Source organism: Copadichromis virginalis, linkage group LG14, assembly GCF_057382275.1.
Source record: "Copadichromis virginalis isolate Kocher_CV1m ecotype Utaka linkage group LG14, C_Virginalis_male_GT1.1, whole genome shotgun sequence".
NCBI classification, from domain to species: domain Eukaryota; kingdom Metazoa; phylum Chordata; class Actinopteri; order Cichliformes; family Cichlidae; genus Copadichromis; species Copadichromis virginalis.
Genome location: NC_140631.1, coordinates 29,146,859 through 29,218,947, shown reverse-complemented (window position 1 = coordinate 29,218,947; position 72,089 = coordinate 29,146,859). Strand labels below are relative to the sequence as shown.

General features: G+C 42.0%; 3 protein-coding genes and 2 pseudogenes across 3 annotated transcripts; 1 reads left to right on the top strand and 4 right to left on the bottom strand.

Moving 5' to 3' along the window:
* Window positions 1-9,853: 9,853 nt before the first annotated feature.
* On the bottom strand, window positions 9,854-13,582 carry LOC146694226 (extracellular calcium-sensing receptor-like). Its single transcript, XM_085478719.1, has 9 exons — window positions 13,473-13,582; window positions 13,015-13,309; window positions 12,831-12,917; window positions 12,480-12,749; window positions 12,096-12,305; window positions 11,694-11,969; window positions 11,102-11,329; window positions 10,885-11,008; window positions 9,854-10,764 (listed from the first exon to the last, which is right to left on the bottom strand). The coding sequence occupies exons 1-9, from the start codon at window positions 13,580-13,582 to the stop codon at window positions 9,854-9,856; spliced, it is 2,511 nt and encodes an 836-aa protein (XP_085334845.1).
* A 29,992-nt stretch (window positions 13,583-43,574) lies between these two features.
* LOC146694225 (uncharacterized) lies at window positions 43,575-46,184 on the top strand (annotated as a pseudogene).
* A 587-nt stretch (window positions 46,185-46,771) lies between these two features.
* LOC146694224 (extracellular calcium-sensing receptor-like) lies at window positions 46,772-50,930 on the bottom strand. Its single transcript, XM_085478718.1, has 9 exons — window positions 50,791-50,930; window positions 50,199-50,493; window positions 49,828-49,914; window positions 49,435-49,704; window positions 49,004-49,213; window positions 48,630-48,905; window positions 47,986-48,213; window positions 47,785-47,908; window positions 46,772-47,676 (listed from the first exon to the last, which is right to left on the bottom strand). Exons 1-9 carry the CDS (start codon window positions 50,898-50,900, stop codon window positions 46,772-46,774), a joined length of 2,505 nt encoding a protein of 834 aa, XP_085334844.1. The 5' UTR covers window positions 50,901-50,930.
* Window positions 50,931-61,100: 10,170 nt separating this feature from the next.
* Window positions 61,101-64,907, bottom strand: LOC146694223 (extracellular calcium-sensing receptor-like; annotated as a pseudogene).
* A 2,615-nt stretch (window positions 64,908-67,522) lies between these two features.
* LOC146694222 (extracellular calcium-sensing receptor-like) lies at window positions 67,523-71,491 on the bottom strand. The gene is made up of 9 exons (XM_085478854.1): window positions 71,382-71,491; window positions 70,832-71,126; window positions 70,588-70,674; window positions 70,137-70,406; window positions 69,629-69,835; window positions 69,241-69,516; window positions 68,760-68,987; window positions 68,541-68,664; window positions 67,523-68,436 (listed from the first exon to the last, which is right to left on the bottom strand). Exons 1-9 carry the CDS (start codon window positions 71,489-71,491, stop codon window positions 67,523-67,525), a joined length of 2,511 nt encoding a protein of 836 aa, XP_085334980.1.
* Window positions 71,492-72,089: the final 598 nt, after the last annotated feature.

Here is a 72,089-nt window from a genome sequence, read left to right as displayed (position 1 = left end):
ATGTAGCTACTATGGACTTAATGCATACATATTATTAAAATCTGGGCTATAACAGTTGTATTGATGTATGGCATCTTTCAAATGCTCCCAAAAATGGCACTACAGCATATAAAAATATAAAGTAAGCTCTGGCGGCCTTGGTTCTATGGTAGGTCTTAAAGGGTTAACTCGGTGGACCGACACATCAAATTCACCAGGGAGGATATGAAAAGTGGCAGGTTAGCCTTCTTAGACTGTGAGATTTCCATCAGTAATGGGGGACATCTAAAAGCTCATGTGTAACACAATCTGTACTTACGCCAAACCTTTAATGCGTGGAAATCAGGACTGTTGACCTTCGGCAGTTCACTAGGTGTCAGTGTCATCAATTTCACCCCGAAGTCTAAGCCCAGAATCACAGTTTCTCTAGAAATAGGTTACAAGAAATCAAATGTGTCCCAAATATCTGTATCCCATCAGAGGCTAGTTTCGTAAAGGAGATTGGTAGTAGCTGCTCCACCACAGGAACAATAAGGCTTCCAGCACACAATTTTAAATAATAAACCCTTTTTTGTAGTGTCTTCCCACTCAGTGTCCCAAGAAAAATAAAATAAATAAATAAATTCAAATATGTATCCTTCAAGGTCCTTTGGCCAAAAGAAAATCACCTGAGCTCAGGGAAAAGCAAAGTGCATCGTTGGGGCCCTTTGAATTGTTCTTACCGCTCTGTTGGAATGGTGTAGCATCCAATAATAGCATCCAGCAAGCAGAAGCATCCACCCGCAGCAACGACCATCTACTAGCCAGGACGGTTCAGCAGAGTCATCAGATGAGGGCTTCCACAAGGCAGTTCATCCAGTCGGATCCAGGGCACCAAAAGGGCAAACAAACCAGCCTACACACAAGTGTGCAGAAGAATTAACTAAAAACGTTCATAAGTCTCAGTACCACTGACTCAGTGTCCATGTCACTAATGGCTTATTAACAGTCTTACCATTATATTAATACAGGTTTGTCAAAATAAAAATATAACAGAACATAAATGCTGTTAACAATGCTTATTAATGCTGTTCCCTTAGGCACAACAAAATAACTCTGTAACTGACCTCGTGTCGGCCGCCATTTTAGGACATTAGCCAGGCTCACTTAACGGCTAACTTGCTAACAGTCAGCCAATAACACACGTTATACAATATTTAGCCTCTTTCTTAACAAACATGACAGTGGTAGATTTGACACCTCACTGCAGCATAATAAGGCACAAACATTTCATGCGAACATGAGCTGCAAGCTAACTCACCAGAGGGGTTCATGTAATGGCGAATGACTGTCGGATTCAGCTCAGCTTCACGTTCGTAACCGCTACAAGACTCCTTTTTCTAACAACATATTAAAACATTAGCTTCACATATAAAGGTTTTTAAAACTATTTACAGCAACTCAAATGTCTACTGTACCCAAATTTCCAGCTTGCAGAGGGCACGAGAGCAGCATGCGCCTCATCGGACAAACGGAAGGAAAAAAACTCTGTAGCTGGACTAGAGAGTGGCTATGCGCAAGGCACAGTGGTGAGTTCAGTGACTACCAAATAATCAGAAATCCCATACTCAAACAATGATCTGGGTTACATGTACCGTAAACTTATGCATACGGATCAGTATTTAAGGTTTGACTCTCATCATCCACTGGAGCATAAATTGGGTGTCATCAGGACGCTACAAAACAGAGTGAACACCATCCCCACAGACACAGTGGCCAGGGAAACAGAAGAACATCACATCAAGAAGGCCCTGAGTAAATGTGGTTATCCCAGTTGTTCAACTGAACACATCGCGCCACAAAACACAGCAACACACTTCCTCAACATTGGGTGTGAGTGGAGCCCTCTAGTGGTCCACCAAACATGCCCCCCCTCCCCGAACACCCAGCAGAACTAGTCCAGGACCCGGGGTTTAAGCAAACGGCCCGGAACGGCTGAACTGGGGGGGGGGAACTGACTGAGGGAAAACCAGCTCGGGAGCAAGGCTGGCACTGGCGGTCAGAAAAAGCTGCAGACAACTCGGACTCCGTTGGTTGTGGGGCGCTCCTAGGGGAAAAAGCAAGGGGGGCTCTCAGCTAATTCCCCGGGGACCCGGAGGGGCTGGCCGATGTTAAATCCTCCCAATTCTTTTGATCTTTGGGCTGAAGGAAGGACAATACTCGGTGTATAAATGCTCAATCAACAATCTTTTATTCCATACAATTCAACACTTTATGAGCATAAACCATCCGGAGAGGAGATGAGCGCGGGAGGGTGTCCGCCTGATCTCGAAGTGTCTGAGCATTCCTCACATTCTTATAGCTTCAGCCCCCCCTCCACCTAGTCATAAAACCTAAACATCCACATTCTTTCTCTTTCACAGTGAGCCTAAGTTATGGCCTTGGCTTCCTGTGCAGTATGTTCTGTTCTTTTCTAATCAGACAAATAATGTGATGACTTTCTGGAAACAGTATTTCTTATAACTCAGCAGTACAATGCATCATAAAACAATATTCATTCACAATAAATCAGCAGTCTAATGTAAAACGAATCAGTTTAATAACTGTAATAATTATCACCTTCTTCTAAGTCAGGAGAATAATGCAAATTAAAACGACATAATGATTTCACAATCTTTAATTAGGGGTCTAACGTGGCATAAGATAATATAATAATCAGAACCAGTTCAGCCGGGGAAACCGCGCTACGCAATCCCAGCAAAACCCACAGAAGACGGTTGACCCAGTCATCACCTGTTAAGGAAGCCTGGAGCGCGGCCTTGAGTGACCGGTGAAACCGCTCGCACATCCCGTTAGCTTGCGGGTGGTATGCTGTGGTACGGTGGACCTTGACCCCCAGGCCGTCAGCCATGGCAGACCAAAGCTCAGAAACAAACTGGGGGCCCCTGTCCGAGGTAATGTTAGCAGGGGACCGAAACGCGAAATCCACGGTGACAATAATGCTCTGGCCACCGTCACCACTGTCAGTGGATGCCAAGGGTACCGCCTCCGGCCACCTGGTCGTGCAGTCCACCACAGTCAAAAGGTGCGTGAAACCCTGTGACTGTGGCAAGGCACCAACCAGGTCCTCATGAACGTGATCGAAACACCTACCGGGGACGCGGAAAGGCTCGAGGGGTGCCTGCATGCTGAATGTCTGTGGTAAACTCCGAAATGCCCGCCAACGGGCGCTGCTGGCGTGCGCTCCATGGGTCAGAGACCTTGGACATGGCAAACGTCAAAGGTTTGTGGTCAATGTACGCAGTAAAGTTGCGACCCTTGAGGAAAAAATGTCGTGTCGCTAGGCGCAGGGCCAGCAATTCTCTGTCGAAAACACTGTACTTGCATTCGGCATCCCAAAGTGTCCGACTGAAAAAGGCAAGCGGTTGCCAGAGACCTGAAACCCGCTGTTCCAACACGGCACCCATTGCCACGTCAGATGCGTCAGTGGTCAGCGCGATCTCCGCCTGGGCCAGCAGGCGGCATCAGCCAGCGCAGACTTGGCTGCGGAAAAATGCCTGGATGCGTTCTGGCAGCCAGTCAACAGGATCTTTGGCTGTTTTACCTTTTAAGGCAGCATAGAGTGGCTGTAGCAGGTGGGCAGCTCTGGGGAGAAAGCAGTTGTAAAAATTGATCATCCCCAAGAACTCCTGCAATGCTTTAACTGAGGTGGGATGCGGAAAAACCGAAACGGCCTGGACCCTGTCGGGCAACGGTATCGTCCAGGTAAAGAAAAACGAATGGCAGCCCACGCAAAACGGAGCCCATCAGCTGCTGAAAGGTCTGGGTGGCACCTTTCAGGCCAAATGGCATGTGCAAAAACTCGAACAAGCCGAAGGGGGTAATGACAGCAGTTTTAGAAACGTCTTCGGCGCGTACGGGAACCTGGTGATACCCCCGCACCAAGTCAATTTTAGAAAAAAATCGAGGTCCCGCGAGATTGGCGGAAAAATCCTGAATGTGGGGGGATCGGGTAACAGTCATTCTCCGTGGCATTATTTAAACGGCGGAAATCTGCCACCGACCGTCCGATTTGGGCACCATGTGAAGCAGAGAGGCCCATGCACTGTTCGTGCGCTTTACAATGCCAAGGCGCTCCATGGCTGCAAATGCTTCCTGAGCGACGGACAGTTTCACGGGGTCGAGGTGGCGTGCGCATGCGAACACTGGGGGCCTGACCGTGGGAATATAATGCTCAACCCCGTCCTTTGTTACCGTGCTAGAGAAATTAGGGACAGAAAGCGATGGAAACTCTAAAAGCAAACGCTGAAAAGCATCCCCGGAGGTCACTACTTTAGCCCGAATCAGGGGCTCGGCGGCCTGAGTAAAACAGGGTAGTGAAGAAAACGAGAGAGCATCAATTAAATGTCTGTTAGCAACATCAACAAGCAGTCCATGGGCACACAGAAAATCAGCACCTAAAATAGGTACAGAGCTAGTGGCAACAACAAAGTTCCACTGGAAATCCCGGCCATGAAAAAAAACAGTCACCAACCTTTCCCCAAACGTTGTGATGGGAGAGCCATTAGCTGCAATGAGCTGCGGCCCGCAGTTCGCTTCTAGCCTGTCGGCAGCAGTCGGGGGAGGGAGGCTCTTCTGGGAGCCGGAGTCCATGAGAAAACGTCTCCCAGAGCGTGTCCTCTATGAAGAGCAGCCTTTCTGTATTGCCAGTGGTTGCGCTGCTACGGCACGCTGGCCGGTCCTTTTCCCTGGGCCGTGAAAGCGCAAGGCGGCAGGCAGCAACGCGCTCTGGCGCCAAAACACTGATGGTAGAAACAGATGCTCTTTCCGCAGTGCTGGCGTGTAGCAATCCCTACCGTCACCAAAGGGGCAGATGCTCCGGGGGAGGCAGGTGGAGGCGTGGACGGGGCTGCCGGCAGGTCCGTAGCTTTTTTTTGTTTTGTTTTTTTGTTTTTTTGTTTTTGCCTGTCCCGTTTGGCTCTTTTGCCATCAGAATTGTTGTCTAAAGGCAAAGAAAGATGCCCAACAGATTTACTTTACCAAATTGACCATCCCAGCCTTGCCGTAATGGTCCATTTGATTCACCTTTTATTGTTTTTTTTATTTTCACTTACTGAATACGGGACAGACTTGACTGGGGGAAAGAAGGGGAGAAAGAAAGAGGGAAAGAGAAACAGCTGAGAAGAGGGACGGGGGAGAAGGGCAAAAAACAAAAAACAACAGAATGGGCAGAAAAAAAAAAGAAAAAAATGCATATATCAATCACCTGGATCACCTGCTGAGAAAGAAAAAAGAAAACAAGCAGAAGAGAACAAGAGTAATAGAATAAACAACATCACAATGATATATGGGAATATGACAGTAAATACTAAATATTAAACATTATTGTGCAGCACATAAGATCAACAGAACACAGTGTGCTTTGAGGTAGGAGCCAAAAAGGGTGTCGTTTGTGGGTGTGATCACCCGTGTGTACACCTGTGAGCATGGACGCGCTTGTTTTTTTTTAAATGGTTCCTTCATGTAATGATCTGCTAGAGGGTGTGGGAGGGCCACAGCCCCGTCCTCCAGGGCATGAAGCAGGTATGGAGGAGATCAAAACTCCAGACATCCAGAGGCCCCCAGAACACAAGAGACCAAGGAAGACCAACAGAGGGGCAGCCGCGCCACTGTCCCAGAAAGAGCTGAGGAGAGTCCCAGATGAGGGCTCACTCAGCAGCCGCGGAGCAGAAGCCAGGGGGAGTTGCAGTGACGCGCTCGTGAGCTCCGCCGGCAGCCAGCCGTGCCTGAGTGACCGAGCCCCAGGCCGAGAGGCCGGGGGCACCCCACCTCCGAAGTGGCCCGAGCGAGCCCCAGGCTCCTGGCCCTGATAAGCGGCCGCCAAGGAGTGAGCCGGTGTGTACCTGGACGCCCACCCCCGGACACAAAGAACCACCAACGCACCGATGTCTGAGGGAGTCCGCCACTGGCAGGGGAAGTGGTGGTAGGGGGAGATAGGCCTCCAAACCTTGGAGGGCCTAAGATGTCCCCAGAGAGGTGGCGCCTGACACCCAACCTGACATATAGACACAGACATACAGGCACACACAGATACAAACATCCATTCCCACCCTCATGCTCTCATATGCACTTACTCCACACTCAACCAACGTGGAGACAGACATAAAGAGACGCTGTACACACGATCACACTCCCCAAGCGTACTCTACAAACCGGGTCTAGGTGCCCCCGCCCCTGGAGGGGGGAACTGCACCCAGACCCAGGTGGTGTTACCCTTTTCCCTGCGGTGGGGGGAGGCAGACCGCCCCGACTCCGCAGCAGCAGGGAGGCCCCACACTCCAGACCGCAGTCGGACGGCCAACTCCTCCTCCTAGCCCCCCCGCTCCAGCAGGCCGCAGAGAATGGGGGTGAGAGAAGACTCCAAACCTCCCTCCACCCGCTCATTGTAGTGTTGATGCATGTGTGTTCTAAGGTGCATTTAAAACCCAGGCAGGTCCGTAGCTAGGGCGTGAACGTCGAAAGTGCAGCTAGCCAGAATAATGCATTCCGCTTCTTCAGCCAGGGAGCGATAATCCTTCACAGCCAGAAGCAGGGAGTTGGCGAGGACAGCTCTCACGGCAGCCGGCAGTTGGTGGAGGAAGAGGTGGGCAAAGAGGAATCTCCCGTCATCCGGCCCGAGCAATGACAGCATGTTCTCCATGAGCTCAAGAGCCGTACCACCACCCAAGCCTGACAGGGTGAGGAGCTTTCGACTCGTTCTGTGTCGGAGAGGGCATAGCGCCAAAGAAGCAGCTATTTAAGGGCGGCGTATATCCCTTTGGGCGGGTGGGTCCCGGAGGAGGGTCATCGCGCGATGGGTGGCCAGTGGGTCGAGCGAGGCCACCACATGGTGATACTTTGTGTCATCAGCCAAGATGCTGTGAAGGGCAAACTGAGCCTCCACCTGCACGAACAACGACGGGGGATCGTGGAGCCAAAAGCCTGGCAGTTTTAGCGCCACAGCAAACGTAGCTGCAGCAGGAGGCGGAGGACCGGCGGCCACTGTTGCATCCATAACGGAGTCTGCGTTATCCTCGGCCCGTAGCATGCTCGAGTCAGGGGTCACCAATGTGGAGGTAAGCATGGACGACACAGAGCTCTTAGTTCTCCCTCCTTCTTTATTCCTCTCCACACATCAACTGAACACATCACGCCACAAAACACAGCAACACACTTCCTCAACACTGGGTGTGAGTGGAGCCCTCTAGGGGTCCACCACAGCTGAAGGTACCAAAAGAAAGCTCCAGCCAATCCAGGAGAGAAGGACAATCAGTGACTAAGCGAAAACCTGTAGTGATCCCGTATGTGTCAGGAGTATCGGAACAGTTGAGATGCACTATTTCTAAACACCGGGTCTCTGTGGCTTTCAATCCCCAAAACACGGTGCATCAAAAATTGGTCCACCTCAAGGATCGGGTCCCCCGACACAAACAGAGTAACATAGTGTACACTGTTAAGTGCCAGGAGGATTGCCAGGACTTATACATTGGGGAAACCAAACAACCTCTGGCGAAGTGGATGGCACAACACAGAAGAGCTACCTCGTCAGGCCAGGACTCTGCAGTATATTTACACCTACAAGCCAGTGGACACTCTTTCAATGACGAGTATGTACACATCCTGGACAGGGAGGAACGCTGGTTTGAGCGCGGAGTCAAGGAGGTCATTTACGTGAAAAAGGAAAGACCATCTCTGAATCGAGGAGGGGGCCTAAGGGTACATTTTTCACTATCTTACAATGCTGTGATTGCAGCCATTCCCCAACCCTCTGTGAATGGTACTCATGGCCATTGATCAGTGGGCTTTGATCAGTGGTTGTTGATCAGTGGTCATGATAATTTGCATAATTATGATTAAGGAACTGACCTCCCAGCCCATTGTTCCTTCAGTGGGCTGGTTTCAGTTATTATGCAAATGTACTGTTTATATGATTGACAAATCCTGAAGTCTGCTGAGACTGTAGAAGACACTTAGATGAGTGACGAAACGTTTCTCCCACTGAAAACACTACGTCCAGATGAACAGAATCAACTTTTGGAGAGCCACTGATTTAAGAACACAGTTGTGTGACAGAAGCAAAAACTTTATTGCATACTCTCTTGCTGTGGATGAAAGTACAGACATGATGGACATTGCACAGCTGGCCATCTTCATCCGTGGAGTGGAAATATTGGACAATAAATCGATGCATGGGACAACGACAGGAAAAGACATTTTTGAAAACGTATGCCAAACATGAAACTGCCCTGGGACAAATTTGTTGGACTTACAACAGATGGAGCACCGGTGTTGTGCGGTGAAAAAAAGTGGACTAGTCGGCAGGATGCGAGTAAAGATGCAGGAGGAGAACTGTACCAGTGAGTTAACAGCATATCACTCACTGATCATACACCAGGAAACACTGTGTGGTAAAGTCCCAAAAATGGAGCATGTAATAATCCCCGTAACGCAAACTGTAAATTTTATCTGAGCTAAAGATTTAAATCACCCTCAATTTCAGTCTTTTATGTGGGAAATAGATTCAGAGTTTGCCGACATTCCTTATCATACAGAGGTCCGTTGGCTGAGTTGGGGAAAAGTTCTCAAAAGAGTTTTTGAGCTCAGCAAGGAAATCTGTCATGGACATGGCATCTATGATGCGGTGAAGGCATTTCAAGTGAAGCTGTCACAAATGCACCAGTGCAACTTGCCTCACGTTCCCTGTTGCCAAGTAATGTTGAACCAAGTCGGCACACTTTCCTAATAAACTGAGCACACTGCGCACTGAGTTCGCATGACACTTTGGTGATTTTGAAGCACAAAAAGAGAATCTTGAGCTACTTTCCAACCCATTTATGTGGAAACTGCACCTGTGCAGATTCAGATGGAGCTGCAGTGTAATGGGACACTCAAGGCAAAGAACGACATTGAATGGGCTGCACAGTTTATTAGTTCCATTCCTGAAGCAATGCCCCAGCTCTGTCTACATGCGGCTCGAACCTTGTAAATGCTTTCATTTATTTTTTCTGGGGTTTTTGGCAGCATGTTCATATTTCTAACTTGCATAATTTTGACAGGATATATTTTTGTTAAGAGCAAAATATTTAAAGTTAAAGTTTATTTTTTTAAAGTTTATTTGTTTTGGAATAATATTCCTGTCTATATTTATTTATATTTATGTTTAAAAAAACATGTTTTAGTGTTTTCAAAAAATGTTTACCTTGTTTGGCCCGCGACCTAAAGTGTGTCTTGAGTTTTGGTCCCCTGTGCACGTTAGGTAAAAGCTCTCAGTAAACAATAAAAATGCTTTAGCTTCAAACCCCACTAAATTCTCCACTGAGGCCCTTTTAAATAACTGTTGGGAGAAACCTCTAAACATCCTGTCACCTAGTGAAAAAGAAAATCCTCCACTATCTTCACAGTACCATCAATCAGAATACGCAACACAAATCAGGCAAGATTAAACAGGTCAAGCAAGAAAGAAAATAGCTTCTATGAAATGTATGAATGCGTAATAGTGAAAGCATAATGTCTTGATTGCTTTTAATCCAAAATTATTGCTCAAAAATAAAACATCTTTGTTCTGAAGGTGACCTGAAGGTGACCTTCACTGAAGGTGACCCTCAGTTTTTTGTATCGGTTATACAGTTTAAAATTCTAAAAATCTTGCATAAAATTCAAGAAAATTCAAAGTCATATAAGAGCATTATAAATCCTAGTCAATATATTTCTGAATACATATCAGAGTTAGAATGGCAAGATATGCAAGTATAAACAATATCAGTCTTGTATGAATGAAATTATTTCTATATTCATGATCTAATCATTTAAATGTATTTATTTTCATGCATGTATTTTCATTTATGTGAAAACATTTTTATGATTCAGTGCCATGACCCATTACAGCCTTTTTTGTGTTCAATTCTGGTTTCAGCAGGATTATGTAACATTTGGGTCCAAACAATGTGATCAAGAGGCCAAAGCTTGAGGCCAAGATGGCAAATACCTCCACTGCATCTGCATAATTCCCCGGTGAGCTGATATAGACAGGAACAAAGGCCACCCACACAGCACAGAAGATCAGCATGCTGAATGTGATGAGCTTGGCCTCATTAAAACTTTCAGGGAGATTCCTTACCAGGAATGCAATTAGAAAACTGAGGAAAGCCAGCATGCCAATATAACCCAACAACACTGCAAAACCAACACTAGACCCAACTACACATTCATAAACAATCTTATCATTTTGGTATTGGGTGTTTTTATGTGGAGTTGGGGAAGCAGAAACAAGCCAAGCAGTGCAAATGGCTGCTTGAATAGATGTAAGAAACAGAATTGTTCCTCTCTGCTGCATAGCACCAAACCACTTCAGACTGGTTCCCCCTCCTGGCTTGGAGGCTTTGAACACAGCCAGAACAACCATGGTTTTTACTAGAATGCATGAGACACACAGCACAAAGCTGATCCCAAATACTGCATGTCTGAGTTGGCATGTCCACAGCCTGGGTCGTCCAATGAACAGCAGTGAACACAGGAAACATAACTTGAGTGACAGCAATAGCTGGAAACTAAGTTCTGAATTGTTGGCACGTACTATGGGTGTTCTGCGATGGTAGATAAAAATCCCTAGAATAACAGCACATAAAAATGTGCCCAGTAATGAGGTTGCTGTCAAACAAATACCCAGAGGCTCAAGGTAAGAGAGGAACTCTGTCTTCTTAGGAACACAGTGGTCACGTTGGGGGTTTGACCAAAAATCCTCTGGACAACTGGTGCATTCCAAGGAGTCTGGCAAAAGGGAGAAAGATGATGAAAGGGGAAGATAATTAAATGCCTACTATATTTAATGAAAATGAAATTCAACATGTCATGCTGACAGATTAAAAAAATCCCTGAAAATACACTTACTGCTCATATTACTGACTTTTCCGTCAGAACAAGGGATGCAGTCAAAACAGCATTTGGGTTCCCCCTTCTTTCTTATCATGTGGGTACCGAGTGGACAGCTTTCACTACATATTGATTGAACTGGCTGTTGGACAAAAAATAAATAAATATTGCCTGCTGCAATTCTATATAATGTAAATGTCATAAAAGGTAACGATCAAATAAAAGCATATTTAACCTTGTTTGATATAGAGTTCCAGAAGATTTTGTTTTCATCAAGTATGAGTTCTTCACCTTTGAAAGCTGACCCCTTAACCTCACCCACACTCTGAACTTTAATGCTTCCATCAGGGAGCAACAACCAGTTCATCACATCATAAATTGGCACAACGTCACCATTTTCATCAAATGACAGTTGATCACTAAATGGAGTGGAGAAGTTTACCCTTTCCAAGTAATAAACAAGCTGTTAAAGGTATAAGTATGCAAGAAATAAATTTCACAGTGCAGACAGTGACATTCTATATCCAATAACCAAATTAAATCTAACAATTATTATACTTTTATATTTAAATGCATTAAATTCTAATTCTAAATTAAGCATGGATATCTCTAATTGTGCAATAAATATGCATACTAGTTAATGTGCTCTAATATAAATATACTAAACACTACTTTCGCTCAATATGAAAAACCCATTTAGCTCTCTTCAGCTCATTTCATCGTATTGAATTGTTTTTTTTTTATCCGACAGGGTACATTTTGTTGTACTGAAAGTAATTATAGAACCAATGATTTACTCATAGATGAAGTATAAATTAATATCACACCTGCCAAGGCTCCAGTGATTGCAAAGTGCCACAGCTGTGCCCACTGAAAGGCCCTCTTCCTGGCTTGCATTGCAGAATGTCATCAAGGGAATATGCCAGGGCATAAACAGCTTTGTACACATTGTACTCAGGCCGGAGGTTGGAAATGTCCAAGAACTCAGTATTCACATTTTCTAGATCTTCCTGTCCAGTGCATAATGCTCCTCCAACTTCCAGCCAGCCTGGTGGAGCTGGAGCAAATCTACACTGAAATGTGAATTCCCAAAACTGATTCACCTGAAATATATGATTGAAATATATTATTAATAGCTGTGTTTGTGTGCACCTGCTGTTTGTTTTTTGTTTTTAAAAAGGACAAAATTAAATTTTTGCAGCTAATACAGTAAAGTTTTGAACTCTCACCATTGTCTTTCCATAGCTATTACTGTCAAGCAGATCAGGGCGTATTTGTAACAGGAATTCCCTGAGCCCTGGTATTTCTCCTCGACGAATAGCGATGCCCAGTGTACCACCCAGATATGGCATGAGCTGAGGTGTTTGAAGCACAGCAGCTGTTGCTGTCCAGCCTTCACTGGCCAACCACTGTAGGCCTGTTACATTCTGCCTTTCTATCTGTGCATTGTAAAAAGCAGTATTGTAAATAGCAACGACTGACATCATCATGATATTGAAGTGCTTGCTTGACTTCTACGAATTCTATACCATTATTTTTCTGTACTCATTCAAATAAAAGACATAATACATGTATTAACCAGTTTAGAGAAACAAATTCTTTTAAAACTGCACCTCTTCCATAAGGTTTATCATGTGAGTCTCAAACACAAAGGCAATGACAACATGAGCTGTGGATTTCTTCATCACATCCACAATCCTCCTGAGTTCATCTGTGTCTTTGTCAGTGGGTAAAACCTCAACATAGGCAAGGCAACCTTCTCCAGACACACTCAGCTCAGATTGTAAGGATCTGGCTGCATGAAGTCCATAATCATCATCAGTGATGAGCAGACCTGCCCAAGTCCAGCCAAAATATTTTAGAATCTGAATCATTGCACGTACCTAAGTGAGAACAGATTAAAACATGAGTGCTGCTCATCAGCTGCTGTTGACTTTTTGTATTTGTCCAGATTGATTTTTAACCTGGAAAGCATCACTTGGGATCGTCCTAAAGAAGGATGGATACTTTTGACGGTCACTCAAACAGGAACATGTGGCAAAATAACTCACCTGTGAAAGATACAGACTGTATATTGTACATTGTTTTAAACATTTAATGTACAATTAAGTTAATATAAACAAAAATAATATTAAACTGAAAACTTACCAGAGGTACTCTGTACAAACCTAAGATGCTGGAGATAGCAATAGAAGGAGTAGAGGAAGAATCACCCACAATCCCTACAACTGGAGGATTTCCAACACATGTATTGTGTAATATAATCTGTTCCTCTTGACCACTGATTAATGACAATGCTCCACGGAATCCAATTCCAAGTTCAACGCAATTATCATAAAGGGTGTATCCCAGAGTCACATTAGGTAGCAAGTTGGAGTTTTTGTTGATCTCATCAATTGCAAAAGCCATGGTTTGTGCTTGTCTAAATCCTTGTACATAGAAACTAACAAAAAACATTTTGATTTGAAAAATACATCAGGATACTTAGAAAACAGCTGAGCTTTATTAATCAACACAATATAATTAGATATTACAATTATGTTTATATTAGCATTAGGTTTGTCCTGTTTCTCTATTTTTTTCTGTTGTTTCCTTTTCATATTCACCTATGGCAAGTAGGTTGCTGTGGCTGTGAGGTAAAAGACAGGTCAGGAATGCTTGAGAAAAAGTGGACTGGAAACAGTCCTCCCAGGATGACCTCTCCACTCTTCTGCATTCTGTTTAGATTAAATTGCTCCTGTAGTTGGCACGAGGAGGGAAACAGAGAAGAGGGTATAGTATGAGAAAAATAAGAATACAGCAAAACGAACAAGAACAAATTACTTTGTAAAAATGAGCTCATGACAGCTTTCAGATTTTCTGACCCTAGTCATTTCATTTTATTGCTTTGCCATTCCCTTTTATTGACATGCCGTGTTGATGAATTTTGGATTCCACCCATCTGGGAAAAAGAAGGTGAAAGGGCGGGGCCTGAAATACATTTTGATTAGAGATTGGTTCCTCACAAGAAGTGCACAATGTGTAGATCTGTGACTTGAGATCTACACATTGAGCAGTAAGACAAAGTTAGACTCGGGTGGTCCCATTTGAATGTGATTGACAGGTAAACCTTAAGTTAGACTCTTTTTCTCCAATTGATCTTTCTGAATTAACTTCAATAATTACTTCCTCCAAACCATCTGTCACGGTTCTGGTTCCGGTGGACCCAGTATTTTGAGTTTATTATGTTTTGGTGTAATTTTGCATCAGGGATTGTTTTCTTGTTCTCTTGTTGTGTTAATGATGATGATGATGATGTTTATTATTAGAGTTTCATGTTTGTGTTTAGGATTTGTTCTTCGGTTGGGTCTGCTTAGTATATGTCTAGTTCCATGTGTCATTTTCTGTCTGTCTCTCAAATGTCAAGTCTGTGTCTTAGTGTGATGGTTTCTTGTTCCTGTTTTATTGTGAAGGTCTGCGTCTTATGTTAGTGTGGGCAGCTTGGTTCCCCCCGTCTCGTTAACCCTGATCTCTCCCAGCTGTGTCTCCCTCCTGTTGCCCATTCGCTGATTACCACCCTGTGTATATTAGCCCTGTGTTTTCCTGTGCTCAGTGTCGCGTCGTACCCTCAGATTTATGCCTGTGTGTTCAGTTCTCAGTGTCATTGTTCAGTTCTCAGTGTCATTGTTCAGTTCTCAGTGTCATTGTTCAGTTCTCAGAGTCATTGTTCAGTTCACGTTGTCGTTTATCACCAGCAATAAAGCTAAGGTTCTCAGTTTCAATTCAGTCTCAGAGTCTCGCATTTGGATCCTCCTCTCCATCCGCCTGCACACAGATCCCTGACACCATCAACGTGTCTTTTAAACCCCATTCCTACAACACTGCTCAAAGAAGTCCTGCCATTAATTAATTCTTCGATCTTAAATATGATCAACCTATCTCTAATAATCGGCTATGTACCACAGGCTTTCAAGGTGGCAGTAGTTAAACCTTTACTCATGAAGCCATTTCTAGACCCAGCAGTCTTAGCTAATTATAGGCCAATCTCCAACCTTCCTTTCATATCAAAAATCCTTGAAAGAGTAGTTGTCAAACAGCTAACAGATCATCTACAGAGGAATGGCTTATATGAAGAGTTTCAGTCAGGTTTCAGAGCTCATCACAGCACAGAAAAAGCTTTAGTGAAGGTTACAAATGATCTTCTTATGGCCTCTGACAGTGGACTCATCTCTGTGCTTGTCCTGCTAGACCTTAGTGCAGTATTTGATACTGTTGACCATAATATCCTATTAGAACATGCTGTAGGTATTACAGGTACTGCAGTGGTTTGTATCATATATATCTAGTAGACTCCAATTTGTACATATAAATGGAGAGTCCTCTTCACCCACTAAGGTCAGTTATGGTGTTCCACAGGGTTCAGTGCTAGGACCAATTCTGTTTACATTATACATGCTTCCCCTAGGCAGTATCATTAGAAGACATAGCATAAATTTTCACTGCTATGCAGATGACACGCAGCTCTATCTATCCATGAAGCCAGATAACACACACCAATTAGTTAAATTGCAGGAATGTCTTAAAGACATAAAGACCTGGATGGCCGCTAACTTTCTGCTTCTTACCGTATTTTCACGACCATAAGGCGCACTTAAAAGTCTTAGATTTTCTTCAAAAAGTACGGCGCGCCCTATAGCGCAGTGCGCCCTGTGTGTTGTAATGAGGACGTAGTAGAGAACACAATGAGAACGCTAAAGGGTGAAGTGTGGCCGAGTTGGAGGAAAGACTCGAGCGGTGGATCATCGAGCAAAGAACGAGCGGGAGAAGCGTTTCGACGGTCACCATTCGGCTAAAAGCAGTTTCACTTTCACTTTTTATGAAACGGTGCCATTTTTCCATCAGGACCAGGACTACGGTAGCGCAGCAACTTCCAGCGGATTATAAGGAAAAGCTGGCCATCTTCCGCTCCTACTGCAGCAAACACATCGGCGACAAAAACATCCAGCCCAGCCACATCACTAACATGGACGAGGTCCCGCTCACTTTTGACATCCCGGTGAGTCACACAGTGGAGAAGAAGGGGACCAGCACGGTAGCGATACGCACAACGGGGTATGAAAAGTCTTCTTTCACTGTTGTGCTTGGCTGCCATGCTAATGGACAGAAACTGCCGCCTATGGTGATTTTTAAGCGAAAGACTTTGCCTAAAGAGAAGTTTCCAGCAGGAATCATCATTAAGGCAAATGAAAAGGGCTGGATGGATGAGGAAATGATGAAAGAATGGCTGAGGGAGGTGTATGTAAGGAGACCAGGTGGTTTTTTTCCACGCATCACCATCGCTCTTAATCTGTGACTCTATGCGTGTCCATCTCACAGCCGATGTGAAAAAACTAGTGAAACAAATGAACTGTGAGCTTGCTGTCATTCCGGGAGGCCTGACAAAGGAGCTCCAACCGCTGGGCATCGGTGTGAACCGCCCGTTCAAAGTAAGGCTGCGAGCGGCCTGGGAGCGATGGATGACCGATGGAGACCACAGTTTCACCAAGAGTGGAAGGCAGCGCCGGGCGAGTTACGCCACAATTTGCCAATGGATTGTAGATGCTTGGGCTAACATGTCTGCTGGCACTGTTGTTCGAGCTTTCGCAAAAGCCGGCATCATTTCCGAGGAGCCACACGGCACGGAAAGTGACTCTGACAGTGAAGAAAGTGAACTTGGCATGTTTGATGGAGATTTAGCGCAGCTGTTCAGACACAGAGGATGAGGACTTCGATGGGTTTGATTGATGATAAAAATGTGAGTACCAAACTCAGTTTTGCTCCTGCTTTATTTTTAAATACGCACACTTGTATGCTTGTGTGTTGTTGATGATGACGATTACCGGTAATAGAAATGTGAGTAAGGTACCGAACTCAGGTTTGCTCCCGCTTTATTTTTAAATACGCATACGGTACTTGTATGCGCCCTATGATCCAGTGCGCCTTATGTGTGTGTTAAATACAGTAATGGCACACATAACTGAGACTGCGCCTTTTAGTACAGTGCGTCTTATGGTCGTGAAAATACGGTAATTCAGATAAGACTGAGGTTATTGTACTTAGCCCTGAAAATCTTAGAAATATGGTATCTAACCAGATTCTTACTCTGGATGGCATTACCTTGGCCTCCAGTAACGCTGTGAGGAACCCTGGAGTGATTTTTGACCAGGATATGTCCTTCAAAGCACATATTAAACAAATATGTAAGACTGCTTTCTTCTATTTGCGCAACATCTCTAAAATTAGAAATACCCTGTCTCAGAGTGGCTGAAAAACTAATATCCTGCTCTCCTTGTGTGTGTACGCTACACAATTCAGCAGTAGCCTAACTCCACTTGAAATATTGCGCGAAGTCAAGATGTAGCGTCCAACTCCTTTTAATTAGTGAGTATTTCCTCATGGAGTAAAACTGAAATACAAATAACATAGCTAAAATTAACCTAGCATCATTAGCACAACAAAATTAGATTCCAATACACATCCATTAGCGTTAGCACACAGCTACTAAAGTATTCATCTACAGCAAATATTTCCACAAAATATACATAAAATACAATCCTACAATTCAATACAAATGAAACTTACAGACGGTGGTGTCGATGGCACAAACAAAAGGCAGATGTCGCTGGATCAAATTTCCCCACATGTGATCCGCTAGGAACTAAACAAACATGGCTGACATCCTGTCATCCTGGTTTTCAAAATAAAACGAATTTCAAAATAAAACTAGCTCATTGCAAAGAGCGCCTATATTGCAATAAATTAAGAGCGGAACACTCCCCGTCTGGTATCTGTTAAGATGCCATATATCAATATTCAAACCACAACATAACCTTTTCAGTCCTGGTTCTTTAAAACCATAACAACCTCCGTTATAGGCCTGAGGTACACTTTGGCCACTCCGTCTTTGACGACCCGGATCTCGATCTTGCGGACCTTTCCATCACCACCGGGGAAAGTGTTTGTTACAAGAGCCATGGGCCAGTCGTTCCGGCATGTACTATCATCTTTCATCAAGACAACATCACCTCTTTCGATGTTTGGGCTGGTTTCTTGCCATTTACAACGAAGTTGCAGTGTCTGCAAGTATTCGCGTTTCCAACGATTCCAGAATTGGTCAGCCAATCTTTGCACTTGGCGCCACTGTTGTTTATACAGGTCCTTCTCAGTGAATGTCCCTGGAGGAGGTGGAACACTCTGCTTCTGAGTGAGAAGCATTGCTGGGGTAAGTATCTGAGGGACGTCAGGATCTGAAGAGACAGAGACAAGCGGTCTGGAGTTGATGATGGCCGTCACCTCCGCCATCAGGGTGCACAGGACTTCGTGGGTCAAACTGGAGGAGGGAGTACGCATCAGCATTGAGTCTAGGATTCTCCTTGCAATTCCTATCATGCGTTCCCACGCACCGCCCATGTGCGAGGAGTGAGGTGGATTGAAATGCCATGTACATCCGCGATTGTTGGTGTATCTCTGAACTTCTGACTTCGACAAAACTTTTTGGAACTCCAACTCTTTGCAAGCACCAACGAAATTGGTTCCACAGTCTGAGTATAGGTGTTCAGAAGGACCTCGGATCGCAAAGAATCTTCTCAAGGAGTTGATGAACGAAGAGGTGTCTAAAGACTCTATCACTTCTATGTGGACTGCACGTGTGCTCATGCAAGTGAAGAGAACGGCCCAACGCTTACTCTGAGCAATACCTCCTCTTGTGCGCCTGGCTATCACGGCCCAAGGACCGAAAATGTCCACACCAGTGTAGGTAAAGGGTGGTGAAGTGCTTAGTCTCTCTTGCGGCAGGTCTGACATCTTTTGTTTCTCTCTTTTCCCACGAAGCTTTCGACAGGTGACACATCCGTGAAGAACAGTACTCACGCATCGCTTGCCGCCAACTAGCCATATGCCAGCAGCTCGAATGGCACCTTCTGTGATGGTACGACCTTGATGCTCGACCTGCTCATGATAGTGTTTGATGAGCAACGTGGATACATGGTGTTTGCCTGGCAGAATGACGGGATGCCTTTCTTTGTCGCTTAAGTCAGCTAATGTCAACCTGCCTCCAACCTTTAGCAGACCATCTGCATCTATGATCGGGTTGAGTTTCGTTAGAGCGCTTCTCTTGGAAACATCGGCTCCCTTGGAGAGAGCATCTAGCTCTTCAAGGAAAGAAGCTTGTTGCACAGCAAGAAGAATCACTGTAGTTGCCTTGGACAACTCGTCAGCTGTGAGAGGTTTAGGGCACCAATGCCAACCATTACATCCATTGGTTCCTCGGCTGCTTGCCTTAAAGGAACAAACCACATGGATGAGTGTTGCAACTCTTCTCCGTATGGACTTCCAGGAAGAGAATTTCGTGAATCTCTCACAACCCAGCAACTTGTCCTTTTGACTTGTAACACAGGTTGTAACTTGTGGTCGTATCTCAACATCTGCGTCTGGGTTGATAAACTCAAAGGTCTCTTGTTGCTCGCTGCTTGGCTGTGACTTGTATAGAAATGTTGGACCCGTGAACCAGTTGGTTCTGGTGAGCTGTGAGGCTTGAACGGACCTAGAAGCATGGTCAGCTGGGTTATGCTCCGTAGGTACATACCTCCACTGATTCGGTTGTGTGGACTGGCGGATTCTCTGGACCCTGTTGTGGACATACACATAGAAACGTTTGGACTGATTATGAATGTAGCCCAGCACCACTTTACTGTCACAGTAGAAGGTGACTGCATTGATTTGGATATCGATCTCTTGAACGATGAACTCAGCAATTTCTACGGCTAGCACTGCCGCACACAGCTCCAGTCTAGGTATGGTAGGTTCAGTTGGTGGTGCAAGTCTAGCTTTTCCAAGAATGAAACCCACATGAACCTGGTCGTTTGCATCTGTTGTCTTGAGGTACGCCACCGCACCAATTGCTTTGGTTGAAGCATCTGAAAAGATGCATACCTCTTTACGACTGGCATTGGAACAGGTGGTGGTATACGCTCGAGGGATATGAAGATGTTGCAGTTCTTGAAGCGAATTTTTCCATGTCTCCCAAACCTTACATTTGTCCTGAGGGAGTGGACTGTCCCAGTCAGTTCCATCTAAGGTCAACTCTCTCAGCAACGACTTGCCTTGAACGGTCACAGGAGCGACGAAGCCGAGAGGGTCAAAAAGACTGTTTATGGTGGAGAGAATCCCACGTCGTGTGAATGGCTTGTCACTGACTGACACTTGGAAGGTGAATGTGTCCCTTTTAACATCCCAACTCAATCCAAGGCTTCGCTGTGTGGGTACTGCGCTTCCATCTAAGTAAAGATCTTTAATGCCCTTAGCATGATCTCCTGCAGGGAAGGCTTTCAAGACGTCAATGCTGTTGGACGTGATCTTATGTAGTCTCAGGTTTGACTCAGAGAGAGATGCTTGGGTTCTCTGTAGCAGAGAAATTGCCTTTTCCTCTGTGGATGTGGAAACAAGACCATCGTCTACATAGAACTCGCGTTCCACAAAATGTCTGGTGTCTGACCCATACTGCTGTTCTCCTTCCTTTGCAGCTCTTCTGAGACAGTATATTGCCACAGCTGGAGAAGGACTGTTGCCGAATACGTGAACCCTCATCCTGTATTCAACAATGTCCTTGCTGGGATCATTATCTCTATACCACAGAAAGCGTAAGTAGTCTCGGTGGTCTTCTCTCACGACAAAACAATGAAACATCTGTTCGATGTCAGCCACGATTGCTACTCGCTCTCTCCTGAAACGAATAAGGACTCCCATTAGACTGTTATTCAAGTCTGGTCCGGTGAGTAGCACGTTGTTCAGCGAGATGCCATTGCATTGTGCGCTTGAGTCGAAAACAACTCTGATTTGGTCAGGTTTCCTGGGATGATAGACCCCAAACATCGGCAAATACCAGCACTCTTTACCTTTAAGGAGTGGAGGGGCTGGTTCTGCGTGATTGTTGTAGAAAATCTTGTGCATGAAGGCAATGAACTGGTCCTTCATCCTTGGTTTACGCTCTAGTGTGCGAAGTAATGAGAAGAGGCGGGTCATTGCTTGCTCACGATTGTTGGGCAAAGGTGGTCTGGGGGGCCTGAAGGGAAGAGGAGCCACCCAACTATTCGACTCGTCCTGAAAAACCTCATCACCCATTATCTGCAGAAACTGTTCGTCCTCTATGGAGAAGGCACGCTTGTCATCATCCGCTGTTCTTGCAAAGACTGTGTTGCCGAGTGAGTCGTCGTCCATTGTAGTGCTACGGCAACTGTGTGAGAGTCCCTTGACTTGACTGGAGTTGACAGTTTGCTTGAGATGGATGTGGCTCGTACAAGGTCTGAACAATGATGGCCTTCCATCTTCCAGTATGTTCGTTCTATAACAGTGGACAATGGGCTTATGAACCTTTCTCAAACACACATCACCTACTAAGACCCATCCAAGGTCAAGCCTTTCAGCAAAGGGTATATCACTCTCTAGCAGATCATTACATGGAGAAACCTTTGGAATGCAAGCATGCTGATCCACACAGGTATGCACACAGGTGTACACATGGGTATTCACAGATGCGGACTACAGCTTTCTTGGCTGCTGCCTCAAAGCACACTGTGCGCTGTCTATCTTGCGTGCTGCACAATATCGTTTATTATTTAGTAACTATTGATATCTATGACTAGCTAGTTTATTGTGATGGTGCTTTTTTTTTTATTATTATTATGTTGCTCTTTGTTGTTTGCTGTCTCCCCTGTTTTTTTTGTTTTTCTTTCTCTCCATACAGGTGACCCAGGAGTTTTTTTTTTTTTTTTTTTTTTTTTTCTCTCTTCCCCCCCTTCTCACCGTCTCTTCTCCCCTTTGGTTTTCTTTCTTCCTCTCCCCCTCTTTCTTTCATTCTTTCCCCCTGTCCTATTAAAAAAAAAAAAAAAAAGGATGACAAAGGATGAACTGAAGCTCCGCCATCACGTGATGTCACATGCTGCTGTTTCTGATGTCACTTCCAAAAAAAAAAAAAAAAAAAAGGGTGCATCACCAGGACCGTTGATCTGCTGCCTCACCTTGTGAACCTGGAGAATGTCTCTCCCAAGCAAAAGAAGGATCTTGGCATCATTATCAAGAGGTGGGATTTTGCTGGCAAGGCTCTTGAGGTGCGGGTGATGGAGGGCAGCTTCAGGTGTCGGTATTTCATCACGATTATCTGGTAAGTCATCACATTCGATCAGTGTTGGTAGCGCAAGGCTAACTTCACCATTTACTGCTTCGATCTGATAGCCATTTGCTCTCCTGCCGGAGGTTGCGGCTAAGCCAGCACAAGTTTTCAGGATGTAGGGGTATGAGCCAACTTCTATTCCGAATAAGTTGAAGAACTCTGACCTGGCTAGAGACTTGTTGCTCTGGTCATCGAGCATAGCATACATTTTGATGGCTTGTTGTGGGCAGTCTTTAGGATAAACTTTAACAAGACATATCTTGGAACAAGATTTTGACCTAGCACCATTGCCACAAACTTCAGTGCACAGAGCGCTTGCAACTGGTTCTGGGATAGTGTCCTCTTTTCCCGGCTCCCCGCCGTCACCTGTTCGGGAACTTGAGGCCTTGGTTGACAGTTGTGGTGGACCAGGATGAAGAGCTGTGATGTGCTTGTCACTGTTGCACTCATCACATTTCAGGACAACTTTGCAGTCTCGTGCGAGATGAGATGTGGATGCATAGCATTTGAAACAGACGCCTTGATCTTTCAAGTACGTTTTGCGTTCTTCAATGGTCTTTAGCCTGAAACCACGGCATTTCTTTAAGGGGTGGGGTTTTTTATGGATGGGGCAATGCTTGGATATATCCTCTCTAGGATCTGGATCGCTTTGTGGGCCCTCAGAAACTACTTTGGTCGTATGAACTGAGACTGGGGTTCTTAAATTTGTGTGGCGTGAGATAGGCTTTTCTGTGACAGGACTGCTTCCAGAAAGAGCAAAGCTGGGATCGTTTCTTGTTTTAGCTTGATAGCAGATGAAGGAAGTGAAAAATGAAAAGGGGGGATAACCAACCTTGTAGTCCTCTTTGTATTTTGAGCCTTGAGTGATCCATTTTTCTTGCAGGTTGTATGGCAGTTTTTCCACGATGGGTTTGATGCCACGGGCGGTATCCAGGTATGCTAAGCCAGGCAAGTAGCCATCCTCTTTTGCTGAAAGTAGTTCCATCAATAGATCTCCAAGATCCCTTAACCTGTAATTGTCCTTGTTTGTTATTTTAGGAAAGCTGTCCAACTTCCTAAAGAGAGCACTTTCGATAACTTCTGGAGCACCGTAGCATTCATCGAGCCTGTCCCAGACCATTTTGAGTGCAGTATTTGGGTTGTCGATATGAACTGCTCTTAGGCGCTTGACATACACAGAAGATTCCTTCCCGAGCCATTTTAAAAGTAAATCCAGCTGTTCGCTTGCAGTAAGGTCCAAACCCTTAATGGTATTGGAGAAGGCAGATTTCCATGCTCTGTATGACTCTGGATGATCGTCGAAGTGGGTTAAGCCAGTGCTCACAAGCTTTGATTGATTGATTGATTGAATCTTTATTTTGAACATGTTGAAAAAGTATAAAAAAAAAAATAGAATTAAAAGAGACAAATGAACAAAGCAAACAAAAGGAAAACGAGCAACCACAACTCCAAATAACGTCCATGTTCAAAAAGGAGCAGGAAGAAGCATAAGCTTATTTAATCCCACCCCTTTTCCACTATCTAGTATCAATAGACTACAGAAATACCTCCTTGTAATTACATTATATGTTATGTGTAATTTTTTTTTTTTTTTTTTTTTTTTAATATATACACATATATGTTTCTATCTATCCATACCTACGTATATACACACATACGCACATATACACATTTTCAATAACCCCATTAACACCTGAAGGATACACAACCTACAATTTTATATATATATATATATATATATATATATATATATATATATATATATATATATATATATACATACACACATACATACACACACATACACATATATATATATATATATATATATATATATATATATACATATACGCATATATATATATACATACATACATACATACATACATATACACATACATATATACCCATACCAACAAACCCGTGCATGCGCACACACATGAAAATATTAGACAAGAACACCCTATCAAATCTCTACCTTTTCCCTGTACCCTGTAAAAACCATATCCTTAAACCGCTTTTTAAACTGCGCCATGCTTGGACATTGCTTCATATCTTTACTTAGTCTGTTCCACAGCTTCACTCCACACACAGAGATGCAAAAACTTTTTAATGTTGTACGGATACGAGGATGTTTTAAATTTAATTCCCCCCTCAAATTGTATCCCCGTTCCCTTTTAGAAAACATTTTTAGAATATTGTCAGGAAGCAGGTTATTTATTGCTTTATATATAATTTGTGCTGTGAGAAAATGAACCAGATCTGTGAATTTTAGAATTTTTGATTTTAAGAATAGTGGATTTGTATGATCTCTGTAACCAGTTTTATGGATTATCCTTATGGCCCTTTTTTGTAATATAAAGATTGATGATAGCGAACATTTGTAAGTATTGCCCCAAACCTCTGCACAGTAATTCAAATACGGTGCAATCAGGGAACAATAGAGAATGTGGAGTGATTTGTGGTCCAGAATGTGTTTTACTTTACTCAAGATTGAGACACTTCTTGAAATTTTGTTATGTATATGATTTATATGAGACTTCCAGTTTAATTTATCATCTATAATCACACCAAGAAACTTATGTTCAAGTACTCTTTCAATTTCCACACCATCTACATGAATCTGCACTTGTGCATTTCTAAGGGAATTCCCAAATAAGATAATTTTAGTTTTACTTAGATTTAGCGATAGTTTGTTCCTGTTAAACCATTTTTTAATTTTGCACATTTCTGAAGTAATTGTATCCAGCAGCTCCTTTAGATTCCCCCCAGAACAAAAAATATTTGTGTCATCTGCAAATAATACTAATTTTAATATATCAGATGCCTTACAAATATCATTTATATAAATAATAAATAATTTTGGACCCAGTACAGAGCCTTGTGGAACACCACAAGCAATGTCCAAGCATGATGAGGAATGGACACCCAGCTTCACAAATTGTTTCCGGTCACTTAAATAATTTTTCACCCATTGCAGTACAACCCCCCTAATCCCATACCGTTCCAGTTTATTAATTAATATGTCATGATTGATTGTGTCGAATGCTTTCTTGAGATCCAGAAATACTCCAGCTGCATACTGTTTCTGATCTATAGCATTCGTAATCTCCTCAATTGATTCGATTAATGCCAGAGATGTTGATCTTTTTGATCTGAATCCATATTGACTGTCAGAGAGTAATTTATATTTATCTAAGAATTTGTCTAATCGTTTATTAAACAGGTTTTCTAGGATTTTGGAGAATTGTGGTAGTAAAGAAACAGGCCTGTAATGTGTGAAGTGGCGTCTATCCCCGGTTTTATACAGCGGCACAACTTTAGCTATTTTCATTTTGTTTGGCACTTTTCCCGTCTGAAATGATAAGTTGCAAATATATGTTAGAGGTCCTACAATTCCTTCAATGACCTTCTTGACGATTTTCATGTCAATATCATTACAATCAGTGGATGTTTTATATTTACACATGTGTACAATGTCAATTATTTCTTTTTCCTCCACTGATTACCAAGATGGCGCCGCGTATGGATGCCCTGGTGCTTCAGTGCGTTACTTTTGTCTTGTTTTTGTGCATTTCTTCTGTGTCTGGGCACTCCTCTGGATATTCTTACACCAGAGAAGAGCTCCTTAACTGCAGGACTACAACGCCTGTGGATTTATTTCCAATATTTGTTGCATCTGCGGCAGATTTACTGCTGACTCTGATCAGGAAAGTGAGACGTCGAAAGAGAGGTAAGCGAGCCGGCGTACTCGTGCGTTTGAGGAAACGCGGACTGAGAACGGCCCTTCCTGGGATCTTCCTTTCTAATGTACGCTCACTCTGGAATAAGATAGACGAACTGGCCCTGATGAGAAGCATGAACAGAGACTTTGCCTCCTCCTGTGTCTTATGTTTTACGGAGTCGTGGCTCAGTGAGGACATCCCGGACTGCGCGCTCAAGCTGGAGGGCTTTCATCTGCTGCGCGCGGACCGGCAGGCCGCTCTCTCCGGTAAAACCAAAGGTGGAGGTGTCTGCTTCTACATCAATAGTGGCTGGTGCACAGATGTAACAGTGATTGCTCAGCACTGCTCTCCCTCTCTGGAATATCTTTTTATTCACTGCAAACCGTTTTATTCTCCGCGGGAGTTTGCTTCATTCATCCTGGCCGCTGTTTACATCCCGCCAGACGCGGATGCGCAAGCAGCTCAGTGCGCACTCGCAGAGCAGATTCTCCACACGGAGCGGACATACCCGGACTCTCTCATCATTGCTCTTGGGGACTTTAACAAAGCCAATCTGAGCCATGAGCTTCCGAAATACAAGCAGTATATTAAATGCCCGACCAGAGAGGAGAGGACATTGGACCACTGCTACAGCACGATCAGCGGGGCCTATCGCGCGGTGCCGCGCGCTACACTCGGACTTTCTGATCACGTCATGATCCACCTAATCCCCGCGTACAGACAGAGGCTGAAGCTCTCCAAACCTGTCGTGAGGACCAAAAAACTGTGGAGCAACGAGGCTGTGGAGGAGCTTCGCACGTGTTTGGAGACCACAGACTGGGACACAATGAAGGCTGCTTCTAACAGCTTGGACGAGTTTACGGACACTGTCACCTCCTATATCCACTTCTGTGAGGACAGCATTGTGCCATCACGCACCAGGGTGAGTTATAACAATGACAAACCCTGGTTTACCCCTAAACTCAAAAAGCTGTGGCTGGAAAAGAGTAAGGCGTTCAGAAGCGGAGACAAGGACTGCTACAGAGAGGCCAAGTACAGGTTCACTAAGGAAGTGGACATTGCCAAACATCAGCACTCTGAGAAGATGCAGCAGCAGATCTCAGAGAATGACTCGGCCTCTGTGTGGAAAGGTTTTAGGAATATTACAAACTACAAGCCTAAAACCCCCCACTCCACTGACGACTTGCTCTTGGCCAACACCCTCAACGACTTCTACTGTCGTTTTGACGAGCCATCAGGCAGCCTTCACACCTCCAACGACCCCAACAATAGAGGCACTTTGGACACTCATTCCCCCACCTCTCCCCCCTCCATAGAGCCATCACCACCTTCAAACTGTTCACCTGCAACACCCGCCCCCTCACCCCACACAAAAGAGGATTTCACACCACCTCCTCCGACCACAACTCTTCATATTCATGAAGCAGATGTGAGGAAGCAGTTTAGGAGTCTGAATGCTCGGAAAGCTCCCGGCCCAGACGGTGTGTCTCCTGCCACCCTCAGACACTGTGCAAACAAGCTGGCCCCAGTGTTTTCTGGCATCTTCAACTCCTCACTGCAGGCATGTCATGTGCCTGCCTGCTTCAAGTCCTCTACCATAATCCCTGTCCCCAAGAAACCTAGGATCACTGGACTAAATGACTACAGACCCGTGGCTCTGACATCTGTGGTCATGAAGTCATTTGAGCGCCTAGTTCTCTCCCATCTCAAGACCCTCACGGCCCCCCTCCTGGACCCCCTGCAGTTTGCATATAGAGCCAACAGGTCTGTAGACGACGCCATCAACATGGCCCTACACTTCATCCTGCAGCATCTGGACTCCCCAGGAACCTACGCCAGGATCCTGTTTGTGGACTTCAGCTCTGCCTTCAACACCATCCTTCCAGACCATCTCCGAGGCAAGCTTTCCCAGATGAATGTGCCTGATCCCATCTGCCGGTGGATCACTGACTTCCTGACGGACAGGAAGCAGCACGTGAGGCTGGGGAAGAATGTCTCGGACTCCCGGACCATCAGCACCGGCTCCCCTCAGGGCTGTGTTCTTTCTCCTCTGCTCTTCTCCCTGTACACCAACTGCTGCACCTCCACCCACCAGTCTGTCAAGCTAATCAAGTTCGCAGATGACACCACCGTCATTGGGCTCATCTCTGACGGGGATGAGTCTGCCTACAGGAGGGAGGTTGAACGTCTGGTGTCCTGGTGCAGCCACAACAACCTGGTGCTGAATGCCCAGAAGACAGTGGAGATTATTGTGGACTTCAGGAAGCACACAGCCCCACTCCCCCCCATCATCCTGACTGACACCCCCATCACCTCTGTGGACTCATTCCGCTTCCTGGGTACCACCATCACCCAGGACCTGAAGTGGGAGCCCACCATCACCTCCGTCATCAAGAAAGCCCAGCAGAGGATGTACTTCCTGAGGCAGCTGAAGAAATTCAACCTGCCAACACGGACGATGATGCAATTCTACACTGCAATCATCGAGTCCATCCTCACCTCCTCCATCACCGTGTGGTACGCTGGAGCCACTATCAGGGACAAACAGAGACTGCAGCGTGTTGTGCGCTCTGCTGAAAAGGTGATTGGCTGCAGACTCCCATCTCTGCAGGACCTGTACACCTCCAAGACACTGCGGCGTGCAGCCCGGATCTCAGCTGACCCTTCTCACCCTGGACACAGTCTGTTTGACCTGCTCCCCTCAGGCAGGAGGCTCCGGTCCATTCGCACCAGAACCTCTCGCCACAAGAACAGTTTCTTCCCCTCTGCTGTTGGACACATGAACAATAACCACATGACTGTCCCCGCCACTAACACATGACCCTACGCTGTGTCACTGCATCATTTCATGTCTGGCACTGATCACCACCTGCACTCATGTATATATCTTTCTACGTAGCACTCATAATTCTTATTCTCATGTATATATCTCATGTATATCTCATGCACATATCTTTCTTTCTACATAGCACTTTAATTCTTATTGTTTGCACTGAAGCACCGCAGCAATTTCCTAATGTTGTAAACCTCAACATCTGGCAATAAACCCATTCTGATTCTGATTCTGATTCTGATGTGAGGAACATTGAGTTAGGGTTCCTATCAATCAGGTTTTCACTACATTCTACTGATGGCAGTGACTCAGGAATTTGTTCTGCCAGTTTTGGTCCAATATTTACAAAATAATGATTAAAGCTGTTGACCTTATCAGCAGTGTTTTCCATAATATTGCCATTATCGATAAAGTATTGTGGATAACTTTGTTGTCCAGAATTATTTTTAATGATACCGTTTAAAACATCCCATATTCCTTTCATATTATGTTTATTGTTGTTCAATATTTTACTATAATACTCCTTTCTACATACACGTATAATATTGGTCAACTTATTTTTGTATTTTTTATATTTATTTTCAGCTTCTTTTGTTCTTTGTTTTAGGTATTCCCTATAGAGTGTATTTTTCTTTTTACATGCATTTTGTAAACCCTTAGTGAGCCATGGTCTATCTGAATATTTGTGCTTACTGTTGTATTTTATTGTTGGACAGTTTTTATCGTACAACTCCATGAATATTCTTAAAAATATGCCATATGCAATATCAATATCAGCTTCTTTGTACACCTTGTCCCAGTCCTGATTTAATAGATCGTTCTTAAATGCAGTCATAGTTTCTTCTGTCCTTACACGTCTGTATCTCAGTTGTTCTTCATGCTGATTTTTCTTATAATTAGTGTCATAAACTGCAAAAACTGGTAGGTGATCACTGATGTCATTAATTAATATTCCGCTCACAATGTTGTTTTCCATATTGTTAGTGAAAATATTGTCAAGTAAGGTGGCACAATGTGGTGTAATTCTGCTAGGCCTGGTTATTTTAGGATGTAAACTCAAACTGTACATAGTGTTTAGGAATTCGTCGGTCATTTTATGCTTTTTTGGATTCAACAGGTCAATATTAAAATCACCACAGATAAACATAACTTTTTGATTTGTTTTAGAGAATATTTCCTCTATGAAGTCATTAAATACTTGAATACTAGAGCCAGGTGTTCTATATATACAGCTAATTATTACATTTTTTTCTTTTTCCTTATAAATTTCAATTGTTATACATTCTAGTAAATTATCAATTACAGTTGTCATACTTTCTACCACCTTGTAGTTTAGGTTTTTATCCACATACACAGCTACTCCCCCTCCACTCTTGTTCCTTCTATTTACAAAATTCACTTCATATCCCTCCAGTCCAAAGTCCATTCCTTTCTCCGCATTGATCCATGTTTCAGAAATGGCAATAATTCCAAATGGATTTGTCAACTCATTTAGATATTCCTTTATATTGTTGAAGTTGGCATACAGACTTCTGCTATTAAAATGGATTATTGATAATTTATTTTCCGTGTTGATGGTGTGCTTAAACTGTTCATCAGTGAAGTAGCAGCAGTTACAGCTGATGTTGTAGAAGAAATTATTTTCCGGGTCTATATCCTTTTCTAAGTCTAGAACATTATGGTCTGTGTATCGAAATGTTCTCAGTTCCAGATTATCATAAAGAGAATTCCAATGAGTCATGTTGATATTGTTGCCGGATGCAGATGAAGTTCTTTTGGACTGTGCCATGTGTTGTGTTGTGTGTCACGTCACATGTGTATTCATACCTCCAGAGTAAGTTGACCTCAGTATTTGTCCAGCTCTTCCATATTTCTGATGACCAACACTTTGGCTTGTTCCGGTGTTCCATTGAGTTTAATGAATACTTTGCAGTTGGTGGTCCATGTATTTTGAATTTTTCCCTGTTTCTTCAAGTAACGTGCTTTCCTGGCAATGTCCGCATTTCTTTTTATCAGATGTTCGTTCATGAAGACATCGGATCCTTTCAGTTTCCTTCCTTGTTTTAACAGTGCTGTTTTCTGTTTTCTGTTTGCAAATCTCACAATGATGGCTGGTTTGTTACTGTCATTTTTTCGGGGTAGAGGGTGGCAAGCCTCAATGTTGTTATAATCCACTTCCACACCTTTGGACCGTAGAAAGGTAACCACTTGATGCTCCGTGGAGTTGACATCTTCCTCTCCTGGCCCTCCTACATTGTCAGTGGCGACCGCCCGGGCGTATGACCGGGGTTTGATGCGAAGCCCCGTGATGATAACATCGTTCATCCGGGTGTACTGCTCCAAATCCGCCACTCTGTTCTCCAGGTACGCCAGCCGCCGATCCTTCTCGGCGTTCTGGATGCGGAGAGCCTTAACTTCCTCGACCAGGTCCAGGATGGCTTTCTGCTGCAGTTTGACAGTAGAAATCTCCTCTGTCATAAACTCCAGCGACTTCTTAATATCGTCTCCTTCCTCGGCTGACAGAACTTTTTTCGGGCCCATGCTGAGAGACGCTCTCGTAGCTTTGCCGTGACGACCGGCTAGCTACTTCCCAGAATCCTTTGCTCTTTTCTTGCCAGGTACTTCGCCATGTCCATCATCACTGAAGACTCTGGAGGGTATGTATGAGAAGTGTTGAGGTACTGAGGAAAAGTTAGCTCTGGCTTAGGGTAGGGCGTATTGCTCTTTTGTTCTTGCAGGAGTCCCTCACTGTTAACTTGGAGGCGACCATCTATGTCTGGCTGAGCTGATGGGATAGAGGTGTGAGCGGTTTGGTATGCATGCGTTACCTCAGAACTTGGTTGTGGCTGGAAAGGTGTGGGCCATGAGTCTTTCACGATATACTCTTCTTTAATGATGTACTTAGCCGATGGTGGCGGGCTCTTCTCGATGGGATGCTCTGATATTGAGAGATTGACTGGTTCATTGCGTTGGTTAAGCTGCATAGTTTGGTCTCTGATATAGTCGCTTACACGTTCATGTGTACTCTGCACCATAACTGGGAGACTTTTCCAACTAGGATGTGCTTCAACCTCTATCTCTGCTGCTGCTTCCAAAACTTCTGCTTGGGCAATTGCAGCTGCAGCTTCCTTTTCAAGATTTAAGGCTTCGAGATTAGCTTCTAATCTTGCTTTGTCGACTTTAATGCTGATCTCTCTCTGTGCGAAGGCAACACGTGCACGAGCAGCTTCTGCCTTGGCTCTCGCGTGTGCTGCTGCTGCACTGACATTTGATCTGCTTGAATATCTGGAAACTGAACCAGTGCTTTCAACTGATGCTCTGTCTTGAGGAGGCTTTGGTTCTTTAAGTCTTGCACCTTCGGGGTGTGCTTTGTCCATGTTTGTTGACTTAGCTTGCTGTCGTAGAGTTGTTTTGCCAGCTGCTAACCGTCTTTTTACTATCCTGCTCTCCTTGTGTGTGTACGCTACACAATTCAGCAGTAGCCTAACTCCACTTGAAATAACGCGCGAAGTCAGGATGTAGCGTCCAACTCCTTTTAATTAGTGAGTATTTCCTCATGGAGTAAAACTGAAATACAAATAACATAGCTAAAATTAACCTAGCATCATTAGCACAACAAAATTAGATTCCAATACACATCCATTAGCGTTAGCACACAGCTACTAAAGTATTCATCTACAGCAAATATTTCCACAAAATATACATAAAATACAATCCTACAATTCAATACAAATGAAACTTACAGACGGTGGTGTCGATGGCACAAACAAAAGGCAGATGTCGCTGGATCAAATTTCCCCACATGTGATCCGCTAGGAACTAAACAAACATGGCTGACATCCTGTCACTTCCTGAAACTGGTTTTCAAAATAAAACGAATTTCAAAATAAAATTAGCTCATTGCAAAGAGCGCCTATATTGCAATAAATTAAGAGCGGAACAACTAGTTCATGCATTTATTACTTCCAGACTGGACTACTGTAATTCATTATTATCTGGATGTCCTAAAACTCGCTGAAAAGCCTTCAGCTAATCCAAAATGCTGCAGCAAGAGTCCTGACAGGGACTAGAAAGAGAGAGCATATTTCTCCTGTTTAGGCTTCCCTTCATTGGCTTCCTGTTAAGTCCAGAATTGAATTCAAAATCCTGCTCCTCACATACAAGGTCTTAAATAATCAGGCCCCTTCTTATCTTAATGACCTTGTAGTACCATATCACCCTATTAGAGCACTTCGCTCTCGCACTGCAGGCCCACTTGTTGTTCCTAGAGTATTTAAAAGTAGAATGGGAGGGAGAGCCCTCAGTTTTCAGGCCCCTCTTCTGTGGAACCAGCTTCCAGCTTTGATTCAGGAGACAGACACTATCTCTACTTTCAAGATTAGGCTTAAAACTTCCCTTTTTGCTAAAGCATATAGCTAGGGCTGGACCAGGTGACCCTGAATCCTCCCTTAGTTATGCTGCAATAGAGGTAGTGATGGCCAAATGAAGCTTTCTGAAGCATTGAAGCTTGTATTGAAAAACGGTTCATTACTCGAAGCTTTTCATCGCAGTCTTCTCTGGTGACATCTGGTGGCTAAAAATATGAAGAGCAGCTTGAATCCACAAAATAAAACCACCTGCTTTGTAATGATTGCCCACTCTACAGAGTGGAATTCTGTCTGATATTGGGCCACCATTGTGTCACTTTAAACGTGTATTTTTTGGGGGTGACAAAAATGTTGTTTATTTCTTTAATAAATAATTTTGACCAGTAAACTTTCCTTGTTTAAACATGCACCATTGTGTGGTCTTTCTTTGCTTGTGACGGCTTGATGTTGGTAAATACAATAATTGAAAAATACCACGTTACATATAATATACATATAATAATGTACAACACATTATGGAGTATGCTTCTGCATTGAGGTCCCGCCTCCATGTACTTATGCAGTTAATCGCTAGACGGGTATTTTTATAAATAATATTCCATTAGGGAAATTTTCCTATACATATTTTTGACCTGGGGGTAGAATTGATTGTGAACTGGAAAGGGAAAATGCTTTTGAACTTGCAAATTAAAAACATGATGCATTTAAGGTAACCCTTTCCCATTTGTATTTATGAAGAAAATTTGTTCCACTGTGCCATGGCCGAACCTGTTCCTTTTATATTTAGATAATTTCTCCTGCCTTAAGGAAAATCCCTTCACATGGAACAGAAGAGGCTGGAGTGCACAGAAACTGGTAGAGATGCAGTTATACAGTCTAACTGGGCCCCACAAACTATCAGCTAAAGAGAATAAATAAATTAAATTGCTGCACATTTTGCAGACTAACAGTTTAAGATTATTTAAAACATAAAATGTATCTTTTTATAACATTAAATGTAAAAAGTCAAATAGAAGTCTTTCTAAAGTTATTTAATGATATTTATATTATGAAAAGCAGATTTTTGACATTTTAAGTTTTTCCCATTGTCAGATAAAATAAACATGCACAAAACAAAAGCAAACAACAAGAATACAAAGCTGGAAAACCCACCCGATTGACCAAAATCAACTCGAAATACACAACAGAAACTCCTCTATTCCTCGCTGGCTCCAAATCTCTCAGTAAAAATATCAGTGGTTTGCTATCTGTCACCATCAAAACACTCCACAAATCCCGCGAATGATTCGCTTCCTTATAAACCATTGAGTCAGATACCGAAGCAGTTAGGTTCTAAATGAAGCTTCGGACGTCACTGATCACGTGACTCTGGCTAAACGAATCAAGCTTCGACACAGTGCTTCTGAAGCAGTGTGTTGATTTTTTTGACACACGCACTGGAGCGTCAGCTTCAAGCGGGCCATCACTACAGTCACCTTTCTCACTCAGTATGTGTTAATAGACCTCTCTGCATTGAATCATATCTGTTATTAACCTCTGTCTCTCTTCCACAGCATGTCTTTCATCCCATTCATAAATATTATAGTTCAAATTTGCAAAAAAGCAGCATATGCATCAAAATAAACTATTTCCAGCAGTGCAATATGAGTCCTAAGCATCCCAGAAACGACACAGAAAGTCATAAAGTCAAAGATAACTTTTAAAAACACCAGCATAAGCTCATGAGGCCTTGATGGTAAAAAACTACATTTCTGCGAAAATGACGTCACTTCCGGTTTCGGGCAGGTCATGGCGGACATGCGATAGTTCGTGCTGATGGACGTAGGAAGTGTTATGAACAGCTGATCGGCAAAGCATGTTTCTGGAATATTATGGTTTTGTTGCTGCAAGTGCTTTTTATGCAGTTTTTGCAAAGCTATATGTGGAAGGAAACTGTGACCTAGGACAAGCTGATGGCATAAGATGTAAGTACAACTCCTCTGGTTTCATATGCAAAAAAAATTATTGTGCTAGCTCACATGGTTGCAGTGCTACCGGGATTTAAAAATAGTTACGCCCAACGGAGCGTGCCCGCTCTGACCGGTTTTAAAGGGTTAAAAGGGAGTTTTTCCTTCCCACTGTCGCCAAAGTGCTTGCTCATAGGGGGTCATATGGTTGTTGGGTTTTTCTCTTTATCTATGAAGTGCCTTGAGGCGACTTTTCTTGTGATTTGGCGCTATATAAATAACATTTAATTGACTTGAATTGAATCCTGTGCCTTTGCACCCTAGTGAATAGGTTGATCATAACTGCACTGACAAGAGAAGATGAGTCTCCTAAATTTCAGTTACCCCTATTGCAGGCTGAAAATAGGGACAGTAATGAGGATAGTGAGAGTGAGGATGAAATTTAAGGTTTGGAATTGTTCTGTGCGTTTGTTTGTTTTTCTTTTTCTGACACTGTAGAATGATGCACATTGGGAAATCTCTTTTGAGTTTGCAATGGTGTTGATGTTAGGTACGGGAGTTGGGAAGGAAATCTCCATGTTTTTTTTTAATGTGATTTAATGGGATTGTTTTCACAAGGGGGGAATTGTACTGGAAATTTCTTTATTCTATGTATTAATCACATATTTTAATCATATCACATTGGTAATACTAACATCACTTTCTCACTTTAGTATAGCAAGATCACTCCTGACACCAATTATATACATGCATGTGGAATGTTATCACAAGTGGGCCTCAGGTTTTATTACACCTCACAGAAGGTGCATTGTAGACTTGAAGCTCTCCAGACATTCTCTTTCTCGGGACGTGACAGGTGGTCGTAACATTTCTTAGAGTGGGAGAGGGGCAAGGATGAGCTGGATTGAAGGTATAGAGATATATGATGTGATGTGGAATGTCTTTGTTTTGAAAGTGTTCTGGGAATGGTTCAGGTTGGTGTCCTTCCTCAGAAAATTGTTTGGTGTTTGATCTGAACATTTTCTCCACTGCAGTGTTTCCTTTTCTTTTCTCTTTTTAATAAACGTCACTTCAAAAGACACACTCACCTGGCGTTTGCAGTTTTATTCAAGATTTTGCATAACATAAGCAAGGCTGAAACCTAACCACCACTGAACAAAACGTACAATCTGAAATGTCAAGACTGGGCTAAGAAATATCTGAAGACAGATTTTCAAGTGCAGAGCTGTGTACATGAAAACTCTGACGTGAGAACATCAGTGTTTTTTCTTTTTTATTAATCTTTGTGTAAGTGCGAGAGCATGTGCTCTCCTCCTTCAAACAAATTTAATATCTTAACAAAAGCAACAACAACTGAATTTCAAGTAGAAAAACCTTACATTTATGGAATTCACATAGTAATATAGAGTTCATGTTTTTTGGTAGGCTTCTAATATTCTGTTTTCGGGAAGGCTGTTCCCGAAGCTCTGCGTATTTTGTCAGCATGTTTTCAGTGGTGCCTCTGTAAAAAGTTGTGAGATGAAGTATGGAGAGTTCTGCATTTCTGAGTCTCCTGAGGGAGTGGAGGTGCTCATGTGCTTTTTTTGATAACTGTTGTCATATTGTTCTCCTGTTCCCAACAGACAACTTAATAATAATGTATACTTTATTGATCCCCATGGGAAAATTGCTCTCTGCTTATTTCTCATTTCCAGTGTAAAATGTCTGAATGGTCAAACTGACTATAAAGTTTGATCCATTTATTTTACATCTTCTAAACATAACTTTAAGTTTTTATATTTTAATTGGTAAAGAGGTTTACAATGAATGTTATCAAAACAATGTGAAATTCAATTTGGTTTTATTTATACAGCACCAAATCAAAACACTGGCTTCAATGTACTTTATATAATAAGGTAACGACCCTACAATAACATTGAGAAAATTATCTATAGCTAATATAAGGTAAGATAAACCTTTATTAGTTCCCCATGAGGGAAATCTTTTGGTCTTTGGTTTAGTCACCATTCTCCTGTCACTCACCACCTCCACCGGGTCCAGAGGGCATTCTAGAACAGATCTGCCCCCCCAGATAAGTCTGTGCAGTCTTTTCCGGTCCCCAGCAGAGATGCTGCGAGATGCTGCCTCCCCAGCAGACCACACCGTAAAAGATGGCTGAGGCCACAACTGAGTCATAGAAGGTCTTCAGGAGTGGGCCCTTCACTCCAAAAGACCTGAGTCTGCACAGGAGGTACAGCCTGCTCTGCCCTTTCCTGTAGAGGACATCTGAATTTTGAGTCCAGTCCAGTTTTGAGGTTTCAAGAAGTTTATTGGAAATTATGTATCAGAATTTCAGGAGCGGGACCACGCCTCCAAACATGATCCTTCCGGTTCTCATCTATATAGGTTCCCACAGTTCTCCAAGATGTTCAATCTCGTTTACATGCCCCACCCTGCCTCCCTTTTTCAATTCTTCAACTTCTTCACTTTTATTTAGTACATGGGGATCTGCCAGACCCAGGAGCCATTGCCAGTCCCCTTCAAGGCCTTCCCCAAACTGCAGCTCAATTCATGTCCAAGCATTCAACTTTGCCTACTAAAATGCTGTCAAACCTAAAATGAAGACGTGGGCCCAGCTAGTGAATTGTCATTTCGTATGGTGTTACAGAAGCTGAAACAAAATGCTGTTTCTCACCAGCCTCTTTAGTGCAATAGTCACTTAAAAAAAAAGTTTTAAAAGAGAGCAGTAAAAAGGCAGTAATAAATCGTAACAATAAATAGGGATAAATAACATAAAATCTAAATTCTAAAACAAACTCAAGTCTAAATAGTCACACTCATCCAGGTAGCAGCAGTCCTTTCACAGAAGGGGAAAATTAAATCAACTAGTGGGTCTATCTGAGGAGTATATTGCATGTGTGTGTGTGTGTGTGTGTGTCCATCTGTGTGCAAATAGGGGGCATCAAAGTCCGCTTGTGGATCTCACAGTACAGCTGTGTGAATAGCTGAATGGATGGGGAGGAGGCACAATCCATTTATCACTCTCATGCTTGTGCAAAGAACCCTTCCAGCATCCTGGTTGTTCTGCAGCTGATGCTCCTGTACCTCTTGCCAGACAGCAGGAGGGACAACAGGCTATGAGAGGGGTGGTGGGAGTCTCTGATGATGGAGATAGCTCTGCGTATTTTGTCAGCATGTTTTCAGTGGTGCCTCTGTAAAAAGTTGTGAGATGAAGTATGGAGAGTCCTGCATTTCTGAGTCTCCTGAGGGAGTGGAGGTGCTCATGTGCTTTTTTGATAACTGTTGTCGTATTAACGGAGAAGGACAGATTATAAGTTAGGTGCACCATAGACTTTCTGTCTGACACAAACTGGAAAATTGTCAAATTACTCAGAAGGGAAAGCGGTGTTCTAGTCACACTGTGCATAGTGGGGGGGGGGGGGGGGGGATGTCACTTTTTTTTGTAGAGAAAGCAGAGTCTGGGGACAAGGAGGACAACTTCCCAATCACTAGGAGCAAGGTCGTCATTAATGTATTTACACACATAAATGATGGCTGGGCCCCTGAGTGTTGCCTTGAGGTTCACCCTGACCTCCTGAGCACCAGAGGGTGTGCTAAAACTACAGAGGATCAGCCTACCCTAACCCTCAGCCTACCTGGGAAGGTCTATGTCAAAGTTCTGGTGAGGAAATTTCATTCTTAGTCAAGCGTCAGGTACACGGTTAGGAAGAACAATGGGGTTTTGTCCTACTCAATAAAGAGCTGGACCAACTCTTTATCCTTTTACTGTCCAAGTTACTGTCCGAAAAGAGAGAGTATCTCAGGGTCTTGTTCATGAGTAAGGAGGAAGGAGCAACGGAAATGAGCTGTCTCTAAAGGGTGGCTGGCCTCTCCCTTAGAGATAGGGTGAGGAGTTCAGCCATTCAAAAGGGATTCAGAATAGAGTGACTACTCCACACTGAAAGCTGCCAGTTGAGGTGGTTTGGGGATCTGGCAATGATGCCTCCTGGGCGCCTCCTAGATGGAGTATTTTGGGCATATCACACTGTCGGAGTGTTAAAAACAGCTTGAAATTCTCATGAGTTGTTTGCAAAAGAAAAATCACCATCATAATGCGGCTACCCCTTCGGCGCCAGCTGTGGGCTCAAGGCTGGAGCCGAACAAAAACTCCCTGATAACGACTGTGTTGAGTCTGTTCCTTCCCATTCCATGCAAGGCCACCTGGGTTGGCTGGAAGACTGTTTACTTAGCCTGGCGGGGCGAAGGACACTGTCTCAGCTGAACTACGGACACGCACACACATATACTGATACTGATAAGCACTCACTGATGCATCACCCTCTCTATCCAACGCCACCTCCAACGCTTACCTCCCCCATCATGTGGACATTGGGTCAGCTGGAGGCGCAGTCGAAGATTGCAGCGGTCCCAGATCAAATGTACACACTGGAACACTTTTCCATGTTGCTTGTCTGTGTTTATTGTGCTATGATGTGTTGATACCTGTGCATTCCTGTATTATCCTTTTGTGTTGCACATTTCAATGTTATTTTTCTCGCTACCTGGCCTGACCTGTCTCCCCAATGTGATGTTTGTATTGTATGTACAGTCGGCAAGGTCTGTCATCTCGGTTGTGAGCAAAAGACCTGCAACTGACAAATAAAGGCTATCTCATCTCATCTCATAGAAGAAGGCCACTTGGTGAGACCGATAGCATACTGGAGAGACTATACTTCTAGCCTATAAAGCGTTCTCCCGCATAAGCTAGAGGAGGTGGCTTTAGGGAGGAAGGTCTGGGCATATTTCCTCATATGACTGCTCCTGCAACCTGATCCAGATAAGTGGAAGAAAATGGATGAATAGATGGATAGACAGATGGATGGACAGAGGGATCATGTGTTTTGGTGTGATTTTGAATCCATCTTTTAACCCTTTAGAGCCGATCGGAGCGGACACGCTCCATTTTGCGTAACTATTTTTAAATCCTGGTAGCTCTGCAACCACATAAGCTAGCGCAAAAATTTTTTTTGCATATGAAACCGGAGGAGTTGTACTTACATCTTATGCCATCAGCTTGTCTTAGGTCACGGTTTCCTTCCACATAAAGCTTTGCAAAAACTGCATAAAAAGCACTTGCAGGAACAAAAACATAATATTCCAGAAACACGCTTTGCCGATCCGATCAGCTGTTCATAACACTTCCTACGTCCATCAGCACGAACTATCGCATGTCCGCCATGACCTGCCCGAAACCGGAAGTGACGTCATTTTCGCGGAAATGTAGTCTTTTTTTACCATCAGGGCCTGAGGGCCTATACTGGTCTTTTTAAAAGTTATCTTTGACTTTATGACTTTCTGTGTCGTTTCTGGGATGCTTAGGACTCATATTGCACTGCTGGAAATAGTTTATTTTGATGCATATGCTGCTTTTTTGCAAATTTGCACTATAATATTTATTTTCGTTTTTCCTGCATTGTATAAAAATTAGTGTATTTCAAAAATAAAACTATGAAGACACTCAAAATAAATTTCCTGTGGTGGGAAACTATTTTGTGCAACTTTTTTGTATTTACAGTTTTGAGGGATAAGCCTCTTAAATTTCTCTAACTACAAATATATGTTAAAAAAGCAAAAACGATTTTCAATTTTTTTGTAGTTTATTGCACTTTTTTGCAATTTATGTAATTACTATGCACTTAATGAATACATATTATTAAAATCTGGGCTATAATGGTTGTATTGATGTATAGCAACTTGAAATGCTCCCAAAAATGGCTCCACAGCATGTAAAAATATAATATAAGCTCTGGCGGACTTGGTTCTATGGTAGGTCTTTGTTAAGGAATTTTTATTGTTTTATTTGATTATGCTTCAAAAGTTATGTTACACATATTTCACCAGACACAGTTTTCTGTTGAAACAGGAAGCTGTCCCTGCGACACTGACAAGAAACCAGTCCAGAAATACATATCCGCAGAAGTTGACTTGCATTATATTATTCTTAGAAATTGACTTGCAACACACATACTTTGTGACACACACACATACAGCTTACACACACAGCTTTCACACAGACAGCATCAGGACCTGCGTAACAGGAAATGTGATTATATTTGCATATTGACGATGTAACCTATAAAAATAAACGAATACTGCAGTTCGGGGTGATTGCTCTCTGAGTAGTTCACCCGTGCAGCACGTTAACTATCTCAAGTGTCTCATTGTTGTTTATTCACCTGACTGTTTGTTAACTGTAAATCTCTGACATTTAATTGGTCCTTCGAAGCCGTTAATGGACTGGTATTAATAATAATATTATGCTCCATTTCACAGTGGTATCCTTCCTCAAGTCCCGACGCCGTGACAAGCCTGCGTCGAAGTCTCTGCAGAGCGCCCTCCAGGAAGGGTTGAAAGTCCAGGGACACTAAAATTCGGGTCCTGGCAGAGGTCATACAGGCCCACGGCGCTGGGGCTTGAAAAGGACGCCCGACAGACCGGCAACAGCGAAGCCAGGTGATTATTTCACATTTGACACACCTTGCGTAAAATTATCGGTGTTTAGGGTGACACTGTTCCAAGAAAACTCGTCCTACGGGGACTGGCAGTTTTAAGACTCGCTTGTAAGACGAAACTGGTAGTGTAATAGACACTCGTTTTGCAGTTAAAAAAGGCTGGAAGTCTAACTTTACTGGAAAGTAAATAAGTGTACGGAAAGTGTCAACTAACATAGGATAGAAATTGCGCGCATAAACTGTTTTCATTGTTTTGTTGGTGGAGTAAGTTGATTTAACAGCACATTAAGGTGGCTGAACTACTCCACTGAATTGTTTACCGTTGATAGCTCACGTACTGGCTGAATGAGAAAAAAAAGTTGTGCGTCATCACGTAAAATCGACAACCGCTTTCAAGAATAGCTTGAAAGTAGAAGCCTGTTGTTGATAACTTATCTCGTCCTTCGTGCCAGTGACAGCTTCACGGGTCTGACTGTATATTTAACTCAATAAAATACATTGTAATCAAACCTTCTACAAAACGAAACTAAATGGTTTGCAGTCCCTCTGCAGTAACTATTTTAAGAGGAACCTTACAAACAGAACTGAACAATGAAATATAGTTTGCATGACGATCATGCCCAGATTGTATAAAATAAATAACAGGAAATCATTCACATGAAAACCTTTTCTATAAAAAAGAGAGATGCATAAGGTAGATTAAGGCTGTCTCATTGTTCAGCCAAGGAAAGTGTGTGGAAAGGTAAATGTCTCCAGCCTGGATGACGGGTGGAACTGCAGCCCACCCAGAGCCCTTGATGGATACAAAATAAAATATAGAAATAAAAATAATAATAAATTACTTGGTTCGACATGCAACAGAGAGAATGAATGTGACTGAAGATTGGATCTGAGATGAGGCAAAAAGAAGACCAGTCTAAAAAGTAGGTACAAACCTGTTCAGAGAAAAAGCAAATTTGTACGGATGAATTCTAAATTATCTGTTTGCTGAGTAAGATGATCCTAACTATTAAATTGGCTCAGTAGTAGTATAGTGATTTACACTGATAAAATGTTGTAATATACTGTTGTTATTATATAGTAAGAAAAAGATGATAATATTAATAAAAATATAATATTAATGACAAGAAGTATCCTAGTCAGTATGATGTGAGATGGATAATTGATATGAAGTAGTCTGCATCAAGCTTAAGGTTTGCTCAAACTCAGTATAATGACATATGAGATGAAGAAAATAAAGGCAATATCTAAACCAATTAAGTGCATAGAGGCACTACTTAACCTGCTTGAAAACCTGTCATTTATCCTAGATAAATAATAATAATGGATACTTTATTGATCCCCATGGGGAAATTACTTGTTTTTCTCTGCATTTGACCCATTCACTCAGTGAAGCAGTGGGCAGCCCACTAAGCAGGCGCCCGGAGAGCAGTGTGTAGGGACGGTACCTTGCTCAGGGGTACCTCAGGGTAGCCGTTAAGTGGATTCGAACCGCCGACCTTCCGATCATGGGGCGACCACTTTACCTACTGAGCTATCCCTGCCCCTAATATTACTGAGATGTAGAGCACATTTATAATGACAACTAATAAGCCAAACCCTGTAGATGACAGCTAAAGCTACAAGATTGAGAAGCTGAATTAAATATGTGGACACTACTAAGCTAATGAGCGAGTTAAACATTTTTATTTATTTGTTTTTAGAACAGAAGCTGCATAAAGGACAGCACAGGGAGCTGTCTGTCAATGAATAGAAAACACACATACACAAATTGTTACATGTGAAATTATTTTTGGAAAGAATCAGAAGTGAGATGGTTTTGAATTAAGAAATCAGTGAAAAGATGCATGAATTACACCTGATTATAACATGCAGAGGCAATGAAGAAAGCAGCTTACACTCACTGAACATTAACATGCATAGGAAAAGTAATGAAGACCTGCTTACACTAATACCACTTGATGTACTTAGAGATGAATAGGAAGCCGCTCCTATAGCGGAGCGAAAGAAATGGCTAAAGTGTGGAGCACGGCTACAAAATTGCTACACAAGACAGCAGCATTAGTGACAAATAGCTTAAAGCATTTGTCAAGGGGTGGAATGATGAGTATCCTCCCCAAACACTTCTATACTCAAAATTTTGAAGCTTCAGCACAAGAGTTTATCAGAACATGCATGATTTGCCAGAAACATAATGCACAGGGAAACCTCAGGCCTAAAAGAGGCTTTTCCCCAACACCACCGCACCCATTTCACACAATCCACATGGATTTTATTGAACTGAACGAATGTCAAACATCAAAATACGCTCTAGTAATTGTGGATGTGTTCTCAAAATGGCCAGAAATCTATCCAGTAAAAAGAGCAGATGTAATCTCAGTAGCAAAATGTTTATGCAACCATTTTATTCCTACTCTGATAAAATCAGACAAAGGCCTGAGTGTTTGGGCCTGGTGAAGATGTGGATGCGACTAACCCAGGGTTCGCAAAAGCTCACACCCTTTGAAATCGTTCATGGGAGGCAATTTCCGCTGCCTCTCACTAGTGAGCCTATTAATAAGTCTATAAGAGAAACCACCCTAGCAGAGTGGATGACTAAATTATTTGAGAATAAAGAGATTCTCTCCAGTGTTTTGCAGGTTGCAACCAGGTGATTGGATCCACCGAAGCCACTGCAAAAAAGTGAGTGACAACACAAGCATAGACGCCGGTTCCCCTGACTCCTAGGTGTTCCCTGGTGGATGAAAGGGCTGTTTGGGTATATCCCGCCCTTTTGTCTTCTCGCCAGTGGTCTACTCACCTGGAGCCCGGGTGTGCCTGGTCATCATGAAGAACCTTGTCCTCATAGTGGCTGGCATTGCGCTCCTAGTGAGCCTACTGATACTCACCTGGACAGACGAGGACCCACAGCACCACCTGCAGAAGAAATGGTCATATGACAACTTACACCTAAAGGATATGGACAAAGAGCACAACCACCCCTGACTGAACAATGCCTGGAACCGGTACGTCTACAACCGAGTACATACAGAAGACAACCACACTGGCTGCTATGTCTGTTCTCACCTCCCAACAACAGCAATGCAAGCCACCCTATATGGAAAATCACCCAGCCTTTCCGAAGCCCTATGTATATTCTACAAAGCCACCAGCGGAACATTTTCCCCCGAAGACATCTTCGCCTTCGAGCTTGAGTTAAAAAGACAAGTCACAAAAATCGACCTGCGACGGTGTAATGGAACACTGATCAACTTTAAACCTAATGAGGTAGTTTCTTGTGCGCCAGAGGTCTCAGACTGGAACTACAGCTGTGATGACCAATACTGGGTACACCTGAATGCGACCAATGACAAGGGAAAATCTTTCAACGTCAGGAGGGAACCAGGAATACAACATCCAATGTGTTTCACCTTCGCATACGGCAACAGAAAACTGGGGATGAACCAGAACTGCTCCCAGACTTTCCGGATGCCGCAGGACAGAAAGGCACGGATAAGCTTCCTGAATGGCACATATTGGGTGCAGGGTACAGCTTGGGCATGTGGCTCAAAGACATACTTCACCATCTCACCCAACAGCACCGGACTCTGCGCCCCAATTTTAGTGTCAGACCACACATTCAGAATATTCCATCAGGACCAACCAAGACGCAAGAGGAGCACTGATGACGTGCAACCTCATGATCCAATCTGGGGCAGTGATGTGCCAGCGGAGTTCAAGTTGTGGACCACCGGACAGAAAGTCCTGCACTCACTTTTCCCATGGATCGGGAATGGAAAAAACATGCTAAGAATCGAGACTCTTGACTACCGATTTGGACTTTTCCTGAACAGCTCAACATGGATAAAACAAGGCTCAGAATGAGGAAATCGACGCGATCAGAATAGTGGTCATGCAACACAGAGTCGCCCTGGACATGATTCTCGCTGAGAGAGGGGGTCTCTGTGTCTTATTCAACACCACTTGCTGCACCTATATTCCAGATAACGTGCATTCCTTGACCATGACCACCGCCCTGGAGAAGTTACGACAACTGAGTAATGCACAGCAACAAGACTATGTCATGAACACAGAGGACTGGCTGACCTGGCTACTGAGCGGCGACTGGACGACCCTCGTGATCAAAGGACTTGTCTTGATAGGAGTTCTTCTTTTATTGCTTTGCATGTTCTCTACATGCATTCTACCCTGTATCAGATCAATGATTGGCAAGATGGTACAGGCCACAGTAATCACCTATGTTGGACTGCCACAAGAAGATGAACCGGACGAAGAAGATTTAGTATAGGAATACACACACTCACACATACTGAATGATGCTACAATTGAAAGTGTTGAAAGCAAGTGATTGTTGGCTGATAATAAAGTATGATTAAGTGGTGAAATATTTTAACATCAGGAGGGAATGTTAAGGAATTTTTATTGTTTTATTTGATTATGCTTCAAAAGTTATGTTACACATATTTCACCAGACACAGTTTTCTGTTGAAACAGGAAGCTGTCCCTGCGACACTGACAAGAGACCAGTCCAGAAATACATATCCGCAGAAGTTGACTTGCATTATATTATTCTTAGAAATTGACTTGCAACACACATACTTTGTGACACACACACATACAGCTTACACACACAGCTTTCACACAGACAGCATCAGGACCTGCGTAACAGGAAATGTGATTATATTTGCATATTGACGATGTAACCTATAAAAATAAACGAATACTGCAGTTCGGGGTGATTGCTCTCTGAGTAGTTCACCCATGCAGCACGTTAACTATCTCAAGTGTCTCATTGTTGTTTATTCACCTGACTGTTTGTTAACTGTAAATCTCTGACAGTCTTAAAGGGTTAAAGGATTGATGATTATGGTTTTTATTGAGTGCTTCATTTTGTTCTTAATAAATTACACAATGTATATAAGTAAAGACTGTCAACTTTAGTAATATTTCATTCATCAACATTCATTTGTTCATTCAAGGGTTCTCTTAATTTTCTGAGTAGTTTATTTGTATTCAAGATAAACATGAAGACTTTTAAGATGATTTAAGAAGATTTTAAGTGAAAATGCTCAGTGTGTACAATAAAAAAATACTCACTGAACCTAAGGAGCTTGGAAAGAAAAGCGGCTTCTCGGATGAGAGATGAAACGTCTTCAAGCAACTTAATAAAGTCCAGACACCTTTCTTTCCAAGCTCCTTAAACTACGATGACCTGGATGACTGAGAACCTTCACAGACATACCCACTAAATTACACCTCTTCCAAATCTCTATTTGTTGGCAGAAACTTCTGAAGCCTTGCCCATTTCTATTATACTGTAAAGCTACTTTTCTAACCTGTGAGGAAAAATGTTTATGACTAAGTGCCACGACCCATTATAGCTTTTTTCGTGTTCAGTTCTGGTCTCAACAGGATTATGTAACATTTAGGTCCAAACAGTGTGATCAAGAGTCCAAAACTTGAGGCCAGGATAGCAAATACCTCCACTGCATCTGCATAATTTCCTGGTGAGCTGATATAGACAGGAACAAAGGCCACCCACACAGCACAGAAGATCAGCATGCTGAATGTGATGAGCTTGGCCTCATTAAAACTGTCAGGGAGATTCCTTACCAGGAATGCAATTAAAAAACTGAGGAAAGCCAGTATACCAATATAACCCAATAACACTGCAAAACCCACAGTGGACCCAAATGCACACTCATAAACAATCTTATCATTTTGGTATTGGGTGTTTTTATGTGGAGTTGGAGAGGAAGAAACAAGCCAGGTAGTGCAAATGGCTGCCTGAATAGATGTAAGAAATAGAACTGTTCCTCTCTGCTGCATTGCACCAAACCACTTCAGACTGGTTCCCCCTCCTGGCTTGGAGGCTTTGAACACAGCCAGAACAACCATGGTTTTTACCAGGATGCATGAGACACACAGCACAAAGCTGATGCCAAATGCTGCATGCCTGAGTTGGCATGTCCACAGTCTGGGTCGTCCAATGAACAGCAGTGAACAAAGAAAGCACAACTTGAGTGACAGCAGTACCTGGAAACTAAGTTCTGAATTATTGGCACGTATTATAGGTGTTCTGTGATGGTAGATAAAGATCCCTAGAACAACAGCACATATACATGTGCCCAGCAGTGAGGTAGCTGTCAGACAAATACCCAGAGGCTCATGGTAGGACAGAAACTCTGTCTTCTTGGGAACGCAGTGGTCACGCTGGGGGTTTGACCAAAAATCCTCTGGACAACTGGTGCACTCCAAGGAGTCTGGCAAAAGGAGAAAGATCAAGAAAGCGGAAGATGGTGAAATGCATACTATTTTTAATATGAATGAAAATAAATATATCGTGCTGAAAACAAAACAAAACACCTTACTGGTCTCATTAGTGACTTTTCCCTCAGAACAAGGGATGCAGTCGAAACAGCATTTGGGTTCCCCCTTCTTTCTCACCATGTGGGTACCAGAAAGACAGCTTTCACTGCATACTGATCGAGGTGGCTATTGGATGAAATCAAATATTACATATAAATATACTGTACAACTGACAAAATATAAAAATCAGAAAAACACATAACCTTTTTTGAAATAAAGTTCCAGAAAATCTTGTCTTCATCAAGTATGAGTTCTTCCCCGTATAAAGCTGAACTCTTAACCTCACCCACATTCTGAACTTCAGTGCTTCCATCAGGGAGCCACAACCAGTTCATCACATCATAAATTGGCACCACATCACCATTTTCGTCAAATGACACTTGATCCCCAAATGGAGTGGTGAAATTTACCCTTTCCAAGTAATAAAGAAGCTGTTAAAAAGGGATTCATAAGAAATAAATTATTTTTAACAATCCAAACAGTGGCACCCTCTATTTGATAGCGAAATGGAATATTATACCTATTATACCTATACATATAAACGTAATAAAATCAAATTGTATATTAAAGAGGGCTCCTTAATATGCAATATCTTTAACAATTTCAAGAACTCTAATGATACATTACATGCATACTCGTTAAAGTGCTCTGATCTAAATATATTAAACATTTCTTTTACTCAGAAATATTGAAAACTCATTTAGCTGACTTCAGCTTTTTCATAATTAATTTAATCACCCTGCTTTCAGTCATACAGGGTGAATTTTGTTCTGAAAGTAATTACAGATCAAATAATTTACTCATAGATTGATATCTAATTAACATAGTGTGTAAATTCATATCACACCTGCCATGGCTGCAGTGATTGCAAAGTGGCACAGCTTTGCCTACTGAAAGGCCCTCTTCCTGGGTTGCACTGCAGCATGTCATCAAGGGAATATGCCAGGGCATAAACAGCTTTATACACATTATACTCAGGCCGGAGGTTGGAAATGTCCAAGATCTCAGTGTTCACATTTTCTAGATCTTCCTGTCCAGTGCATAGTGCACCTCCACCTTCCAGCCAGCCTGCTGGAGCTGGTGCAAATCTGCACTGAAATGTAAATTCCCAAAACTGATTCACCTGAAATATATTGTTGACAACTGTTTTTTCTTTTCCATTTAAAAAAACATGGCATAATGAAATTCTTGTCAACATCACGGTAACATTTCAACTCCCACCATGCTATTTCCATTGTTATTGTTGTGATGTAGGTCAGGACGTATTTGTAATAGGAATTCCCTGAGCCCTGGTATTTCTCCTCGACGAATAGCAATGCCCAGTGTACCACCCAGGTATGGCATGAACTGAGGTGTTTGGAGCACACCAGCTGTTGCTGTCCAGCCTTCACTGGCCATCCACTGTAGACTTGTTACATTCTCCTTTACTACCTGTGCATTATATTTTACCAAATGCAAAAAGTGATGTAACTATCCCCTACTTTTGTGACATTAACATCCAACTTAGGTATTTGCTATAAATTGTTATATGTTATAAATTGTTTCTTTACGTTTCTGTAGTCATTCATTTAAAGACATAATACATCTTTTACACAGTGTATAGATACAGATCTTTATAACAAGAAATAATCAAGTTTTCTTTTAAACTTCACCTCTTCCATAAGGTTTATCATGTGACTCTCATGTACAAAGGCAATGACCACACGAGCTGTTGATTTTTTCATCACATTCACAATCCTCCTGAGTTCATCTGTGTCTTTGTCCCAAGGTAAAACTTCAATGTAGTCTAGGCACCCTTCACCAGACAAACTTAGCTCGAATTGTAAGGATCTGGCAGCGTGGCGTCCATAATCATCATCACTGATAAGCAGACCTGCCCAAGTCCAGCCAAAATGTTTTAGAATTTTAATTATAGCACGTACCTAAGTGAAAGCAACATGAGAAACATGAGAAAACATGAGAGCATAGATAATAAGAAAAATTTTAGTGGATTAGCTGCTCATCATCTACTGGCAATTGTAATAATTCTGCTGATTGATTTTCACCTGGAAAGCATCACTTGGAATCGTCCTAAAGAAGGATGGATATTTTCGATGGTCACTCAAACAAGAACATGTGGCAAAATAACTCACCTGTGAAAGATACAGACAATATATTTTAGAAATATTCAAAGTCTTTACTGCCTCCTTTAAACTGGGTATTGCGTACATTGGTCTTGTCATTAAATTTACAATTAAATCAATAACTGTCACTCAAACAGGAAAATGTGGCAAAATAACTCACGTGTGAAAAACAAAGACTGTATATTGTACATTGTTCTTGTCATTAAATTTACAATTAAGTCAGTATATACAAACACTGAAAAATATCTAAAGTCATACAACAATAATATGGTATAGTTAAACTGATAACTTACTATCGGTACTCGGTATAAACCTAAGACACTGGAGATGGCAATAGAAGGTGTAGAGGAAGAATCACCCACAATCCCTAGAACAGGAGGATTTCCAGTACATGTACCATTTGATACAATCTGCTCCTCTTGACCGCCGGCTAATGATAATGCTGCACGGAATCCAATTCCAAGTTCAACACAGTTGTCATAAAGAGTGTATCCCAGAGTCACATTAGGTAACAGATTGGCATTTCTGTTGATTTCATCAATAGCAAATGCCATGGTTTGTGCCTGCCTAAATCCTTGTACATAGAAACTAACAAAATAAATTTAAATTAAAAAATATATCAGGAAAAATGTTGCAAAATGACTTATACAAAAAATTAAGAAACCTGAATAATAATTTATGAGATATTTTATTTGAAAAATCAAGAAGATTCCCCATTCAATATACATGACTTATTTATGTATGCACTAATGCATAAAATGTATGCATTAGTATGCATTTTATGCATGCATACACACATAAAATGTATGCATTTTATGCATTAACCCACATATTGGCATTAAGTTGTTCTGGGGTTTTTTTGTGCTGTTTTCCTGTCATACTTACCCATGGCAAGTAGGCTGTTGTGGCTCTGAGGTAAAAGATGGATGAGGAACACTTGAGAAAAAGTGGACTGGAAACAGTCCACCCAGAATGATATCTCCAACCTTGTTCATTCCATTTAGATGAAATTGTCCCTGCAGCTGACACGAGGAGGGAAACAAAGAAGAGGATACAGTATGAGTGAAGTAGGAATACAATAAAATGACCAGGACTAAATTGGTTTGTAAAAATGAACACATGACAGCTTTCTGGTTTTTTGAGCCTAGTTGTGGCATTTTATTACTTTCCCATTCCCTTTTAATAGCATGCTGTGTTGACTATTCTTTTATAACGCCCATCAGGGAAAAAGATGAAGAAAGGGGTGGGCCTCAAATACATTTGGTCATATACTGTTGTTGTATCCAGGTAGGCTTAGGTAACACCGTGAGCATGTTGTGTGTGTGGAATGTTTTGTAGCACACACAAAACAAAAGAAACAGGTTTTTTTGTGCTCAAGACTAAGACACCAGATATTCTCATTCAAGCGCCTTCCCCCAGGCCTGGCTCCAGAGTGGGGCCCAGGCAGGGTAGACTGATCCCTTGATTCCTATCATAGGGGTCAACTGAATCAGTCTTAATCTGGCATCTCACCCAGGGCTAGGTTGCCTTGGGAAACCCTACCAGTAGGCAATAAAATAGCATAGCCCCTGAGTTCACAGGATCATACAAATCCCTCCATTGCAGCAAGCCGGTGATTTGCGGAGGGTTTTAGTTTTTATTTATAAATTTTTTTGAATGACACACTAAGTAAACTTCACTGTGCAAAGGTATTTGTTTCTATTTCCTGAGCCCATCTGATGGATGAGTTAGACCAGGGGTGTTAAGCGTAAGACTTGGTGGCCATAATCAACCTGGCAAAGATTCCAATCAGCCCACTGGTCAGGGTTGGAAAATATGTCGTCCATAAATGTTGTATACATTTGTGGACTTTTAAAAGAATTTTTTTTTGGTTTTACAGCTTTTCCTACTCCCCGGAAGCCATCCATACTATACCAAATTAAGTAATAGATAGGTTTCTATAGGTTCCTGTTTGTATCTCTCTGATATAGAAATTTTGATTTAAAAAGACATCAATAAAGAAAACTGTTATGTGTCAAAAATACAGGACACTCTGGGCGTTAAGCTACCAGAACCTTCTCTGTAATTTTACACATTTATCAATGTAAAATGATTTTCACATCCCTGAGTTAGAGGCTAACAAGGCATGACAGGTGGGTGGTAAACAAGCAAGCAGTTAAGTTACATAGCACTTTCAGACAACTCCCAGCCGAAAACAAAGTGCTGTACACTTGACATGACAAAAAATTTGATACAATAACAAATTAAAAATACATAAATAAATAATATTAATTAAAATTAAATTAAAACAATAAAATCAAATTTTTTAATTAAATTTAAGCAGTAAAGTGAAGTGCCAATTGTCCGCTCTGCCACCCTCACCACCCGCTGCAGTTTCCTCGTCCTCCATAGTACAGCAGTTAAACCAGAGTGTGCGGCAGTAGGTCAGTTCTCCCACTTAGAAATCATGGAGGGGTCTGAAATTCACATTGTAGGTGCATTGCCACTGTGAGAGACAGCATTTAAAAAACAATTCAGGAAATCTCATTGTGTGAATCTCCTGATGAAGACAGAAGACAGACAGAACAACACCGTGGACGAAGAAGAATTAACAGCAGGCAAAAAAGACAGTGCAACTGATGTAAAATACTGAAGGGTCAAGCAGCATGTATGAATACTATTGTGGATGGAACATGCACTTCAACAGTGACAAGAGTGTGAACGCACTGGACAGCACTGGACACTGAGTTTCATATTTGCCATGCTGGGAGTTAACCTCAAAGAAAAGACTGAAAAGATCAAGAGAGAAGGAATGGAGAGAAGAAACAGCTGATTTTGGCCTGTGTTTGATTTGGGAGGCCACACAGGAAACTGTGAGAACAGGGACGAGGACCAGTGAGAGGTGAACCTAGACGTAATACAGTGAAAGCATATGGGAAATTGGATTGAAGATTGAGACTGAACTCATGGAGGTTTAGAAATGTCCACAGCATAACAACAGAAAGGTAAAAAAAAGAGAGAGAGAGAGAGATAAAGAAATAAATAAACTAACAGTTGCATGAATGAATAGAAAAGACACATATACAAATTGTCACATGTAAAATTATTTTTGGAGAGAATCAGAAGTGAGACAGTTTGAATCCACAGCTCAGCACAAAGATGCATGAATTAAATCTGATTATAAAACAAATATGCAATGAAGATCAGCTTACACTCAATATTAATCTGAATACAAATACATACACGCAATAAAGAGACATGCTTACATTCATGAATGTGAATACATGACTTAAATGCTAAATGGTGTAGATTTAACACACTTAAAGCTTGAAGTTCAGAAATAACTCAGGGAAGTTCCATGATAATACAGTCACTTTTGTGAAAAAGGAAAAAAGGATAAACCAGTGATTAAAAGCTTAAATTAGTTTTTATAATAGTGCCGATTGACCAAAAGAAGTGATTACTGTAGAAAGTAAAAATAATTCAATAATGTGGTAATGTTTAAACCCTTTAAAGCCGGTCGGAGCGGGCACGCTCCGTTTTGCGTAACTATTTTTAAATCCCGGTAGCACTGCTAAAAATTGGTGTATTTCAAAAATAAAACTATGAAGACACTTAAAATAAATTTCCTGTGGTGGGAAACTATTTTGTGCAACTTTTTTGTACTTACAGTTTTGAGGGATAAGCCTCTTAAATTTCTCTAACAAGAAATATATGTTAAAAAAACAAAAACGATTTTCAATTTTTTTGTAGTTTATTGCACTTTTTTGCAATGTATGTAATTACTATGCACTTAATGCAGACATATTATTAAATTTTGGGCTATAATGGTTGTATTGATGTATATCAACTTGAAATGCTCCCAAAAATGGCACTGCAACATGTAAAAATATAATATAAGCTCTGGCGGACTTGGTTCTATGGTAGGTCTTAAAGGGTTAAATATGCATTTCTCTTGTCAAGGCAACTTTTTCTGAGATGAGTCAGTATGCAAATTAGCTGAATCAGTGGTGACAAAGAAGCTTCCTGTCTGGCAGTGTGTCTGAGGCTTCCACTGAAGGAAACATAGCTGTGACTGAGAAGAATTGCTTGGTAAAATATATAATGGTAAAATACAGGATAAGTAAATAAAGTGGTCAGGTCTGTCCAGTAGTCCAGATTTGGAATAGAAATCTAGAATTTAGTGATAATAGATCGTTATAAAGTGTTTAGAAAGTGCGTAATGGGAATATTAAGGTTGTGCAAAACTGTGTGGCTTTTAACAAGATTTTCTGTGTATTTAGCAGGTGAAATTATGTCAGTTGACCTCAGACTGTGAGGACGCTGGAGCACCTGAGGCCAACCACTGAAATATGATGTGGGGAAAATGAACAGAGGGAGTGATTTTTAAGTCTGATTTCAGACCATGTATTACTTAAGCCAAGAGTAGGGCAAAACTTTTGTGGCCCACAAAGTTCTAATTCCCACAACATATTGTTAGATTAGCAAGCAAAACTTTTCTGGGATTAAGATTTTTGGGGTTGTTATTTTAGTGATGGGTTAATTCTGTCAGTTAGGTTTGGGTTGTTTTCTTATTTTAATAGAGGGAGTTTTACTAGTCATGGACATGTCTGTAACTGGGCCCATTATTTTTGTAACAGTGCACTTAGAGAAAACCTGTCAGGTGACGATGTTTTGTGCTTAGATGAGCTAATAATCAGCTCTCTTTTTCTGATTTTTGTTCTAAGCAGGCCTGCAAGATTGAATTAACAGCGCTGTAAAATTTTCAGGAGAACAAATATAAGGTGAGCTTTTCCAGATTATAATGGGCTGAGGAAAAGCCTAACTGTGGGAACCGATCACCGTTTGAGTTCCCGTCCAAAAGGATTGTAGCAAGTCAATCCAGTTAAAACATAATAAATAACTATTTTTCTAAAAACAAAAACAAAACAAAACAAAACAAAATTAATGAGCTCATGTTGCTGAGGGTGGAGAATCTGATTATTTGCACGGGAGTCTCCACTATCAGCAATATCTTGTGTGGATGTGTGTGAGTGTATGTGTGACTGAATTGTGATGGACTGACGAAGTGGACTGAAGTTTTGAGTAAAGGTTGACAAACAGTTCACCACGCCGGTAAGAGAAGGGTGAATGCTTTGTTTTGCTATGTTTTGCTTTGCCATGAGCAGGAGGAGAAGAGAGACCAGAGGAGAAGAGAGACCAGAGGGGAAGAGTGTAGTTTCACATGAGTGTGGAGCTGGAGACTTAACCCTGGGGTTGCTAATTTTGGGTTGCTGATGTTTGCTTTAAGAAAATTCTGTTTTATTGACTGGATTTAGATTATGGTATTACATTATGTTGTTGGGAAAATGCCAAATGCTAAAGGTGGCCCAAAGCGGCTCCTCCACTGCTTCCCCACTGTCAGGTTACACCGGCGGGGGTGGCGGCGGCGATGCTGACCAGGCTTGAAGCAGTATCGCCAGGTTTGCCATTCTCTCCAGGTGACGCTCGGTCTGGACCCGCAGCTCTTCCCGCTGGCGGCACACCTCCGTGGGCCGCCATCTAGGCCACTCTCTGGGCCAGCTCCTCCCTCTGGCTCAGTTGTAGGTGCGTCCAGACGGCACCGCCGACCACGCCTCACCACAAACATCAAACAGACTAGCTGAGTGACTGAATGGCTGGCTGGCTGAACAGAAAACACAGACACAGAATTAACGATGACAAGACAGACTTAAATACACTGACTGATGATGATTAGAGAGTCCTGAGTCCAGAGTCCCAAAAGAAATAGTTCTGGCAGGTGACCGTGTGGCCAGTGGCTGGGCCAAATCAGTTCTGTTGGGCAACCGCGTGGCCAGCAACTGAGGTGAAACAGGTCAGGAGGGCAGTGGTGTGGGAGCCGCCGGCAGTGGAGCTGCAAACGACGCAAGGCCAGAAGGTGCGGAAACTTCTGGCTGAGACGAGGCAGGGCCAGCAGGTGGGGAAACCTCTGGCTGAGACGAGTCAGGGCCAGCAGGTGTGGAAACTTCTGCCTGGGACGAGGAAGAGCTCACAGCCGGCTCTGGATGCTGTGGCTGCAGGCCAGGTGACTGAGCTAAAGCCTGAACTGGTGACTGAATAGCTGGTGACTGAATAGATGGCTGAGCTGGTAATTGAGCTGGTGCCTGAGCTGGTAGGAGTGATGGAGCCTATGCCTAAGCCGGTAACTGAGTGGGTAACAGAGATGATAACAAGGTTAGTGATTGAGCTAATGACTAAAGTATAGGTTGTAGAGGTGGATTAAGTGGTGGACCAGCAGGTTGCTGAGCTAACTCTTCCCAGCCTCCAGAACATGAGGAAAATGCTGGACAAGCTCACCTGAGCTTTGGCGAGGTCAGGTTGAGGAATTGGTCAAACCCTAGCCTTCCACACCTGAGAAATAGGAACAAGTGCAGGGACGGGTTGGGTCCTGGCTGCCCTCATCCTGGGTTTTGGAATAGGTGCAGGAGTAAACTGAACACTAGCCACCCCCACCCGAGGAACAAGAACGGGTGCAGGAATGGACTGGGTCTTAGCTGCCCTCATCCTGGGAGCTGGCACAGGAACAGGTGATGGCTGGACGTAAGCTGCCCCATCACCCAAGGAACTGGCATGGGTGCGAAGACGTGCTGAGCCCTAGCCGCCCGAAGATCTGGTGTGGGGACAGGCTGAGCCTTAGCCACCCTCACCCGAGTAACTGGAACAGGTGAAGGGAGAGGAAGGGTCTGAGCCACACTGCTAGCAGGAAAAGGCTGATAGATTGATGTGGAAATAATGACAGGATGAGAAATGTTATCAGACTTAGCAGCATGAATGTCCTTAATGGGTTCAGGTCTCAATTAATATTGATTGGATAGCCCAAAATATGATTACAGTACACAGTCTTTGGATTAGGTGGATTATGAACAGCGGCCATTAAAGTCTTGGGAGGATTAACAGTCCCTGGGTTATGGTGATATTGCTGCACCAAACAGTATGAGCGACGGTGAAATGAGCCTCGCTTCCCCTTAGCTGTGACAGCAGGAAGCCTCCATTGAGCCGAGATGGGAGTCAGAGCCACTGTGCCACGGCGAGGTGGAAGCACCGGTGAGAGAAGCGGCTGGTGCGCGGAGTGGAGCTGCGAGACAGTGAGAAGCTGAAGACCACTCTCCCCAGGTAAGGCAGCAGGTGGGGGGCCGTTGCATCTCCAAAGTCCACCGAGAGCCAGACGAGTCCCCACGAAGACGTGCTCATACTCTGAGTAGAGCTGCTGTTTCCGCCTGAGCTTTCCCACCAAAAGAGAAAGCGCTGCTTCCTGCCGCTCAATTAACCCTCTGGGGCCGCTGGACGCGCCGGAGCATCAAAATCACATGACCATTTTAAGACTACCCAGCTACAAGATGCAGCGATTCAGAGTCTCGATTTCAACTTGGGTCAAAAGTGCGTACTTCAGACTACATACCAGTTTTTGAATTGTGTCGATGGGTCACATAAAACCAGAGTTATGATACAAAATACACGCAATGTTTTTTTCTGTAAACGGTAAAAACGGCGTTTTCTAGAGACAGCGCTAGCAAACACTCTCCCTTTGCGAGTGAAAAAAGAAGAAGAAAAAACACCCCTTCCCTATTGGTGTTAGAGTTTACCATGTCAGCCAATCAAAAAAATTATATGGCAACATGTGACATTTGGTTGTTTAGGGAGAAGGGGAAGTTTTTAGGAGTGACACCCGCAATGGAAAGCGAGCGAGCGAAAGAAAGAGAAAGAGCGAGTTTACATATGTGAGACATTAGTGACCTTTAGCGTGTTTGGAGGCTATAGCTAGTTTGTTGTGTAGTTATTGTTTTGTATTGTGTGTCAGTTAGACTGCTGAATTTCACATTTGCTCTAAAAAAGCCGTCAAAGGCAGATTCCAGTGTAAACGTTGTTCCCACATGGAAAACTGGACTGATGCACCTCCTGCTGTCAGAACTGCAGGGTTTAGGCCTTTGGTGTTCTCCTCTGTCTTATACTGAACACAAACTACATTTTTTGGACTGGCACAAATAATTTGTGTGCCTTCTTATTTGATGCAGCACACCTGATTGTTCTGTAAATAGATTTTTTTTTTTTGTGTCCCGTTTGGATCTTTAGCCATCAGAATTGTTGTCTTAAGGCTAAGAAAGATGCCAAGCGGATTTATTTTACCAAGTGGATCATCATGGCCTTGCCATATTGGTCCATTTGATTGACCTTTATTATAATTATGAATTTATTTTATTTTCAGTTGCTACAAACGGGACAGACATGACTGGGGGATAGGGCAGGGAGAAAGAATGAAAGAAAGAGAGGGAGAGAAAGAAAACCAAAGGGGAGAAGAGACGGTGAGAAGGGGGGGAAGAAAGAAAAAAAAACAAAACAAACAAAACACCTGGGTCACCTGTATGGAGAAAAAAAAGCAGAAGAGAAAGCAAACAACAAAGAGCAACATAATAAAAAAAACAGCACCATCACAATAAACTAGCTAGCAGTAGATATCAGTAGATACTAAATAATAAACGATATTGTGCAGCATGCAAGATAGACAGCGCACAATGTGCTTTGAGGCAGCAGCCAAGAAAGGTGTAGTCCGCGTCTGTGAATACCCGTGTGTACACCTGTGAGCATGGACGCGCTTGTTTTTTTTAAAAGGTTCCTTCATGTAATGATCTGCTAGGGAGTGTGGGGAGGCCACAGCCCCGTCCTCCAGGGCATGAATCAGGTATGGAGGAGATCAAAACTCCAGACATCCAGAGGCCCCCAGAACACAAGAGACCAAGGAAGACCAACAGAGGGGCAGCCGCGCCACTGTCCCAGAAAGAGCTGAGGAGAGTCCCAGATGAGGGCTCACTCAGCAGCCGCGGAGCAGAAGCCAGGGGGAGTTGCAGTGACGCGCCCGTGAGCTCCGCCGGCAGCCAGCCGTGCCTGAGTGACCAAGCCCCAGGCCGAGAGGCCGGGGGCACCCCACCTCCGAAGTGGCCCGAGCGAGCCCCAGGCTCCTGGCCCTGATAAGCGGCCGCCAAGGAGTGAGCCGGTGTGTACCTGGACGCCCACCCCCGGACACAAAGAACCACCAACGCACCGATGTCTGAGGGAGTCCGCCACTGGCAGGGGAAGTGGTGGTAGGGGGAGATAGGCCTCCAAACCTTGGAGGGCCTAAGATGTCCCCAGAGAGGTGGCGCCTGACACCCAACCTGACATATAGACACAGACATACAGGCACACACAGATACAAACATCCATTCCCACCCTCATGCTCTCATATGCACTTACTCCACACTCAACCAAGGTGGAGACAGACATAAAGAGACGCTGTACACTCCATACCTGCCCACAACCCCGGCAACACACCAACCAGGACCCAAGGCCCCGAGGCCCGGCCAGGGCCCCAGCCCCCAGAACCTCACGCCCATCCCGGACCCACCCAGGGGCAGCCAGGCTACCAGGTCAGTAACCCACGTCCGTCAGCACAGACCCTCCCCTAGCCCCGCTGCACGCAGCCACGAGTAAACAGTCACCCGAGAGCCAAAAGAGCCCCCAAACGGACATGACCGCTACCCTGGGTTGAGCCCCCCAAGGAAGATGCCTCCGGGGAACCCCCCGACGCCCTAAGCCTGTCCCTACCCCCACACCAATCACAACAGTGAAGGCGGGACCAAACTATGACCCCCCACCCCCACTAGGTGATGGAGCTGATCAAAGGAGCCCAGAGCAATTGATCTGATGTGGTGGCAGAGGCTGTATCAAGACTAATGTAATCTAATAGATAATTTCTATATTGGTTAGAATTAAGATTGGTTTTATTTTTCTAGTTCATGAGGACAGTTTTCTTGGCTATGCATAGGGCAATGAAAACCATATGGGCTATATTCTTTTCTGAAGTGACATTATCTAAGCTGCCCAACAAACACACTAAGGGGGAAGTTGGAATGTTACAATAAAAAAATAATAAAAATAATAAATTAAAAATAAAAAAATAAAAAAATATAATTTTTCTACTCGAATTTTTGAATTTTTTGTCTGAATTTAGATCAACTGTGCTAATATAGTATGCCAAAATAACTCAAATGTCAGATATTTGAGGTTGTGCTGAAAATAATGATACCAAACAAGGCAAGAAAATCGTATTTTAAAGGTGAAATATAGAGGTAAAATCGAAAGTAGTCAAAAACGGCCAGTTATACCCTGGACCCCAGAGGGTTAAATCAGAGTCCACTGGGTCCATTGCGTGTCTTCGCGCCCCACGGGTCTTGTCATTCTGTCAGGCATCGCAGTGTGGAGAGAAGAAAGAGAGAACCCAAATGCAGGACTCACGTGTTAGTGTGGAATGAAGATGATGTTTATTTTAAGGACAGTGAGAACAGAATATGAAACGGACTAGCTGACTGGTTGAATGGTTGGCTGGCTGAACAGAGAACACACTCACGGAATCGAAAATGACAAGACAGTGGACATGAAGAAACTGAGGGCTTAAATACACTGATGATGATTAGAGACCAATGAGTACACAGCTAAACATAATCTGACTAATAACACATAAACACACACACCCGCCCTCTCACATCATCTATAATTGACTGAGTCAGGACTCTTCCAGACACTAAACCAAGGCACAATGTACATTTCAATTCCTTTAATTTTAAATATGTTTATATTGTCTATCTTGTAAAATAGTCAGATGTCTATTCATATTAATGTACAGAATTCATCTGCTTGCTGCTACTACTGCACATTCACCCAATGTATATACTACATATATATATATATAATGTTCTTCCTCTACACACCCCCCCCCCAAATTTTTTTGCACCTGTCGAGGAGCATGTCAGGCTACATTTCACTGTGTGTTATACTTGTATAACTATGCATGTGACAAATAAAGAACCTTGAACTTGAACTTGAACCTTGAACTTGAAGTAGAACTAGACATGATGCACATAGATAAAGCTGGCACGGTAAAACAGGAAACATGAACATGTGGAAAATAAACAGAACATGAACAAACATGACCCAGGAACCCTGACAGATATAGCTAAATTATGTCTAAAGTTAAATTTAACAATGTAGTGTCACAGAGTCAATGCTTGCACATTCTAGCATACACAGTAAAGGAGAAATCCAAACTTTCTTTATATGTTCTCACTTTTATATTTTATTTAATATATTTATATAAATGTGTATTCACCATATGTATTTTTCTATTGCATGTGGAAAATGTTTTTTTATGATCGAGTGCCACGGCCCATTATAACTTTTTTTGTGTTCATCTCTGGTCTCAACAGGATGATGTAACATTTGGGCCCAAACAGTGCGACCAACAGGCCAAAGCTTGAGGCCAAGATGGCAAATACCTCCACTGCATCTGCATGGTTTCCAGGTGAGCTGATATAAGCAGGAACGAAGGCCACCCACACAGCACAGAAGATCAGCATGCTGAATGTGATGAGCTTGGCCTCATTAAAACTATCAGGGAGATTCCTTGCCAGGAAAGCAATTAAAAAACTGAGGAAAGCCAGCATGCCAATATAACCCAATAACACTCCAAAACCAACACTAGACCCAACTGAACACTCATAAATGATCTTATCATTGTGGTATTGGGTGTTTTTATTTGGAGTAGGAGAAGCAGAAACAAGCCAGGCAGTGCAGATGACTACTTGAATAGATGTAAGAAACAGAATTGTTCCTCTTTGCTGCATAGCACCAAACCACTTCAGACTGGCTCCCCCTCCTGGCTTGGAGGCTTTGAAAACAGCCAGAACAACCATGGTTTTTACCAGGATGCATGAGACACACAGCACAAAGCTGATCCCAAATGCTGCATGCCTGAGTTGGCATGTCCAAAGCCTGGGTCGTCCAATGAACAGCAGTGAACACAGGAAACATAACTTAAGTGACAGCAATAGCTGGAAACTAAGTTCCGAATTGTTGGCAAGTACTATAGGTGTTCTGCGATGGAAGAAAAAGATCCCTATAACAACAGCACATATAATTGTTCCCAGCAAAGAGGTTGCTGTTAAACAAAATCCCAGAGGCTCATCGTAGGAGAGAAACTCTGTCTTCTTGGGAACACAGTGGTCACGCTAATGGTTTGACCAAAAATCCTCTGGACAACTGGTACACTCCAAGGAATCTGACAATAAAAGCTAAGATGGTGAAATGCATTTTACATTTAATATAAATTAAATAAAATATGCAAAGACAAGCACTTACTGCTCTTATTGTTTATTTTTCCCTCAGAGCAAGGGATGCAGTCGAAACAGCATTTGGGTTCTCCCTTCCGTCTCACCATGTGGGTACCAGGAGGACAGCTCTCACTACATACTGATCGACCTGGCTGTTAGACGAAATTAATATTACCTGCTAGAATTACATATATTGTGCACATGAGAAAAATGAAAAATATACATATGGGAAAAGATAAAAGGATAGAAAAACCATTTTAAACCTTTTTGGATTCAAAGTTCCAGAAGATTTTATCTTCATCAAGTATGAGTTCTTCACCTTTGAAAGCTGACCTCTTAACTTCACCAACATTCTGAACTTTAGTGCTTCCATCAGGGAGCCACAACCAGTTCATCACATCATAAATTGGCACCACATCACCATTCTCATCAAATGACACTTGATCACCAAATTCAGTGGTGAAGTTTACCCTTTCCAAGTAATAAACATGCTGTTAAAAACAGATGTATAAGAATTAAATTACTTTTAACAATGTAAACTGTGGCCCTGCTGTTCAGTAGTCAAATATTAGAGCTATTAAATTTGAATATAGGAATTCATTGCTTTTAAACAAGGCCTATAGTAATGCGACATACTTATTCCATTAATGGTTTCTCTGATCTAATTACAGTAACCACTACTTTTGCTCAGGAGAAAATATAATCCTCAATCCAGCTTTTTCATAGTTAATTTTATAGCACTGCATTTTGCCTTACAGGGTAAATTCTTTTCTAAATGTAATTACAGAACAATCAATTTAGACAAAAAGTGTAACCTGATATCACACCTGCCATGGCTCCAGTGTTTGTAATGTGGCACAGCTGTTCCCACTGAAAGGTCCTCTTCCAGGCTTGCATTGCAGCATCTCATCAAGGGAATATGCCAGAGCATAAACAGCTTTGTACACATTATACTCAGGCCGGAGGTCGGAAACGTCCAAGAACTCATTGTTCACATTTTCCAAATCTTCCTGTCCAGTGCATAATATACCACCCCCTTCCAGCCAGCCTGCTGGAGCTGGTTCAAATCTGCACTTAAATGTGAATTCCCAAAATTGATTCACCTGAAATATTATGAAAACTATTTTAGATGTTATACATAATAAAATATGCAATTCCTGCAAATACCACTGTAAATAGTTTAACCCTCACCATGCTATTTCCATAGCTATTGTTGTGATGCAAGTCAGGACGTATTTGTAACAGGAATTCCCTGAGCCCTGTTATTTCTCCTCGACGAATAGCGATGCCCAGTGTACCACCCAGGTATGGCATGAGGTGAGGTGTTTGGAGCACAACAGCAGTTGTCCAGGCTTTACTGGCCATCCACTGTAGGCCTGTTACATTTTGCCTCACCACCTGTGCATTATGTTTGACCAAATGTACAAACTCATATTGTAAGTAGCAACTAATTTAGTAACATTATGAATTCTTTATTACTAGTTTTCTCTGCTCAATCAATATATAAAGACATAATGCATCTGTTACACAGTGTAGTGATGCAAATCTACATAGCTAGTAAAAATTTAAAACTTTTAAATTCAAACCTCTTCCATAAGGTTTATCATGTGACTCTCATGTGCAAATACAATGACAACTTGAGCTGTGGATTTTTTCATCACATTTACAATCCTCCTGAGTTCATCTGTTTCTTTGTGCAAGGACAAAATTTCAGTGTAAGCCAGGCAACCTTCACCAGACTGACTTAACTCAGACTGGAAGGATCTTGCTGCATGGAGTCCATAGTCATCATCACTGACAAGCAGACCTGCCCAAGTCCAGCCAAAATGTTTTAGAATCTGAATCAAAGCATGGACCTAAGTGAATACAGATTAAAACATGAATGCATAGACAAGACAAAACTTAGTTATTCATTAGTTACTGATGACTGTTTATAATTGTGCTGATCAATTTTCACCTGGAAAACATCACTTGGGATCGTCCTAAAGAAGGATGGATACTTTTTACGGTCACTCAGGCAGGAACATGTGGCAGAATAACTCACCTGTGAAAGATACAGACTGTATATTGTAGAAATATTCAAAGCCTTGACTGCCTCCTTACATTTTTTTAAGCTTCAATCTGGTCATTAAATTTACAATTAGGTCTATATATTTATATTAAATATAACCAAAAATAATATTTCATGGTTAAACTGGAAACTTACCATAGGTATGCTGTACAAACCTAAGACAGTGGAGATGGCAATTGAACGTGTAGAGGATGAATCACCCACAATCCCTATGACTGGAGGATTTCCAACACATGTATTATGTAATATTATTTGATCCTCTTGACCACTGGCTAATGACAATGCAGCACGGAATCCAATTCCAAGTTCAACGCAGTTATCATAAAGAGTGAATCCCAGAGTCACATTAGGCAATAGGTTGGAGTTTCTGTTGATTTCATCAATTGCAAAGGCCATGGTTTTTGCCTGCCTAAATCCTAGAACATCAAAACTAACAAAAAACACAGTCTGCTATTGAAAAATATAGCAGTATACCTGGAAAACATTTTGCAACCATACACGTTTTGCAACTACTCAAATGAAAAGAACAGAAACAACTAAAGTAACATGCTAAATGACAAAAATAAAGAAAGTTCATATTGCAAGATGTGTGTATTTGTTCTTAATGCCACTGTTGGCAGTGATTTCCCAAAGTCTTTTGTGCTGTTTCACTGTCATACTTACCCATGGCAAGTAGGCTGTTGTGGCTCTGAGGTAAATGACAGGTCAGGGAAGATAGAAAAGAAGTGAACTTCAAACAGTCCTCCTAGGATCAGATCTCCACTTTTTTGCATGCTATTTAGATGAAACTGTCCACGTGAGTGGCAGGAGGACGAAGACAGAGAAGAGGCTGCAGTAAAAGAAAAGTAACAATATATCAAAATGAACAAGAGCAAATTGGCGTGTACAAGTGACAACATAACTATTATCTGCTTTTCCCCTTTTCTCAGCCCAGTCAGGTTTCATGGCGTTGCAATTTCTTCTTATTGACATGCAGTACTGTAAATAACCTATCAGAGCAGACAGCAGATGGGCAGGGCCTATAATACATTTCATTTGAGATCAGTTTTTATTGATGCAGATGCTATGACTGAACATACACTCACTTGTGACTATGCAGGTTAGAGAGTTAGAAAGTTAAACATAATTTTTGTGTTTTTTTTTTTTCATATTTATCAAGTGCAGTAAAAGGGGGGGAGAAATATTCTTGCGGTTAAATCATTGAGACATACAGTGAGCAAATGAATAAATAAATAAATTCAAGACCATAATCTGAATAAATGCACAAGAACCTTCTATATTAACCCTTTAAGACCTACCATAGAACCAAGTCCGCAAGTTGATATACATCAATACAAACATTATATTCCAAATTTTAATAATATGTATGCATTAAGTCCATACTAACTACATAAATTGCAAAAATGTGCAATAAACTACAAAAAATTTGAAAATTGATTTTGTTTTTTAACAACATATATTTCTAGTTAGAGAAATTTCAGAGGTTTATCCCTCAAAACTGTAAATGCAAAGAAGTTGCACAAAATAGTTTCCAACCACAGGAAATTCATTTTGAATGTCTTTATAGTTTTTTTTTTTTTTGAGATACAACAATTTTTATATACTGGAGGAAAAACGAAAATAAATCCTACAATGCGAATATGCAAACCCCCCCCCCCCCCCCCAAAAAAAAAAAAAAAACAGCATGTGCATCAAAATAAACAATTTCCAACAATGTAATTTGAGTTCTAAGTTTCCCAGAGACTATACAGAAAGGCATAAACTCAAACATTAATTTTAAAAACAGCAGCATAGCTTTGTTTTCCGCGAAAATGACGTCCCTTCCGTTTTCGGGCAGGTAATGGCGAACATCAGATAGATTGTGGTGATGTTTATTCCAACGTAGGAAGTGTTATGAACAGCTGATCAGTTGGCAAAGCGTGTTTCTGGAATATTGTGTTTTTTTTGCTGCAAATGCTTTTTACGCAATTTTTGCAAAGACATATTTTGAAGGAAACCGTGACGTAGGAAGAGCTGAATGCATACGATTTAAGTACAATTCCTCTGGTTTCATATATTCATATACTTTTCAGTTAGCTGTGAATAAGACCCAAGATACTTTAAACAAATTTGATAATTGTATTCTTTAAAGGCTATACTCTGTGTAAAAAAAGGGGTGGGGGTGGATCATTTAACTTGTCCGAGTATAATATGATGACATCACTTCCTGTTTTGAGAATTAGCATAGCAGCCATGTTAAGTATGAGCTGAACACAATTTGCTTTCATCTGCATTGAAGCATCATGGAAGTATTGGCTAAAGTTAGTTTATTTTACATGATATGTTAGATATTAAACCTGAAGTATTTTATTGACAGGTTAATTCACGACGTAATGGTACCACTTATTGTTAATTTGAGTTAGGAGTGCAGATGCTAACTATTTTTGTATTGTTTTTTTTAATTGTTTATTTGACGTTTTCATCAGAATATCTGTGAAGAATAGATTAAGATTCAGTAGATGTTTAGTCTGTGACTCTGCATTTTTATTGGATCTGGTTTATCTAGGTGTTTAGACAGTGTTCTACACTCCCTGAAACTCCTACTAATTTTGCCCAATAAAGAAAAAAGCATATGTATTATTGCTATTTTAATAGTATCCCTACCTAAATTTGTCAACAGGCACAGACACACACAAACACCCAAGCACAGAAGCTTTAATTAATTGTTAACCTCAATATGAATTTCACCCTTTACATTCATGTTCTCTAGGCAGAAACAGATTTTATCACATCGATTTATTGTGAGAAACAATACACCCATATTAAGATTAAAATACTGAGGACAACCAAAATGTTACAACACATTTAAGGCAAATGGTCAGTTTCTGTTTTCTGTTTGCCCCTGTCTCTGTTTCTGTGTCTGTGTGTGTCTGCCCATTGCTTTCAGGAGCAGGAGCTCAAATTAGGTCAGTTTTTTTTACAATGGCAGCATTCATTTTTTTTGTTTGTTTTTGTTTTTGTTTTGTTTGTTTGTTTTCTCAGGTAGCCTTTAAGGATGAATTCACAAAAAATCATCTTCTCTGAATGGAATATCTTTAGCTTACAGCTGCAACTCCTTTGAATGTTAGAATTTGTAACTTCATTTCTTGTGCATTCTTTTGGTTGAGATCCAAAAGTTTCAACTTGAGGGGAGAAAAGATCTGGTGAGGCGAACAATCCAGCAAGTTACAATTTCTCTAAGATAACATTTTGCCATGATAATGCTCTTAAAAAAAATCTATTAGCCATACTATTGTTTGATAAAAGATTTAAGATTTTAGCGACCCTAAATTATTACTGTTGGAGACAAAATGTGAAATGAATTCAACCGATTAAGTGATTAATTTAAATAACCCAAATTATATTAATTCTATTCATTTATAGTGAGCCGACCCATGATTGCCTTCTTTGTGTTTCTCTCTGGTTTCAGCAGAATTATGTAACATTTGGGTCCAAACAGTGCCACCAATAGCCCGAAACTTGAAGCCAAAATGGCAAATACTTCCACTGCATCTGCATATTTACCTGGAGAGTTGACATAAGCAGGGACAAAGGCCACCCACACGGCACAGAAACTTAGCATGCTGAATGTGATGAGTCGGGCCTCATTGAAATTATCTGGAAGATTCCTGGCTAGAAATGCTAGCAAAAAGCTAAGGACAGCCAGCACACCAATGTAACCCAGTAACACTGCAAAGCCAATTGTAGACCCAACAGCACACTCATACACTATCTTGTCATTTTGGTATTGCATGTTTTTATGTGGAGCTGGAGAGGAAGAGACAAGCCAGGCAGTACAGATTCCTGCCTGAATACAAGTAAGAGCCAGAACTGTCCCTCTCTGTTGCATCGACCCAAACCACTTAAGAATGGTTCCCCCTCCTGGCTTGGAGGCTTTGAACACAGCCAGAACAACCATAGTTTTCACCAGGATACATGAGACGCAAAGCACAAAACTGATGCCAAATGCTGCATGCCTCAGCTGGCATGTCCATACCCTGGGTCTTCCGATGAATAACAGTGAACACAGGAAGCATAGTTTCAGTGATACTAAGAGCAAGAAGCTCAGCTCTGAATTGTTTGCACGTACCATGGGTGTACGTCGATGATAGAAAAAGATCCCTAAAACAACTGCACAGATAAATGTGCCCAACAAAGAGGCAGTTGTCAAACAAATACCAAGAGGCTCATGGTAGGAGAGGAACTCTGTCTTCTTAAGAACACAGTGGTCATTCTGAGGGTTTGACCAAAAATCTTCTGGACAACTGGTGCACTCCAAGGAATCTGACAACAATAGGAAGGCATATAATCGATGATATCAATTGTATATAACTATGTATAATTTCTCAAAATTAAAATAAAAATATCCTTGAATTACAAATACCCACTGTTGTTTTTGCTGATTTTTCCCTTTGAACATGGAATGCAAGTAAAACAGCACTCTGGTTGTCCTTTGTTTCTAGCCATCCGGGTGCCTGGAGGACAGCTCTCACTACACACTGATCGGGGTGGCTAGAGAAAGACAAACTGATTACATACAAGGTTCAATATACACTACTTCACTCAGTATTTTTTTAAAAGAAGTTATTTAGAAAAGTAAAAATAACCTTTCCTGATTCAAAATTCCAGAACATTTTGTCTTCATCAATGGTGAGTTCTTCACTTTTAAAGCCTGACCTTTTAACCTCACCAACATTCTGAACTTTAATTTGTCCATCAGGTAGGTGTAACCAGTTCATGACATCATATATTGGCAATGCATCACCATTTTCATCAAAGGATACTTGATCACCAAATGGAGTGGTGAAGTTGACATTTTGTAAATAATGTATGAGCTAATGAAGGTTAATGGAAAAAAAGAAGGAACAGCATCAAGGTAGACTGTAATTCAGAATGTTGTTTCATCTAATTTTTCTTAATTATTTAAAAAAATACTACTTCTACCATTTCTTTTATTTTGGAAAGAAAATAATGGAAATTCATTGCAAACATATCAGTGCCCTTATAGAATAATGGACCTTTTTCAATAACAAAAACTTCAGTGACACAGTAGCTTTTCAAACAAAAATGTATAAATTGATACCATACCTGCCATGGTTCCATTGTTTGCAAAGTAGCACAGCTGTGCCCTCTGAAGGGTCCTGTTCCTGGCTTGCAATGCAACATGTCATTAAGAGCATATGCGAGAGAATACACGGCCTTGTACACATTGTAGTCAGGCCTGAGATTAGAAAGATCAAAAAACTCAGTGTCCACATTTTCAATATGCTCCTGCCCAGTGCATAGCGCTCCTCCACCTTCCAGCCAGCCTGCAGGAGCTGGTGCAAATCTGCACTGAAATGTGAATTCCCAAAACTGATTTACCTGTAATGGAATAAAAGTATTGAGAGATAATAGAAAATATTTATTTATTTCATGTCTCATTCTCATTCATTTTAGATATACTTTCAAATTATATTTATTTCAGAATTATTACCAAATTATTGTTGTATCTTCCATTGTCACTTTGGTCTGGGTGTATTTTTAACAGGAATTCCCTCAGCCCTGGTAATTCGCCTCTGCGGATGGCAATGCCCAATGTGCCACGCAGGTACGGAGTGAGGTGGGCTGTTTGGAGCACTGATGCTGTTGTCCATGTTTCACTTGCAATCCATTGGCGACCTATCACATTCTGCTTCGCTACCTATGATAATAAATTTAGAATACAAAATTTATGTAGGTTCTCACTATAGCTATTAAGTTATCAAGTTATTGATATGAAGTTAGTTAAATAAACAATGTTTATTTTTCTTGCACATTTGGGGCATTTTGATAACATAAAACTGATTAAGTTTCATTGTGATGTTTCTGCTTTTTAATGTTATCAGTTTAATCTAATTATTAGAATACCTATTTTACCTTCAATGGCAGTCATTTTTGTCTAGACAAATAAAGTACAATGCTGCAATAAAAATTATCTATGTGAACATTTTTTTATTTCCAACCTCTTCCATTAGTTGAATCAAGTGTATCTCATGTGCAAACACTATGACCACACGAGCTGTTGATGTCTTTATCAAATGTACAATCCTCTTCAGTTCACTTGGGTCACTGTCCCAGGGCAAAATCTCTAAGTAGGCCAGACAACCATCACCAGATTTAGCCAGGTCAGATTGGAAGGATTGGGCAACATGGAGTCCGTAATCATCATCACTGACTAGAAGACCTATCCAAGTCCAGCCAAAGTGTTTTAGAATCTGAATCATAGCACGCACCTAAGTGGATATGAGATGAGTGTATTATTTTAAAAAAATTATAAATATACATCTGAAACCAATTAATGCAACCTCTATAATTTATCTTATTCATTAAATACATCAAAGTCATTAGAAATAATTTCAAAGTCCTTTCCTGAAACTATGGTATATTTCATTTAACTTGGTAATTATGTTTTACCTGGAAAGCATCACTTGGGATGGTTCTGAAAAAAGTTGGAAAACGCTGACGATCACTGAGGCAGGAGCATGTGGCAAAATAACTCACCTATTACAAATATACAAGAGACATATTAACACATCATACAAGTAAAAGCCAGTCCAAATGCTATTATAAGTACCGCCAAAATGTACCGCAGGGGATCAATACTACACTTAAATGAAATGCACAGTGCAAGCATAAAAATATGAAACTTAAAACTTACAATAGGTATATTGTATAAACTTAGCACACTGGAAATAGCAATAGAAAATGTTGAGTAGTGATCACCAACAAGCCCAAGGACTGGAGGGATCCCTGAACAGTTCTCCTGAAGCAGAAACTGCTCTTCCTGGCCACTGGCTAATGATAAGGCACCGCTGAGTGCAACAACAAGGGCACCACAGTTGTCATAAAGACTGTATCCAAGAGTCACATTAGGTAGCAAATTTAAATTCTTGTTGATCTCTTCAATAGCAAATACCATAGTCATTGCATTCCTGAACCCTACAATATCAAAGCTAACAAACAAGCAAACGTTACGTCAGTATTGTTCACTAAAAGAGATCTGCAAACATGAAAACAAGCAGAGATATACAAAATGAACCCTAAAACGAGTGTATGTTAATACAAAATAAGAAGTGTAATTAATATTTTGACATATGTATGCTAAGATAGAGAAGTTATCTTGTATATAATTTAGATCTGTCATGAATATTTTGAATAGTTATTATTTGTACATGTCTCTGCTGATGTCATATTTGTGTGACACTTACCCAGTGCAGTGAGGCTGTTGAGGCTCTGAGGTAAATGTTCTCTCTGGGTAGACAGAAGTGTAATGGACCTCAAACAACCCACCCAGTACCACATCGCCAGGCTTGTGCATTTCATTGAGATGAAACTTTCTTTCTAACTTACAAGATAAAGAAAGTGAAGAAGACACAAAGCATAAAAAGAAAAAAGGGAAAAAAAGTAAGACCAAAGAGACACCTGTGAAAATATATGTGACCTGGAAGCCCCCCATAACTGATCTCCACCTTCAGTATCATTGTTTCTTTTATAAGGTCTCTCTACTTTATATGAGGGGTGTGTTATCCCTTTAACATGCTTTGCGTCATTGTTTAATTTTTTTCAGCACTCTCAAGGGTATGGCTGCAGACATGTCACCACACTGAAATAAATATGAATATATAAACATAGTCTGAATGCTGTGCTGTATTAATAAATGTATAAAAGCACTGAACCATATATTTTGTAAAATGTACTTTAAAGATTTTGTACTTTTGGATTTGGAAAATGAATGTCAATCTTGCTTAATATTCAAATACATTTTTGATGTGTTTAATGACAAATAGCCTAGCAGGGTCTTTTGTTTGAGTATATCCTATTTGTATGAATAAACCTACATATATGTACTGGTGCTATCACTATATTTGACTGTTTGACTATCAGGTATTTGTTTTAGTAGAGCATGTCACTTAGGA

Coding starts and splice junctions, on each gene's coding strand:
- LOC146694226 (XM_085478719.1), bottom strand. CDS start 13,582: ATGCAGAAGAGTGGAGAGGTCATCCTGGGAGGACTGTTTCCAGTCCAC. Junction 12,306..12,479: donor TGATAAACCTTATGGAAGAG/GTGCAGTTTTAA, acceptor TACAATGCACAG/ATAGAAAGGCAGAATGTAAC. Junction 10,765..10,884: donor AAAAGTCAGTAATATGAGCA/GTAAGTGTATTT, acceptor CCCTTTTGCCAG/ACTCCTTGGAATGCACCAGT.
- LOC146694224 (XM_085478718.1), bottom strand. CDS start 50,900: ATGAACAAGGTTGGAGATATCATTCTGGGTGGACTGTTTCCAGTCCAC. Junction 50,494..50,790: donor CAACAGCCTACTTGCCATGG/GTAAGTATGACA, acceptor TTATTTTGTTAG/TTTCTATGTACAAGGATTTA. Junction 49,214..49,434: donor TGATAAACCTTATGGAAGAG/GTGAAGTTTAAA, acceptor TATAATGCACAG/GTAGTAAAGGAGAATGTAAC.
- LOC146694222 (XM_085478854.1), bottom strand. CDS start 71,491: ATGCACAAGCCTGGCGATGTGGTACTGGGTGGGTTGTTTGAGGTCCAT. Junction 69,836..70,136: donor TGATTCAACTAATGGAAGAG/GTTGGAAATAAA, acceptor TTATTATCATAG/GTAGCGAAGCAGAATGTGAT. Junction 68,988..69,240: donor AAACAATGGAACCATGGCAG/GTATGGTATCAA, acceptor AACCTTCATTAG/CTCATACATTATTTACAAAA.